Source organism: Camellia sinensis, unplaced genomic scaffold, assembly GCF_055761805.1.
Source record: "Camellia sinensis isolate YWXY unplaced genomic scaffold, ASM5576180v1 Unanchor2, whole genome shotgun sequence".
Lineage (NCBI taxonomy): Eukaryota > Viridiplantae > Streptophyta > Magnoliopsida > Ericales > Theaceae > Camellia > Camellia sinensis.
The window spans coordinates 5,429,012-5,501,100 of record NW_028129079.1 but is presented as its reverse complement, the minus strand read 5'-3'; the positions used below and the strand labels follow the sequence as shown (position 1 = coordinate 5,501,100).

The window sequence follows — 72,089 nt, the reverse complement described above, 5'->3', positions numbered from 1 at the left end:
CATTAAGCCCTTGGCTTGCAATTACATGTAATACATCAAAAGTACAACAACAAAACTATGTCCGCCACTAGCCTCCCAGCTATGTCCTTGGAGGTGGCATGCTTCCTGCACCTGAAAATGATATTCCCATATAGGGTGAGCCACAGCCCAGTAGAAATACACTAAACCAACCATGGACAATGACTAAAACATTAGCAATTGATAGTTGGTCAACACTGATACAATCACATAAATTACATATTTATGTCAACGACTTACAAGTCCCAATTACTTTTCATTTTCCCTTTTTCAACAGATAAGCATGCTAGCTCTATCACCATTTCCACAGATATGTATAAAAACTATATCTTACATTCAGATATGCATAAAAGCTATATCCACATTCTCAACAGATATGTATATCAACAATATCCACAGATAAGCATACAAGCTGTATCCACACTCTACAACAGATATGTATATCAACAATATCCACAGATAAGCATACAAGCTGTATCCACACTTCACTTCACAAAGATAAGCATATGAGCTCTATCTTCACTTCTCTAGACAAGCATATGAGCTCTGTCTACGGAGTACATCCCCTATCTCCTCCAAATACCTATCCGGTTTAGAGGTACATCCCCTATCTTCCCCTAAACCGCGGAGTACATCCCCTATCTCCTCCTCTACACATAACGCATATAAACACATTGGTTCTATATACAATCACACAATACACACAATTAATGTATTCTATCAACCGTCAAGTTCCATGACACATTCCATTGATTAGTTTCCGTTTACCTAATCATCATGCATTGTCTACAACAATCTCGACTATCCTCCACCGATAGCCCAAAGCAGTTATTTCTAAAACAGAAAATAAATGCACAAATAAATATTCAATCAACATTTCATTTCCTCATTTCTCACCAATTAATTATCCCAATTAATTAAACAATGTAATTAGGCCATTTTCCATAATTACCATTTCAACCCTTAGGTCCCATTTTCATCAATGATTCAACAATCATTCCATTTTTCTATGCCAAACATGCATCTAGGTTTATTATGAATAAAACCCCAACTTTTGTAAAATTACACAAAAGCCCCAAACTTTCACAAAATTACCAAACCAAGCCCAACATCTCAAAATACCAAAATTTAAAGACAAAACCCATAGAGAGGAGTAGGTTATCCCTACCTCAAATTCGGAGTCCCAAAGGAGAAGACGACAAAACCCAACGTGCTCCAAAACCCGAGATTTTCAGATTAAAATGAAGCCCTCGACGATCAACAACTTTTTTGTAAAGGCCAAAGGTGAGTAAATCACTCCTACTAGATCAAAACCTAGAGAGAAGGTAGAGTCTAGAGTGAGAGGCTCAACAATGGTGATTTTGGAAAAGTAAGAGAGAGAAGAGAAAGTGAAAAAGTGATTTAAAGAGTCACAAATTCGGGACTTTAACCCAGGTCTCCGCTCGAGCGTAAAACACCCCGCTCGAGCGGCCACTCACAGACTTACGCTCGAGCGGCCAACCTCCCGCTCGAGCGCAGAATGCACTCGCTCAGCACTTTTGCAGAAACAGACCTACGCTCGAGCTCCCAACCCTACGCTCGAGCTCACAACACTGCACAACAAGATACTGGATGGATGTATTCCCCGCTCGAGCGCCAACACCTCCGCTCGAGCGGACAGGCCAAAAATCTGGGCAACTAGTTTTGGTTTCTAAACTCAACCAAGCTGAAACAAATCCGCCCAACACATCCTATAACTCAAATACGAAGTAAAAAGGATGCAAACAAGATAATAAACAACTACCAACATCCACGGACACATGTCCGGATCACTATACAACAAGGGTAAATCCGGGATCGCTATAACCTCCCCCCCTTAAAGAATTTCGTCCCCGAAATTAAGCACAAGTTTTCAAAACAAGTTTTCCTCCATTTTAAACAATGTTACATTTTAACATTCAACAATTCGACCCATTACCGGTCATCCCATCCCTTTAACAAGAGACATATCACAATATGTAAACAACATATGTACTCCCGACATGCATCAACATTATGCACTATCCTTCCAATTTCAACAATATATTCAACAGATATAATGTTACATTCAACTTCCATATGAGGCAAGTTCCAAAACATACTACCAATAATCAAAACATTCTCAATGTTTCACAACTTAAGACATATATAAAAGCTCTTAAGTTCAACAAAATGTAAAATTCAAATACAAAATTACATATCAATAAACAAGTCCGGATATTTCTCACGGACTCCTAACTCACGTTCCCAAGTGGCTTCTTCCACTCCGTGATGTTTCCACAAGACTTTCACCAAAGGAATGGTCTTGCCACGCAGGACTTGATCCCGCCTATCCAAGACCTGAACCGGTCTCTCCTCATACGAGGCATCCTCATCTACCTCTAAATCAGTCCAATCCAACACATGTGATGGATCTGGCTCATACTTCCGAAGCATACTCACATGAAACACGTCATGTACTCCGGACAACTGCGGCGGTAAGGCTAACCGATAAGCAACCTCACCTATCCTCTCAAGGATCTCAAAAGGACCAATAAACCGAGGGGATAACTTCCCACTCTTCCCAAACCTCATCAGACCTCGTCTAGGTGATATCTTCAAAAAGACATGATCACCTACCTCAAACGCCAAAGGCCTCCTCCTACGGTCGGCATAACTCTTTTGTCGACTCTGGGCTGTAACAAGCCTCTTACGGATAAGCTCAACTTTCTCCGTCGTCTCCCTAACCAACTCCGGACCCAACAAAGGTGCATCACCCACCTCGGCCCAACAAACTGGAGACCTACACGGTCGGCCATACAAGGCCTCAAACGGTGCCATACCGATGCTAGACTGAAAACTGTTGTTGTAGGCAAACTCTACCAATGGCAAGTGCCTCTCCCACGTCCCACTGAAATCCAGGACACAACCCCGAAGCATATCCTCGAGGATCTGAATAGTACGCTCGGACTGCCCGTCAGTCTGAGGATGATAAGCCGTACTAAAGGTCAATTTAGTGCCCAAGGCACTCTGCAAACTCTGCCACAATCTAGCAGTAAAACGAGAATCTCTATCTGAGACGATCGTCACTGGGACCCCGTGCAATCTCACTACGTCCCGAATATACAAATCGGCAAGATGATCTACCGAATCTCTCACGCGCATAGGAATAAAGTGCGCCGACTTAGTCAACCGGTCTACAACCACCCAAATAGCATCACTACCCCGCTGAGTCTTCGGAAGACCTACAACGAAGTCCATAGTGACATGCTCCCACTTCCACTCGGCAATAGGCAAGGGTTGCAACAAACCCGCTGGCCTCTGATGCTCGGCCTTCACTTGCTGGCAAGTAAGGCACTTCGATACGAAAACAGCCACATCTCTTTTCATACCCCGCCACCAAAACTGGCGACCCAAATCCTGATACATCTTAGTACCTCCCGGATGCACCGCAAGGCGCGAATGGTGAAACTCTCGGAGTACTTCCTCACGGCAAGCCTCCGGTACAAACAAACGGTCTCGGTATCTCACACTCAGGTCGGGATACACCGTCAAACCCTTCTCAACTTTCCCACTGGAGATCTTCTCTCGGAGGGATTCTACCTCAAGGTCACCTCTCTGTGCCTCTAACACTCTAATCACAAGTGTAGGCTGTGCAACAACAGAAAACAAGGCCGCAGCCTCAACAGATTCGCCCAGTAGCAAATCAAACTCGCCAAGTGCTCCCAACATCACCCATTCCCGGATGGCTATACAAGCTACATCACTAATGGTTTTCCTACTAAGGGCATCGGCCACAACATTGGCCTTTCCCGGATGATAATGCAACTCAAAATCATAATCCTCGATGAACTCCATCCATCTCCTCTGCCTCAGATTCAAGTCTCTCTGTGTAAACAGATACTTCAAACTCTTGTGATCCGAGAATACCTCGAACCTCTCACCATAAAGGTAGTGCCTCCAGATTTTCAAGGCAAAGATCACAGCTGCTAACTCTAGGTCATGTGTGGGGTAATTCTTCTCGTGTATTTTCAACTGACGTGAGCCATAAGCTACCACTTTTCCCTCTTGCATCAACACACAACCCAAACCCTCTCGTGAGGCATCACAATAAACCGCATAACCCAACCCTCTCTCCGGAATAATCAACACCGGAGCGGTGGTCAATCTAACTTTCAACTCTTGGAACGACTTTTCACAAGTCTCACTCCACACAAACTTGACTCCCTTCCGAGTCAGTCTAGTCAACGGTGACGCTAACCTGGAGAAATCTTTCACAAACCGACGGTAATACCCAGCTAATCCCAGAAAACTGCGGATCTCAAACACACTCTTAGGCTGTGCCCAATCTTGCACTGCCTCAACCTTGGATGTATCAACAGACACCCCTTCTCCGGATACCACGTGGCCTAAGAATTTGACTTCCCTCAGCCAGAACTCACACTTCCCAAACTTGGCATACAGCCTATGGGCTCTAAGTAACTCAAGCACCACACTCAAGTGTGCCTCGTGCTCCTCCTCAGAAGACGAATAGATAAGGATATCGTCCACGAAAACAACCCCAAATCGGTCTAAGAACTCCCGGAAAATCCGGTTCATCAAGTCCATAAAGACTGCCGGTGCATTGGTAAGTCCGAATGGCATCACCAAAAACTCGTAATGGCCATACCGCGTACGGAATGCCGTCTTAGGAATATCTTCCTCCCTGACCCTCAACTGATGGTAACCCGATCTCAAGTCTATCTTAGAGAAACAACGGGAACCCTTCAACTGGTCAAACAAATCATCTATACGGGGCATAGGATACTTATTTTTAACCGTAGCCCGATTCAACTTCCGGTAGTCTATACACAATCTCAAGGCACCATCTTTCTTTTTAACAAAGAGGGCCGGTGCTCCCCACGGTGAAACACTAGGGCGAACAAAGCCCTTATCGAGCAATTCCTGGAGCTGAATTTTCAACTCAACCAACTCTGCTGGAGCAAAACGGTAAGGTGCCATAGAAATCGGCGCCGTACCAGGCACTAAATCAATAGAGAACTCTATCTCTCGGTGAGGTGGCAAACTAACAAGATCTTCGGGAAAGACATCTGAATACTCACAAACCACCCTCGGTAACACAACCAGGGTCTCACCACTCTCACCACTCTCAACGCTAGCCAGTAGACTACTAAGCTCACTTCGCCCTCGCGAATCATACCCCGGTGGCAAAACACTACCAACCCGGTCTCCCAAGAAATGGAACCACTCCCCGCTCAAGGTACATAATGTAACCCTCTGGCGGTAGCAATCAATAACAGCCCGGTATGACGATAACCAGTCCATACCCAAAATAACATCAAAACCCTTCATGGGCATGACAACAAACGGAAAAGGAAGCCTATAATCGGCGACCTCTATATCACATCCTCTAACACCCTGTTTCAGAATCAACTCACCGCCCAAAGGCGATACCACACAAATAGGAGATGCTAACTGTGCTAACTCCAATTCCAAAACAGATACAAATGCAGCAGATACAAAAGAATGAGATGCACCCGTGTCTATCAACACATTAGCAACTGAGTTGCAAAACAGAAAAGTACCTCTCACTACTGATGGAGCCGGTACTAAGTCCTGCGCGGTAACAGCATACACGCGCCCCGTAGGCCCCTGGTCTACCTGCTCACCTCTCGGAGCAAAAGACTGCTACACAGACTGGGATGACGAAACTCCCGGATTGGCCCTCGAGGCCTGCACAGACTGAGCTGGCTGAAAACTCTGCGTCTGTCTAGAACCAGACGCTCCCGAAGTGGCACTCAACTGTGGGCAAAACCTCTTCATGTGCCCAGGTTGTCCACACTAATAACAAGTCAAGAGCTGCCCCCTGCCCAAACTCTGACTCTGCGGTCTAGCTGAAGAAGAAGCAGCTTTCTGACCCCCACCCTTCTGCGGGCAAACAAAAACCTTGTGACCCAGCTGGCCACACTTGTAACAGGTGAAATCCCCCTGACCACCTCTCCCGGAGCCTGCACTCGGCACTGGGAAGGTCGATCTAGCAACACCACCCTGCGACTGCTGAGGGTTATAACCCCTCTGCCTCCTGCCATCGCCCTGACTATCCTGGCTCCTCTTGGAGCCTCTCTGGCCCTCATCCTCCTCCTGCATCATAAGCTCCATATGAGCTGCAGCATCCACTAGCTGTCTATACTCTCGAATATAAGACCCACCAACTCTCAACTTGAGGCCCCGCCTCAACTTCCGCTCAAACTCATAGCAACGGCGTTCCTCAGACGCCACCAGTTCAGGTGCAAACCTAGACAGACTGGTAAAAGTAGCCTCAAACTCGGCCACTGACAAGCCCTGCTGATTAAGCCGGCTAAACTGATCCCTCAGCTTCTCCCTAGCTGCTGCAGACAAAAACCTCTCCTGAAAAGCATTCACAAACGCCTCCCAAGTACCACCAACACGAGCTTTCTCGTACTTCCACCATTGACCCGCATCTCCCTTCAGTTGGAAGGATGCCAAGGTCACTTTCAGTGCTCCGTCCTCGATGCCAAGCATCTCAAACGTCTTCGTTGTCTGTTCGAGCCATTCATCTGCCTTAAGCGGCTCTTTAGGATCCCCGATAAACTCGTCCGGATTACACCGAAAAAACTCCCTCTTCAAGAAGGAAGGCCCTGCCTCAGCTGCCTGATTCCCAGCTCTAAGAATACCCAAAGCTCCTGCTATCTCTCTGGCCAAGGCACCCATAGCCTGCTGACCCACTGGCTCGGCCACATTGGCCTGCCCAACTCCCTCCTGCACTGCCGGAATCTCACCCTGTAACGGTACTTCCTGCCTCGCAGGTCTACCACGCCTAGCACCTCTTCCTCGTCCTGACATCCTAATAAAGGCAACACAGAACGTTAGCACATTCATAGGTGTGCCGAAACTAAACACTCACGTCCTAGTGCATGGACAACTGTAATTCACTCCACATAAGCACATAAACACATAAGCACTTACGAACTTCATTTCCGGATAATAATAGTCCCGAGGCGTTACTAGAGTTCCGGTTAGAAACAGCATTGATCAAGTGCCTTTCCAACAAGACTCCCAGAAACTCAAGGGTCCAATCAACATCCTAGAAATTAAATCCCATACCCACATAGTCACATAAGCATGTTATCAATTAAGCACATAGCATATGATACTACATCTAAGTCTCTATCAAGCGAGACAAACCCATTGTGATACTAATCACTTCCCACGTACCCAAAGTATTCTAACCCGGTACGCTCTGATACCAAGTTGTAACGCCCTCAAAATAAGACAAGCATTTACATATAAACTAACCACATTCCTTTATTTCATTGAGTTTCATTACATAAGTATTACATGTTAACATCAAAACAAAATGCCCTACGGGCTTACAGCTTTCCAAGTTAACACTTGGTTTCAACAAAAGAGTACTAACTCGTTTACACATTAAGCCCTTGGCTTGCAATTACATGTAATACATCAAAAGTACAACAACAAAACTATGTCCGCCACTAGCCTCCCAGCTATGTCCTTGGAGGTGGCATGCTTCCTGCACCTGAAAATGATATTCCCATATAGGGTGAGCCACAGCCCAGTAGAAATACACTAAACCAACCATGGACAATGACTAAAACATTAGCAATTGATAGTTGGTCAACACTGATACAATCACATAAATTACATATTTATGTCAACGACTTACAAGTCCCAATTACTTTTCATTTTCCCTTTTTCAACAGATAAGCATGCTAGCTCTATCACCATTTCCACAGATATGTATAAAAACTATATCTTACATTCAGATATGCATAAAAGCTATATCCACATTCTCAACAGATATGTATATCAACAATATCCACAGATAAGCATACAAGCTGTATCCACACTCTACAACAGATATGTATATCAACAATATCCACAGATAAGCATACAAGCTGTATCCACACTTCACTTCACAAAGATAAGCATATGAGCTCTATCTTCACTTCTCTAGACAAGCATATGAGCTCTGTCTACGGAGTACATCCCCTATCTCCTCCAAATACCTATCCGGTTTAGAGGTACATCCCCTATCTTCCCCTAAACCGCGGAGTACATCCCCTATCTCCTCCTCTACACATAACGCATATAAACACATTGGTTCTATATACAATCACACAATACACACAATTAATGTATTCTATCAACCGTCAAGTTCCATGACACATTCCATTGATTAGTTTCCGTTTACCTAATCATCATGCATTGTCTACAACAATCTCGACTATCCTCCACCGATAGCCCAAAGCAGTTATTTCTAAAACAGAAAATAAATGCACATATAAATATTCAATCAACATTTCATTTCCTCATTTCTCACTAATTAATTATCCCAATTAATTAAACAATGTAATTAGGCCATTTTCCATAATTACCATTTCAACCCTTAGGTCCCATTTTCATCAATGATTCAACAATCATTCCATTTTTCTATGCCAAACATGCATCTAGGTTTATTATGAATAAAACCCCAACTTTTGTAAAATTACACAAAAGCCCCAAACTTTCACAAAATTACCAAACCAAGCCCAACATCTCAAAATACCAAAATTTAAAGACAAAACCCATAGAGAGGAGTAGGTTATCCCTACCTCAAATTCGGAGTCCCAAAGGAGAAGACGACAAAACCCAACGTGCTCCAAAACCCGAGATTTTCAGATTAAAATGAAGCCCTCGACGATCAACAACTTTTTTGTAAAGGCCAAAGGTGAGTAAATCACTCCTACTAGATCAAAACCTAGAGAGAAGGTAGAGTCTAGAGTGAGAGGCTCAACAATGGTGATTTTGGAAAAGTAAGAGAGAGAAGAGAAAGTGAAAAAGTGATTTAAAGAGTCACAAATTCGGGACTTTAACCCAGGTCTCCGCTCGAGCGTAAAACACCCCGCTCGAGCGGCCACTCACAGACTTACGCTCGAGCGGCCAACCTCCCGCTCGAGCGCAGAATGCACTCGCTCAGCACTTTTGCAGAAACAGACCTACGCTCGAGCTCCCAACCCTACGCTCGAGCTCACAACACTGCACAACAAGATACTGGATGGATGTATTCCCCGCTCGAGCGCCAACACCTCCGCTCGAGCGGACAGGCCAAAAATCTGGGCAACTAGTTTTGGTTTCTAAACTCAACCAAGCTGAAACAAATCCGCCCAACACATCCTATAACTCAAATACGAAGTAAAAAGGATGCAAACAAGATAATAAACAACTACCAACATCCACGGACACATGTCCGGATCACTATACAACAAGGGTAAATCCGGGATCGCTATACACTATACCTTAACGATCTATTTGGAAATTAAATAAAAAAGGAAGTTGAATAGAAAAGCAAATTGAATAAAAATGGAAGTTACAGAAAATTAAACATGGAAGTTCATTCAAGAAACCACTATACCTTAACGATCTATTTGGAAATTAAATAAAAAAGGAAGTTTAATAGAAAAGTAAATCGAATAAAAATGGAAGTCGAATAAAAATAAAAATCGAAGTTGCAGAAAATTAAAAATGGAAATTCATTCAAGAAACCACTATACCTTAACGATCTATTTGGAAATTAAATAAAAAATGAAGTCTAATAGAAAAGTAAATTTAATAAAAACGGAAGTTGAATAAAAATAAAAATGAAAGTTGCATAAAATTAAAAATGGAAGTTCAATCCCGAAACCATTATACATTAACGATCTATTTGGAAATTAAATAAAAATGGAAGTTGAATAGAAAAATAACTTGAATAAAATTGGAAGTTACTTAAAAATAAAAATGGAAGTTGCAGAAAATTAAAAATGGAAATTCATTCAAGAAACAAATATACCTTAACGATCTATTTGGAAATTAAATAAAAAAGGAAGTTCAATAGAAAAGTAAATTGAATAAAAATGGAAGTCAAATAAAAATAAAAATGGAAGTTGCAGAAAATTAAAAATGGAAGTTCATTCAAGAAACCACTATACCTTAACGATCTATTTGAAAATTAAATAAAAAAGGAAGTTTAATAGAAAAGTAAATCGAATAAAAATGGAAGTCGAATAAAAATAAAAATGGAATTTGCAGAAAATTAAAAATGGAAGTTCATTCAAGAAACCACTATACCTTAACGATCTATTTGGAAATTTAATAAAAAATGAAGTTTACTAGAAAAGTAAATCGAATAAAAATGGAAGTCGAATAAAAATAAAAATCGAAGCTGCAGAAAATTAAAAATGGAAGTTCATTCAAGAAACCACTATACCTTAACGATCTATTTGGAAATTAAATAAAAAATGAAGTTAATAGAAAAGTAAATTTAATAAAAACGGAAGTTGAATAAAAATAAAAATGAAAGTTGCATAAAATTAAAAATGGAAGTTCAATCCCGAAACCATTATACGTTAACGATCTATTTGGAAATTAAATAAAAATGGAAGTTGAATAGAAAAGTTACTTGAATAAAAACGGAAGTTACTTAAAAATAAAAATGGTAGTGGCAGAAAATTAAAAATGGAAATTCATTCAAGAAACCAATATACCTTAACTATCTATTTGGAAATTAAATAAAAAATGAAGTTCAATAGAAAAGTAAATTGAATAAAAATGGAAGTCAAATAAAAATAAAAATGGAAGTTGCAGAAAATTAAAAATGGAAGTTCATTCAAGAAACCACTATACCTTAACGATCTATTTGGAAATTAAATAAAAAAAGAAGTTGAATAGAAAAATAACATGAACAAAAATGGAAGTTGCAGAAAATTAAGATGGAAGTTCATTAAAGAAACCACTATACCTTAATGATCTATTTGGAAATTAAATAAAAAAGGAAGTTTAATAGAAAAGTAAATTGAATAAAAATTGAAGTTGCATAAAAATAAAAGTGAAAGTTGCATAAAATTAAAAATAGAAGTTCAATCCAGAAACCAGTATACCTTAACACTCTATTTGAAAATTAAATAAAAAAGGAAGTTGAATAGAACAGAAACTTGAATAAAAAAGAAGTTGATTAGAAATAAAAATGAAAGTTACAGATAATTAAAATGGAAATTCGTTCAAGAAACCACTATACCTTAACGATTTATTTGGAAATTAAATAAAAAAGAAAGTTTAATAGAAAAGTAAATAGAATAAAAATGGAAGTTGAATAAAAATAAAAATGAATGTTGCATAAAATTAAAAATGGAAGTTCAACCCAGAAACCACTATACCTTAACGATCTATTTGGCAATTAAATAAAAAAGGAAGTTTAATAGAAAAGTAAATGGAATAAAAATGGAAGTTGAATAAAAATAAAAGTGAAAGTTGCATAAAATTAAAATTGGAAGTTCATTCAAGAAACCACTATACCTTAACGATCTATTTGGAAATTAAATAAAAAAGGAAGTTTAATAGAAAAGTAAATTGAATAAAAATGGAAGTTGAATAAAAATAAAAGTGAAAGTTGCATAAAATTAAAATGGAAGTTCAATCCGGAAACCTGTATATCTTAACGATCTATTTGGAAATTAAATAAAAAAGGAAGTTGAATAGAAAAGAAACTTGAATAAAAAAAGAAGCTGAATAGAAATAAAAACTGAAGTTGCAGAAAAATAAAATTGGAAGTTCATTCAAGAAACCACTATACCTTAACGAGCTATTTGGAAATTAAATAAAAAAGGAAGTTGAATAGAAACACAACTTGAAAAAGAATGGAAGTCGAATAAAAACAAAATTGGAAGCTGCAGAAAATTAAAAACGGAAGTTCATTCAAGAAACCACTATACCTTAACAATCTATTTGGAAATTAAATAAAAAAGAAAGTTTAACAGAAAAGCAAATTGAATAATAATGGAAGTTGAATAAAAATAAAAACGAAAGTTGCATAAAATTAAAAATCGAAGTTCAATCCAGAAACCACTATACCTTAACGATCTATTTGGAAATTAAATAAAAAAGGAAGTTGAGTAGAAAAGAAACTTGATTGAAAAAGGAAGTTAAATAAAAATAAAAATGGAAGTTGCAGAAAATTAAAAATGGAAGTTCATTCAAGAAACCACTATACCTTAACGATCTATTTTGAAATTAAATAAAAAAGGAAGTTTAATAGAAAAGGAACTTGAATAAAAATGGAAGTCAAATAAAAAAAAATGGAAGTTGCAGAATATTAAAATGGAAGTTCATTCAAGAAACCACTATACCGTAACGATCTATTTGGAAATTAAATGAAAAATGAAGTTTAATAGAAAAGTAAATTTAATAAAAATGGAAGTCGAATAAAAATAAAAATGGAAGTTGCAGAAAATTAAAAATGGAAGTTCAATCCAGAAACCACTATATGTTAACGATCTATTTGGAAATTAAATAAAAACGGAAGTTGAATAGAAAAGTAACTTCAATAAAAATGGAAGTCACTTAAAAATAAAAATGGAAGTTGCAGAAAATTAAAAATAGAAATTCATTCAAAAAACCACTATACCTTGACGATTTATTTGGAAATTCAATAAAAAAAGGAAGTTGAATAGAAAAATAACTTCTATAAAAATGGAAGTCGAATAAAAAAAAATGGACGTTGCAGAAAATGAAAAATGAAAGTTCATTCAAGGAACCACTATACCTTAACGATCAATTTGGAAATAAAATAAAAGAGGAAGTTTAATAGAAAAGTAAATTTAATAAAAATGGAAGTCAAATAAAAATAAAAATGGAAGTTGCAGAAAATTAAAAATGGAAGTTCATTTAAGAAACCACTATACCTGAACGATCTATTTGGAAATTAAATAAAAAAGGAAGTTTAATAGAAAAGTAAATCGAATAAAAATGGAAGTCGAATAAAATAAAATTGGAAGTTGCAGAAAAGTAAAAATGGAAGTTCATTCAAGAAACCACTATACCTTAACGATCTATTTGGAAATTAAATAAAAAAAGAAGTTTAATAGAAAAGTAAATTGAATAAAAATGGAAGTCGAATAAAAATAAAAATGGTAGTTGCATAAAATTAAAAATGGAAGTTCATTCAAGAAACCACTATACCCTAATGATCTATTTGGAAATTAAATAAAAAAGGAAGTTGAATAGAAAAATAACTTGAATAAAAATGGAAGGTGAATAAAAATAGAAATGGAAGTTGCAGAAAATTAAAAATGGAAGTTCATTCACGAAACCACTACACCTTAACATCTATTTGGAAATTAAATAAAAAAGGAAGTTGAATAGAAAAATAACTTGAATAAAAATGGAAGTGGAATAAAATAAAAATGGAAGTGGCAAAAAATGAAAAATGGAAGTTCATTCAAGAAACCACTATACCTTAACGATCTATTTGGAAATTAAATAAAAAAGGAAGTTTAGTAGAAAAGTAAATTGAATAAAAATGAAAGTTGAATAAAAATAAAAGTAAAAGTTGCATAAAATTAAAAATACAAGTTCAATCCAGAAACCACTATACCTTAAGGATCTATTTGGAAATTAAATAAAAAAAGAAGTTGAATAGAAAAGAAACTTGAATAAAAAAAGAAGTTGAATGGAAATAAAAAAGGAAGTTGCAGAAAATTAAAATTGGAAGTTCATTCAAGAAACCACTATACCTTAACAATCTATTTGAAAATTAAATAAAAAAGGAAGTTGAATAAAAATAAAAATGGAAGTTGCAGAAAATTAAAAATGGAAATTCATTAAAGAAACCACTATACCTTAACGATCTATTTGGAAATTAAATAAAAAAGGAAGTTGAATAGAAAAATAACTTGAATAAAAATGGAAGCTGAATAAAAATAAAAATGGAAGTTCCATAAAATTAAAAATGGAAATTCATTAAAAAAACCACTATACCTTAACGATTTATTTGGAAATGAAATAAGAAAGGAAGTTTAATAGAAAAGTAAATCGAATAAAAATGGAAGTTGAATAAACATAAAAGTGAAAGTTGCATAAAATGAAAAATGGAAGTTCAATCCAGAAACCAGTATACCTTAAAGATCTATTTGGAAATTAAATAAAAAAGGAAGTTGAATAGAAAAGAAATTTGAATAAAAAAATAAGTTGAATAGAAATAAAAATGGAAGTTGCAGAAAATTAAAAATGGAAGTTCAATCGAGAAACCACTATACGTTAACGATCTATATGGAGATTAAATAAAAAAGGAAGTTGAATAGAAAAATAACTTGAATAAAAATGGAAGTGGAATAAAAATAAAAACGGAAGTTGCATAAAATTAAAATGGAAGTTCATTCAAGAAACCACCATACCTTAACAATCTATTTGGAAATTAAATATAAAAGGATGTTTAATAGAAAAGTCAATTGAATAAAAATTGAAGTGGAATAAAAAAAAAATGAATATTGCATAAAATTAAAAATGGAAGTTCAATCCAGAAACCACTATACCATAACGATCTATTTGGAAATTAATTAAAAAATGAAGTTGAATAGAAAAGTAAATTGAATAAAAATGGAAGTTAAATAAAAATAAAAATAAAAGTTGCATAAAATTAAAAATGGAAGTTCAATCCAGAAACAACTATATGTTTACGATCTATTTGGAAATTAAATAAAAGAGGAAGTTGAATAGAAAAATAATCTGAATAAAAATAAAAATAGAAGTTGCAGAAAATTAAAAATGAAAGTTCATTCAAGAAACCAGTATACCTTAACGATCTATTTGGAAATTAAATAAAAAAGGAAGTTTAATAGAAATGTAAATGGAATAAAAATGGAAGTTGAATAAAAATAAAAGTGAAAGTTGCATAAAATTAAAATTGGAAGTTCATTCAAAACACCACTATACCTTAACGATCTATTTGGAAATTAAATAAAAAAGGAAGTTAAATAGAGAAGTAAATTGAATAAAAATGGAAGTTGAATAAAAATAAAAGTGAAAGTTGCATAAAATTAAAATGGAAGTTCAATCCGGAAACCTGTATATCTTAACGATCTATTTGGAAATTAAATAAAAAAGGAAGTTGAATAGAAAAGAAACTTGAATAAAAAAAGAAGCTGAATAGAAATAAAAACTGAAGTTGCAGAAAATTAAAACTGGAAGTTCATTCAAGAAACCACTATACCTTAACGAGCTATTTGGAAATTAAATAAAAAAGGAAGTTGAATATAAAAACAACTTGAATAAGAATGTATGTCGAATAAAAATAAAAATGGAAGCTACAGAAAATTAAAAATGGAAGTTCATTCAAGAAACCAGTATACCTTAACGATCTATTTGTAAATTAAATAAAAAAGGAAGTTTAATAGAAAAGTAAGTGGAATAAAAATGGAAGTTGAATAAAAATAAAATTGAAAGTTGCATAAAATTAAAATTGGAAGTTCATTCAAAAAACCACTATACCTTAACGATCTATTTGGAAATTAAATAAAAAAAGCAAGTTTAATAGAAAAGTAAATTGAATAAAAACAAAAGTGAAAGTTGCATAAAATTAAAAAGGAAGTTCAATCCTGAAACCAGTATATCTTAACGATCTATTTGGAAATAAAATAAAAAAAGGGAAGTTGAATAGAAAAGAAACTTAAATAAAAAAAGAAGCTGAATAGAAATAAAAACTGAAAGTTGCATAGAAATAAAAATGGAAGTTCAATCCAGAAACAACTATACCTTAACGATCTATTTGGAAACTAAATAAAAAAGGAAGTTGAGTAGAAAAGCAACTTGAATAAAAATGGAAGTCAAATAAAAAAAAATGGAAGTTGCAGAAAATTAAAAATGGAAGTTCATTCAAGAAACCACTATACCTTAACGATCTATTTCGAAATTAAATAAAAATGGAAGTTTAATAGAAAAGCAACTTGAATAAAAATAGATGTCAAATAAAAAAAAATGGAAGTTGCAGAAAATTGAAATGGAAGTTCATTCAAGAAACCACTATACCTTAACGATCTATTTGGAAATTAAATGAACAATGAAGTTTAATAGAAAAGTAAATTTAATAAAATTGGAAGTCGAATAAAAATAAAAATAGAAGTTGCAGAAAATTTAAAATGGAAGTTCAATCCAGAAACCACTATATGTTAACGATCTATTTGGAAATTAAATAAAAAAAGGTAGTTGAATAGAAAAGTAACTTGAATAAAAATGGAAGTCACTTAAAAATAAAAATGGAAGTTGCAGAAAATTAAAAATAGAAATTCATTCAAAAAACCACTATACCTTAACGATTTATTTGGAAATTCAATAAAAAAAGGAAGTTGAATAGAAAAATAATTTGTATAAAAATGGAAGTCGAATAAAAAAAAATGGACATTGCAGAAAATGAAAAATGAAAGTTCATTCAAGAAACCACTGTATCTTAACGATCTATTTGGAAATTAAATAAAAAAGGAAGTTTAATAGAAAAGTAAACTGAATAAAAATGGAAGTCAAATAAAAATAAAAATGGAAGTTGCAGAAAATTAAAAATGGAAGTTCATTCAAGAAACCACTATACCTTAACGATCTATTTAGAAATTAAATAAAAAAGGAAGTTTACTAGAAAAGTAAATCGAACAAAAATGGAAGTCGAAAAAAATAAAAATGGAAGTTGCAGAAATTTAAAAATCGAAGTTCATTCAGGTAACCACTATACCTTAACGATCTATTTGGAAATTAATTAAAAAGGGAAGTTTAATAGAAAAGTACATTGAATAAAAATGGAAGTCAAATAAAAATAAAAATGGTAGCCGCAGAAAATTAAAAATGGAAGTTCATTCAAGAAACCACTATACCTTAACGATCTATTTGGAAATTAAATAAAAAAGGAAGTTGAGTAGAAAAATAACTTGAATAAAAATGGAAGCTGAATAAAAATAAAAATGGAAGTTCCATAAATTTAAAAATGGAAGTTCATTAAAAAAACCACTATACCTTAACGATCTATTTGGAAATGAAATAAGAAAGGAAGTTTAATAGAAAAGTAAATTGAATAAAAATAGAAGTTGAATAAACATAAAAGTGAAAGTTGCATAAAATTAAAAATGGAAGTTCAATCTAGAAACCAGTATACCTTAACGATCTATTTGGAAATTAAATAAAAAAGGAAGTTGAATAGAAAAGAAATTTGAATAAAAAAAGAAGTTGAATAGAAATAAAAATGGAAGTTGCAAAAAATTAAAAATAGAAGTTCAATCCAGAAACCACTATACGTTAACGATCTATTTGGAAATTAAATAGAAAAGGAAGTTGAGTGGAAAAGAAAATTGATTGAAAAAGGAAGTTAAACAAAATTAAAAATGGAAGTCTATTCAAGAAACCACTATACCTTAACGATCTATTTGGAAATTAATTAAAAAAGGAAGTTGAATAGTAAAATAACTTGGATAAAATTGGAAGTCGAATAAAAATAAAAATGGAAGTTGCAGAAAATTAAAAATGGAAGTTCATTCAAGAAACCACTATACCTTAACGATCTATTTGGAAATTAAATAAAAAAGGAAGTTGAAAAGTAAAATAACTTGTATAAAATTGGAAGTCGAATAAAAATAAAAAAGGAAGTTGTAGAAAATTAAAAATGGAAGTTCATTAAAGAACCACTATACTTTAATGATCAATTTTAAAATTAAATAAAAAAGGAAGTTTAATAGAAAAGTAAATTGAATAACAATAGAAGTTGAAGAAAAATAAAAATGAAAGTTGCATAAAATTAAAAATGAAAGTTCAGTCCAGAAACCACAATACCTTAACGATCTATTTGGAAATTAAATAAAAAAAGAAGTTGAATAGAAAAGAAAATTGAATAAAAAAGGAAGTCGAATAAAACTAAAAATGGAAGTTGCAGAAAATCAAAAATGGAAGTTTATTCAAGAAACCACTATACCATAACTATCTATTTGGAAATTAAATAAAAAAGGAAGTTTAATCGAAAAACAAATTGAATAAAAATGGAAATGAATAAAAATAAAAATGAAAGTTGCATAAAATTAAAAATGGAAGTTCAATACAGAAACCACAATACCTTAACGATCTATTTGGTAATTAAATAAAAAAGGAAGTTGAATAGAAAAGTAAATTGAATAAAAATGGAAGTCAAATAAAAATAAAAATGGAAGTTGCAGAAAATTAAAAATGGAAGTTCATTCAAGAAACCACTATACCTTAACGATCTATTTGGAAATTAAATAAAAAAAGAAGTTTAATAGAAAAGTGAATCGAATAAAAATGGAAGTCGAATAAAAATATAAATGGAATTTGCAGAAAATTAAAAATGGAAGTTCATTCAATAAACCACTATTCCTAAACGATCTGTTTGGAAATTAAATAAAAAATGAAGTTTAATAGAGAAGTTAATTTAATAAAAATGGAAGTTGAATAAAAATAAAAATGAAAGTTGCATTAAATTAAAAATGAAAGTTCAATCCAGAAACCATTATACGTTAACGATCTATTTGGAAATTAAATAAAAAATGAAGTTGAATAGAAAAGTAACTTAAATAAAAATGGAAGTTACTTAAAAATAAAAATGGGAGTTGCATAAAATTAAAAATGGAAATTCATTCAAGAAACCACTATACCTTAACGATCTATTTGGAAATAAAATAAAAAGGAAGCCGAACAGAAAAGTAAATTGAATAAAAATGCAAGTTAAATAAAAATAAAAATAAAAGTTGCAGAAAATTAAAAATTGAAGTTCATTCAAGAAACCACTACACCTTAACGATCTATTTGGAAATTAAATAAAAAAGGAAGGTTAATAGAAAAGTAAATTGAATAAAAATGGAAGTTCAAAAAAAAAATGAAAGATGCATAAAATTAACAATGGAAGTACAATCCAGAAACCACTATACCTTAACGATCTATTTGGAAATTAAATAAAAAAAGAAGTTGAGTGGGAAAGAAACTTGAATAAAAAAGGAAGTTAAATAAAAATAAAAATGGAAGTTGTAGAAAATTAAAAATGGAAGTTCATTCACGAAACCACTATGCCTTAACGATCTATTTGGAAATTAAATAAAAAAAGGAAGTTGAATAGAAAAATAACTTGAATAAAAATGGAAGTTCCATAATTTTAAAAATGGAAGTTCATTAAAGAAACAACTGTACCTTAACGATCTGTTTGGAAATTAAATAAAAATGGAAGCTTAGTAGAAAAGTAAATTGAATAAAAATGGAAGTTCAAAAAAAATAAAAATGAAAGTTGCTTAAAATTAAAAATGGAAGTTCAATCCCGAAACCATTATATGTTAACGATCTATTTGGTAATTAAATAAAAAATGAAGTTGAATAGAAAAGTAACTTGAATAAAAATGGAAGTTACTTAAAAATAAAAATGGAAGTTGCAAAAAATTAAAATTGGAAATTCATTCAAGAAACACTATACCTTAACGATCTATTTCAAAATAAAATAAAAAAGGAAGTTGAATAGAAAAATAACTTGAATAAAAATGGAAGCTGAATAAAAATAAAAATGGAAGTACATTAAAGAAACCACTATACCTTAATGATCTATTTGGAAATTAAATAAAAAAGGAAGCTTAATAGAAAAGTAAATTGAATAGAAATGGAAGTTGAATAAAAATAAAAGTGAAAGTTGCATAAAATTAAAAGTGGAAGTTCAATCCAGAAACCAGTATACCTTAATGATCTATTTGGAAATTAAATAAAAACGGAAGTTGAATAGAAAAGAAACTTGAATAAAAAATGAAGTTGAATAGAAATAAAAATGGAAGTTACCGAAAATTAAAATTGGAAGTTCATTCAAGAAACTAGTTTTCCTAAACGATCTATTTGGAAATTAAATAAAAAAGGAAATTGAATAGAAAAATAACATGAATAAAAATGGAAGTCAAATAAAAATAAAAATGGAAGTTGCAGAAAATTAAAAATAGAAGTTCATTCAAGAAACCACTATACCTTAACGATCTATTTGGAAATTAAATAAAAAAGGAAGTTTAATAGAAAAGTAAGTTGAATAAAAACGGAAGTCGAAAAAAAATAAAAGTGAAAGTTGCGTAAATTTAAAAATGGAAGTTCAATCCAGAAACCACTATACTTAACGATCTATTTGGAAATTAAATAAAAAAGGAAGTTGATTAGAAAAATGACTTGAATAAAAATGGAAGTTGCAGAAAATTAAAAATGGTAGTTCATTCAACAAACCACTATACCTTAACGATCTATTTGGAAATTAATTAAAAAAGGAAGTTGAATAGAAAATTAAAAAATGAAAATTGCAGAAAATTAAAAATGGAAGTTCATGCATGAAACCACTATACCTTAATGATCTATTTGGAAATTAAATCAAAAAGAAAGTTTAATTGAAAAGTAAATTGAAAAAAAATGGAAGTTGAATAAAAATAAAAATGGAAGTTGCAGAAAATTAAAATTGAAAGTTCATTCAAGAAACCACTATACCTTAACGATCTATTTGGAAATTACATAAAAAAAAGAAATTGAATTGAAAAATAACTTGAATAAAAATGGAAGCTGAATAAAAATGAAAATGGAAGTTCCATAAAATTAAAAATGGAAGTTCATGAAAGAAACTACAATACATTAACTATCTTTTTAAAAATTAAATAAAAAAGGAAACTTAATAGGAAAGTAAATTGAATAAAAATGGAAGTTGAATAAAAATAAAAGTGAAAGTTGCATAAAATTAAAATTGGAAGTTCAGTACAGAAACCAGTATATCTTCACGATCTATTTGGAAATTAAATAAAAAAGGAAGTTTAATAGTAAAGTAAATTGAATAAAAACGGAAGTTGTATAAAAATAAAAATGAAAGTTGCATAAAATTAACAATGGAAGTTCAATCCAGAAACCACTATACCTTAACGGTCTATTTGGAAATTAAACAAAAAAGGAAGTTGAGTAGAAAAGAAACTTGAATAGAAAAGGAAGTTAAATAAAAATAAAAATGGAAGTTGCAGAAAATTAAAAATGGAAGTTCATTCAAGAAACCAGTATACCTTAACGATCTATTTGGAAATTAAATAAAAAGGAAGTTGAATAGAAAAATAAGTTGAATAAAAATGAAAGCTGAATAAAAATAAAAATGGAAGTTCCATAAAATTAAAAATGGAAGTTCATTAAAGAAACCACTATACCTTAACGATCTATTTGGAAATTAAATAAAAAAGAAGTTGAATAGAAAAGTAAATTGAATAAAAATGGAAGTCAAATAAAAATAAAAATGGAAGTCGGAAAAAATTAAAAATGGAAGTTCATTCAAGAAACCACAATCCCTTAACGATCAATTTGGAAATTAAATAAAAAAGGAAGTTGAATTGAAAAATGGCTTGAATAAAAATGGAAGTCGAATAAAAATAAAAAAGGAAGTTGCAGAAAATTAAATATGGAAGTTCATTCAAGAAACCACTATACCTTAACGATCTATTTGGAAATTAAATAAAAAAGGAAGTTTAACAGAAAAGTAAATTGAATAAAAATGGAAGTTGAATAAAAATAAAAATGAAAGTTGTATAAAATTAAAAATCAATCCAGAAACCACTATACCATAACGATCTATTTGGAATTTAAATAAAAATGGAAGTTTAAAAGAAAAGTAAATTAAATAAAAATGGAAGCCGAATAAAAATAAAAATGGAAGTTGCAGAAAATTAAAAATGGAAGTTCATTGAAGAAACCACTATACCATAACGATCTATTTGGAAATTAAATAAAAAAGGAAGCTTAATAGAAAAGTAAATTGAGTAAAAATGGAAGTTGAACAAAAATAAAAAAGAAAGTTGCATAAAATTAAAAATAGAACTTCAATCCAGAAACCACTATATCTTAACGATCAATTTGGAAATTAAATAAAAAAGGAAGTTGAATAAAAAAGTAAATTGAATAAAAATGGTAGTCAAATAAAAATTAAAATTGAAGTTGCAGAAAATTAAAAATGGAAGTTCATTCAAAAAAAGACTATACCTTAACGATCTATTTGGAAATTAAATAAAAAAGGAAGTTAATAGAAAAGTAAATTGAATAAAAATGAAAGTCGAATAAAAATAAAAATGGAAGTTGAAGAAAATTAAAATGGAAGTTCATTGAAGAAACCACTATACCTTAAAGATCTATTTGGAAATTAAATAAAAAATGAAGTTTAATAGAAAATTAAATTTAATAAAAATGGAAGTTGCATAAAATTAAAAATGGAAGTTCAATCCATAAACCATTATACGTTAACGATCTATTTGGAAATTAAATAAAACAGGAAGTTGAATAGAAAAGTAACTTGAATAAAAATGGAACTTACTTTAAAATAAAAATTGAAGTTGCAGACAATTAAAAATGGAAGTTAATTCTAGAAACCAGTATACCTTAACGATCTATATGGAACTTAAATAAAAAGGGAAGTTGAATAGAAAAATAACTTGAATAAAAATGGAAGCGGAATAAAAATAAAAATGGAAGTTCCATAAAATGAAAAATGGCAGTTCGTTAAAAAACCACTATACCTTAACGATCTATTTAAAAATTAAATAAAAAAGAAAGCTTAATAGAAAAGTAAATTGAATAAAAATGGAAGTTGAATAAAAATAAAAGTGAAAGTTGCATAAAATTAAAAATGGAAGTTCACTACAGAAACCAGTATACCTTCACGATCTATTTGGAAATTAAATAAATAAGGAAGTTTAATAGTAAAGTAAATTGAATAAAAATGGAACTTGTATAAAAATAAAAATGAAAGTAGCTTAAAATTAACAATGGAAGTTTAATCCAGAAACCAGTATACCTTAACGATCTATTTGGAAATTAAATAAAAAGAGAAGTTTAGTAAAAAAGAAACTTGAATAAAAAATGAAGTTAAATAAAAATAAAAATGGAAGTTGCAGAAAATTAAAAATGGAAGTTCATTCAAGAAACCACTATACCTTAAGGATCTATTTGGAAATTAAATAAAAAAGGAAGTTGAATAGTAAAATAACTTGAATAAAATTGGAAGTCGAATAAAAATACAAATGGAAGTTGCAGAAAATTAAAAATGGAAGTTCATTCAAGAAACCACTATACCTTAATGATCAATTTCGAAATTAAATAAAGAAGGAGTTTTATATAAAAGTAAATTGAATAAAAATGAAAGTCAAATAAAAATAAAAATGGAAGTTGCAGAATATTAAAAGTGGAAGTTCATTCAAGAAACCACTATACCTTAACGATCTATTTGGAAATTAAATAAAAAAGGAAGTTTAATAGAAAAGTAAATCGAATAAAAATGGAAGTCGAATAAAAATAAAAATGGTAGTTGCAGAAAATTAAAAATGGAAGTTCATTAAAGAAACCACTATGCCTTAACGATCTATTTGGAAATTAAATAAAAAAGGAAGTTGAATAGAAAAATAACTTGAATAAAAATGGAAGTTGAATAAAAATAAAAATGGAAGTTGCAGAAAATTAAAAATGGAAGTTCAGTCAAGAAACCAGTATACCTTAACGATCTATTTGAAAATTAAATAAAAAAGGAAGTCGAATAGAAAAAGAAGTTGAATAAAAATGGAAGCTGAATAAAAATAAAAATGGAAGTTCATTAAAGAAACCACTATACCTTAATGACCTATTTGGAAATTAAATAAAAAATGAAGTTTAATAGAAAAGTAAATTGAGTAAAAGTGGAAGTTGAATAAAAATAAAAGTGAAAGTTGCATAAAATTAAAAATGGAAGTTCAATCCAGAAACCAGTATACCTTAACGATCTATTTGGAAATTAAATAAAAAAGGAAGTTGAATAGAAATAAAAATGGAAGTTGCAGAAAATTAAAAATGGAAGTTCAATTAAAAAACCACTATACGTTAACGATCTATTTGGAAATTCAATAAAAAAGGAAGTTGACTGGAAAAGAAAATTGATTGAAAAAGGAAGTTAAATAAAATTAAAAATGGTAGTTTATTCAAGAAACCACTATACCTTAACGATCTATCTGGAAATTAAATAAAAAAGGAAGTTGAATAGTGAAATAACTTGAATAAAATTGGAAGTCGAATAACAATAAAAATGGAAGTTGCAAAAAATTAAAAATGGAAGTTCATTCAAGAAACCACTATACCTTAACGATCTATTTGGAAATTAAATAAAAAAAGGAAGTTGAATAGTAAAATAACTTGAATAAAATTGGAAGTCGAATAAAAATAAAAATGGAAGTTGCAGAAAATTAAAAATGGAAGTTCATTCAAGAAACCACTATATCTTAATGATCAATTTGGAAATTAAATAAAAAAGGAAGTTTAATAGAAAAGTAAATTGAATAACAATAGAAGTTGAAGAAAAATATAAATGAAAGTTGCATAAAATAAAAAATGGAAGTTCAATACAGAAAACACAATACCTTAACGATCTATTTGGAAATTAAATAAAAAAGGAAGTTGAATAGAAAAGTAAATTGAATAAAAAAGGAAGTCGAATAAAACTAGAAATGGAAGTTGCAGAAAATCAAAAATGGAAGTTCATTCAAGAAACCACTATACCTTAACGATCTATTTGGAAATTAAATAAAAAAGGAAGTTTAATCGAAAAATAAATTGAATAAAAATGGAAGTTGAATAAAAATAAAAATGAAAGTTGCATAAAATTAAAAATGGAAGTTCAATCCAGAAACCACAATAACTTAACGATCTATTTGGTAATTAAATAAAAAATGAAGTTGAATAGAAAAGTAAATTGAATAAAAATAGAAGTCAAATAAAAATAAAAATGGAAGTTCATTCAAGAAACCACTATACCTTAATGATCTATTTGGAAATTAAATAAAAAAGGAAGTTTAATAGAAAAGTAAATCGAATAAAAATGGAAGTCGAAGAAAAATAAAAATAGAATTTACAGAAAATTAAAAATGGAAGTTCATTCAAGACACCACTATACCTAAACGATCTGTTTGGAAATTAAATAAAAAATGAAGTTTAATAGAGAAGTTAATTTAATAAAAATGGAAGTCGAATAAAAATAAAAATGAAAGTTGCATAAAATTAAAAATGGAAGTTCAATCCAGAAACCATTATACGTTAACGATCTATTTGGAAATTAAATAAAAAATGAAGTTGAATAGAAAAGTAATTTGAATAAGAATGGAAGTTACTTAAAAATAAAAATGGAAGTTGCAGAAAATTAAAAATGGAAATTCATTCAAGAAACCACTATACCTAAACGATCTATTTGGAAATAAAATAAAAAAGGAAGCCGAACAGAAAAGTAAATTGAATAAAACTGGAAGTTAAATAAAAATAAAATTAAAAGTTGCAAAAAATTAAAAATTGAAGTTTATTGAAGAAACCACTACACGTTAACGATCTATTTGGAAATTAAATAAAAAAGGAAGGTTAATAGAAAAGTAAATTGAATAAAAATGGAAGTTCAAAAAAAAAAAAAAGTTGCATAAAATTAGCAATGGAAGTACAATACAGAAACCACTATATCTTAACGATCTATTTGGAAATTAAATAAAAAAGGAAGTTGAGTAGGAAAGAAACTTGAATAAAAAAGGAAGTTAAATAAAAATAAAAATGAAAGTTGTAGAAAATTAAAAATGGAAGTTAATTCAAGAAACCACTATACCTTAACGATCTATTTGGAAACTAAATAAAATAGGAAGTTGAATAGAAAAATAACTTGAATAAAAATAGAAGTTCCATAAAATTAAAAATGGAAGTTCATTAAAGAAACCACTATACCTAAACGATCTATTTGGAAATTAAATAAAAATGGAAGCTTAATAGGAAAGTAAATTGAATAAAAATGGAAGTTCAAAAAAAATAAAAATGAAAGTTACTTAAAATTAGAAATGGAAATTAAATCCATAAACCATTATACGTTAACGATCTATTTGGAAATTAAATAAAAGATGAAGTTGAATAGAAAAGTAACTTGAATAAAAAAGGAAGTTACTTAAAAATAAAAATGGAAGTTGCAGAAAATTAAAAGTGCAAATTCATTCAAGAAACCACTATACCTTAACGATCTATTTGGAAATAAAATAAAAAAGGAAGTCGAACAGAAAAGTAAATTGAATAAAAATGGAAGTTAAATAAGAATAAAAATAAAAGTTGAAGAAAATTAAAAATGGAAGTTTATTCAAGAAACCATTATACCTTAACGATTTATTTGGAAATTAAATAAAAAAGGAAGTTTAATAGAAAAGTAAATTGAATAAAAATGGAAGTTCAAAAAAAAATAAAAATGAAAGTTGCATAAAATTAACAATGGAAGTTCAATCCAGAAACCACTATACCTTAACGATCTATTTGGAAATTAAATAAAAAAGGAAGTTGAGTAGGAAAGAAACTTGAATAAAATAGGAAGTTAAATAAAAATAAAAATGGAAGTTGGAGAAAATTAAAAATGAAAGTTCATTCAAGAAACCACTATACCTTAATGATCTATTTGGAAATTAAATAAAAAAGGAAGTTGAATAGAAAAATAACATGAATAAAAATGGAAGCTGAATAAAAATAAAAATGGAAGTTCATTAAAGAAACCACTATACCTTAATGATCTATTTGGAAATTAAATAAAAAAGGAAGCTTTATAGAAAAGTATATCAAATAAAAATGGAAGTTGAATAAAAATAAAGGTGAAAGTTCAATCCAGAAATAGTATACCTTAATGATCTATTTGGAAAGTAAATAAAAAAGGAAGTTGAATAGAAAAGAAACTTGATTAAAAAAAGAAGTTGAATAGAAATAAAAATGGAAGTTGCCGAAAATTAAAATTGAAAGTTCACTCAAGAAATCACTATACCTTAACGATCTATTTGGAAATTAAATAAAAAAGGAAATTGAATAGAAAAATAACATGAATAAAAATGGAAGTCAAATAAAAATAAAAATGGTAGTTGCAGAAAATTAAAAATGGAAGTTCATTCAAGAAACCACTATACCTTAACGATCTATTTGGAAATTAAATAAAAAAGGAAGTTTGATAGAAAAGTAAGTTGAATAAAAATAGAAGTCGAAAAAAAATAAAAATGAAAGTTGAGTAAAATTAAAAATGGAAGTTCAATCCAGAAACCACTATACCTTAACGATCTATTTGGAAATTAAACAAAAAAGGAAGTTGATTAGAAAAATGACTTGAATAAAAATGGAAGTTGCAGAAAATTAAAAATGGTAGTTCATTCAAGAAACCACTATACCTTAACGATCTATTTGGAAATGAATTAAAAAAGGAAGTTGAATAGAAAAATGGCTTGAATAAAAATGGAAGTCGAATAAAAATAAAAATGAAAATTGCAGAAAATTAAAAATGGAAGTTCATGCATGAAACCACTATACCTTAACGATCTATTTGGAAATTAAATCAAAAAGAAAGTTTAATTGAAAAGTAAATTGAAAAAAAATGGAAGTTGAATAAAAATAAAAATGGAAGTTGCAGAAAATTAAAAATGAAAGTTCATTCTAGAAACCACTATACCTTAACGATCTATTTACAAATTAAATAAAAAATGAAATTGACTAGGAAAATAACTTGAATAAAAATGGAAGCTGAATAAAAATAAAAATGGAAGTTCCACAAAATTAAAAATTGAAGTTCATTAAGGAAACTACAATACCTTAACGATCTATTTAAAAATTAAATAAAAAAGGAAGCTTAATAGAAAAGTAAATTGAATAAAAATGGAAGTTGAATAAAAATAAAAGTGAAAGTTGCATAAAATTAAAAATGGAAGTTCAGTACAGAAACCAGTATATCTTCACGATCTATTTGGAAATTAAATAAAAAAGGAAGTTTAATAGTAAAGTAAATTGAATAAAAATGGAAGTTGTATAAAAATAAAAATGAAAGTTGCATAAAATTAACAATGGAAGTTCAATCCAGAAAGCACTATACCTTAACGATCTATTTGGAAATTAAATAAAAAAGGAAGTTGAATAGAAAAATAATTTAATAAAAATGGAAGCTGAATAAAAATAAAAATGGAAGTTCCATAAAATTAAAAATGGAAGTTCATTAAAGAAACAACTATACCTTAACGATCTATTTGGAAATTAAATAAAAAAGGAAGTTGAATAGAAAAATAAATTGAATAAAAATGGAAGTCAAATAAAAATAAAAATGGAAGTTGCAAAAAATTAAAAATAGAAGTTCATTCAGGAAACCACTATCCCTTAACGATCTATTCGGAAAGTAAATAAAAAAGGAAGTTGAATTGAAAAATGACTTGAATAAAAATGGAAGTCGAATAAAAATAAAAAAGGAAGTTGCTGAAAATTAAATATGGAAGTTTATTCAAGAAACCACTATACCTTAACGATCTATTTGGAAATTAAATAAAAAAGGAAGTTTAACAGAAAAGTAAATTGAATAAAAATGGAAGTTGAATAAAAATAAAAATGAAAGTTGCATAAAATTAAAAATCAATCCAGAAACCACTATACCATAACGATCTATTTGGAAATTAAATAAAAAAGGAAGTTGAATAGAAAAGTAAATTGAATAAAAATGGAAGTCGAATAAAAATAAAAATTGAAGTTGCAGAAAATTAAAAATGGAAGTTCATTCAAGAAACCACTATACCATAACGATCGATTTGGAAATTAAAAAAAAAAGGAAGCTTAATAGAAAAGTAAATAGAGTAAAAATGGAAGTTGAATAAAAATAAAAAAGAAAGTTGCATAAAATTAAAAATAGAAGTTCAATTCAGAAACCACTATATCTTAACGTTCTATTTGGAAATTAAATAAAAAAGGAAGTTGAATAAAAAAGTAAATTGAATAAAAATGGTAGTCAAATAAAAATAAAAATTGGTGTTGCAGAAAATTAAAAATGGAAGTTCATTCAAGAAACCACTATACCTTAACGATCTATTTGGAAATTAAATAAAAAAAGAAGTTTAATAGAAAAGTAAATCACTACAACAAAAAGCATTTTCTGCGACGTTTTTTAGCAACAAAATTGAATTTGGTTATCAATTGTATTTTTTTGGCGACAATATACGTGTTGGTCGCCAAAAAATACACCATTAGCAACAAATATTTCAATTCGTCGCGAAAAATGGTTGGCGCCAATTTAATTTTTCGCGCGGGAGCGCTAAAAACGTTTTGGCAACGAAATTAATATATGGCGACGAAACTGTTTGTTGCCAATTTTTGACTTTTTGGCGACAGAATTAAACTAGTCGCTGAAAGGTGAGTGCTATTTATGGCAACAAAATTATTTTCGTCGCCAATAAATTTATTATCAAAACGACGTCGTTTTGAATTTGTCTTTTTTTTTTTAAATGACTTATGAATAAACAAAAGTGACCTAAAAGGAGACTTCTTCATCTTCTCATTTCCGAATCTGCAGCGGCACAAACAGGTATTTTTCTCTCCCTCTTCTTCGTCTCTCTTTCCCTCTCCCTCTCATTCTCCCTCTCCCTCTCCCTCTCACTCTCACTCACTCACACTGTGAGAGTTTCGAATCTGTCTTTTTTTTTTTTTTTAAATGACTTTTAAGTTAATAAACAAAAGTGACCTAAAAGGAGACTTCTTCATCTTCTCATTTCCGAATCTGCAGCGGCACAAACAGGTATTTTTCTCTCCCTCTTCTTCGTCTCTCTTTCCCTCTCCCTCTCATTCTCCCTCTCCCTCTCACTCTCACTCACTCACACTGTGAGAGTTTCAGACTGATATTGTGAGTTTCGAACTGATATTGTGATTTTCGGGATTGATCTATTCTAATTTTTGGACTGATTTTGAAACTAATTTTCGGGACTGGTATGTTCGGAATTTTTGGATTGATTTTTGTAAGAAACAAAATCTAGAGCTTTTTCAAGAGATGCAAGGATGGTTTATATAAGACTTTATAGAGAATTTATGGTGTCTTCTCTGTTCTTGTGATTGATTTTGGAGCTGTGATAATCTCTGTTCTTGTGATTGATTTTGGAGCTGTGAGAATTTTGGTGTCTGTCTCTGTCTCTGTTCTTTTTTATTTTTTATTTTTTTTATTTCTTGGTGATGTATTATATAGCATTAGAAGGCAAAAAGGTAAATGGATGTTACCAAGAAAACAGAGATCAAACTTAAGCTCGTTTGTTTAAGTGAAATTTATTTTTTATTTTCTGTATTTTCTATAGTTTTTTATGAAGGAAAACAAAAGTTAACAAAAAAATATATTTTTTATAGTCAATGAAAAATAATTTGTTTGGGTGAAAAATATTTTTCATTGTTAAAAAGTGAAAAAATATTGTTTGGATTAATATTTACCACCGCTGTCAGTGTGTCGATGAGGCCCATCGATTGTGAGCACACAGCATGACATGGCATTAAGAAGCATATGTTAATGGGATATTCAAGAGCATTGGCTGAGATCATCTTTGCCATTGGTTTAGATGGAGTATGCAAAATATGACTCTTGTTTTGTTTTGTTGGGTATGTGAATGAACCAGGGAACTTGCATTTTTTTTGTATTTTTATTCAAGTGGTGTGTCATGAGGGTGGACCACAGTTTTGTGTTGAATATTCTTACAAGTTACAACTATTCATTGCCCAAAAAATTATAGATATTTTGTGTATCAGTGACCCTTTTAATAATTTCATCATATAACATTCATTTCATGTCCACTCTCCGTTAATTTCATGTACAGTGCGATTTTAAGTTAAACTTTGATTTACAATTCAAATGTTATAGGTTATTGGCTAATGCGAAGAGATAAAAAAGCTGCAATCATTCGTTTGAGGCAATTACTACATCAAGTAAGCTTTGACTATATTTTAGGGCATTTTAAATTTATTTATCAAGTTAGTCATTTTAGTTTCTACACCTATGATCTTGAAACTATATAACCTTATTAAATTTAATAAGTCTAGTTGTCAAAAAAATGGGACTAGATACGTCATTTAGCAACTTTACTATTTTAGTTGATTTTTTTATTTTTTTATGAAATGAAAAAGAATTATGTTTTGGATGATTTGTGGATTTTTTTTTTTTTTTTTTTTGTAGGTGAATAGATAATTGTAAAAGAAAAAGTTGTTGATTAATGTATAGGACATGACATTTTGTTTTATTAACTATTTTTTTCTATTGACTATTTACCCAAAATATAAGTCCCAAACAGGCCTAAAAAGAAAAGAGAAATAATCAGTTATCTTTTTGTAAAGTCTCTGGGTGAGTATGTGACAACAAAGCTAAAATCACAGACTTTGATAAAATGAAGTCCATGAACAATCCCATAAGGTAATAAAGAGAATCTTAGTTGCAACTTGTTCAAAGTTCCTGATTGAGATATGGATCACAAGGATACTGTGTAGGACCTCTCTATATTTCAAACCAGTAATATAGATACCTAGTCAATATATATTTGGATCGAATTCTTTTAGGATAAATTACACTTTTTCCCTTTATTTTTAGTCATTTTTTTATTTTTTTTATTTTGATCATTCATGTTTCAAGTTTTTTTCTAATTTACTCCTAAAACTAACTTTTGTTCAAAATTAGATAGAAAATGCATGTTTCCTGCCACATCATATAAAATGAGGGTTGTTTGTGGGACTACTGGGTGATAATTTGATTATCTGCTAATCTGTATCTGTTGGGTGATAATCTGATTTTTTGTTAATCTGGTTCTCTGCTGCTGTGTGGCTGGTCTGTATCTGTTGGGTGATAACCTGATGCTAATCTGCTAATCTGATGTGTGTCTGTTGCTGTTTTTGGCCTATGCTAGCACTGGTTCCATGGCTCTTTTTGTTTTGTTTGTATTTGGATTAGGTTGCATGCCTCTATTTTGGTTTGTAGTTGCTGTATTGCTTGCATCATTCCTATCTTTTTGTTGATGTTTTCTTCCTTTCTGTAAAGTTATCCATCATCAATAAAGGGTTATTTGTTGTTGATCAAAAAAATAAAAAATAAAAGGGCAAACTGTAAATTACCCTTCAGTTTATATGTGGTTCATGCCACATTATGGGACTGTTTTGTATGGTTTATATGAGTTGTTTATAGTTATTTATTATTTTTAGAATCAATTTAAACTGTTTTGTATAGTTTCTGTTTATAGTTTATTAGGTAAGAATAGTTTAAGAGCAATGCTATGTCTATTTAAAGTCTTGCTAACAATATTACGAAAAACATATATGTTCAAATATCATTGGAAAATAGCCATCAAGGCCAATAGGATGTTGGAAGATCACCATATAATTTGACTTATAGTTTCTTATACTATACAATGTCATCATGTGTACATGCAGCATCTTTAAATTAAATGTTAAATTAAAAAAATGTATTACAAGGTTTGGCTTTTTTGAGAGAAAATATTATTTTTTTATTGTTTCTCAATGTTTACCTAATGTTTTGAGCATTCATGATATGACAAACACTTATATGACTCAAGGAACTATTTGACATGTAATTCTCTAATTCAAAGGAATTTCACATAACCATGGCTTTGTAGGTGACCAAATATGGACAAGAGTTGGATGTTACTTAGGGATAGGATGAGTTCCCAGTATCGAGATGGGGTGAAGGCTTTTGTTCAATTTGCAATGATGAATGTAGAGCCGAATGATAAGATTCGTTGCCCATGTATGGACTGTTTGAATTGTGAACGACATACTTGTAAAATTGTGGAGTATCATTTAGTTGTGAAAGGGATGTCTCCTTCTTATAAGACTTGGGTGCTTCACGGGGAATCTGTTCCCATGAATCAATCTCATGCATTGAATAATGACAACCACAATGACTTTGGAAGTGTTGGGGATAGAATGGAAGCAGAGACAGGCGAAGATCAAGATGAAATCCTAAATTTGTTAGAAGATGTTTACATGGGGACTACCGTAAATGATGATGAAAATGAAGAGGATGAGGAGGAAGGTGACAATGACAATGACAATGACGATGATGTGGCTAACAATGTTGAAAAAGAGGGTGTGCCCAACTTTAACAAATTGTTGAATGATGCTCAAAGAGAGTTGTACCCTGGGTGTCGTAAGTTTTCTCTTTTATCATTTGTTGTTAAGATGCTTCATGTGAAGGTGTTGAACAAGTGGAGCAATAAGTCTTTCAACATGTTGTTGGGGATATTAAAGGACCTTCTACCGGTAAGTGATCAAGTGATTCCATGGACCCTTTATGAAGCCAAAAAATTCTTACGTGCCTTAGGCTTAGGATATGTGTCGATTCACGCATGCAAGTATGATTGTGCACTTTTCTGGAAAGAGAATGCAAATTTAGAGAATTGTCCGATTTGTCAAGAGTCTAGATACAAGTCGAATTATGGAAAAGGTAAAAAAGTTCCTCACAAGACCTTAAGATACTTCCCATTGACATCAAGGTTGCAAAGATTATATATGTCGAGAAAAACAGCAATAGATATGAGATGGCATAAAGAGAAACGAGTAGATGATGGGATATTGAGACACCCGGCTGATGGTGAGGCATGGAAGGATTTTGATAGGCAACATCCTTTGTTTTCCCAAGAGAGTCGAAATGTGAGGTTAGGGTTGGCCACTGATGGTTTCAATCCTTTTGGAAACATGAGCAACTCGTACAGTATGTGGCCTGTGATTGTTATGCCTTACAACTTGCCTCCTTGGAAATGTATGAAACAAGCATTTAGTATGCTGTCATTGCTTATCCTTGGACCACAAGCACCAGGGAGAGATATCGATGTTTACATGCGACCATTAATTGATGAGTTGAAGGAGTTGTGGGAAGATGGTGTGCTTACTTATGATGCCTCAACTGAATTAAGTTTTCAAATGCATGCAGCTGTTATGTGGACAATTAATGACTTTCCTGCATATGGAAACTTGTCGGGATGGAGTACGAAAGGGTATTTGGCTTGTCCCACCTGTAACAAAAATGCTTCCTCACAACGGTTGAGAGGTAAGATAGGGTACACAGGCGCTCGTCGTTACCTGCCTGATGACCACCCTTGGCGAAGGAGTCGACTTTATAATGGTAAGACTGAGTTCCTATCAAGACCTTTACAGTTATCAGGGGAACAAATCTTAGAACAATTGGATTCAGGGACATTCAAACCATTTGGAAAGCATCCAACCAATAAGAAAAGAAAAAGGGAAAATCCAGTATTGAATTGGACAAAAAAAAGCATCTTCTTTGAGTTGCCATATTGGAAAACACTTAAACTCCGACACAACCTCAATGTTATGCACATAGAGAAGAATATATGTGATAGTTTGCTTGGAACATTACTGAGTATAGATGGGAAGAACAAAGACACAGAAAAAGCACGCATGGATTTGGAAAATATGAAAATAAGGAAGGAGTTGCACTTAAAAAGGCGTGCCGATGGATCTTTTGAAAAGCCCCCAGCATTGTACACTTTGTCCTCAGATGAAAGATATGGTTTTTGTGAGTTTTTAAAGTTAATTAAGTATCCTGATGGTTATGCAGCAAACATCTCAAGGTGTGTGAACACAAAAGGTAATAAGTTAACAGGCCTAAAAAGTCATGATTGTCATGTCCTCATACAGCGACTTCTTCCCATTGGAATGTGTGGATATCTTCACAATGATATTTGTGTCGCATTATTTGAGTTGGGAAATTTCTTCCAAGAGCTTTGCTCGAAGACATTGAAGATGAAGAATTTGGAAATATTAGAAGATCGCATAATATTCATACTATGCAAGTTAGAAAAAATTTTCCCACCAGTGTTTTTTGATGTGATGGTCCATTTGGCGATTCATTTGCCGCGTGAAGCCATTCTTGGTGGGCCTATGCAATATCGGTGGATGTACCCCATTGAAAGGTACTTACTAACTTATTAAAACACTAGAATACTTAAATTGTAGCACAACCTGCATATGTATTTATAAAAATGTGAGTGTGTGTGTAATAAGATTATTCTATTGTTTGTTTCATAGGCTGCTTGGAACTTTAAAAGGATATGTTGCAAATCGAGCTCGTCCAGAAGGTTCGATCACAGAAGCTTATGTTGTCAAGGAGTGTCTCACATTTTGCTCAATGTATGTGGGTGGGATTGAAACTGTATTTAATTGAGAGGAACGGAATGTCGATGTTAGTGTGCATGAGTCAGGGTTAGAGGTCTTCGCGCAAAATGTTCGTCCTTTTGGGCTAATAACAAGGGTTTCTAACGTGTCTAAAAAAGAACGTGAAATGGCTCATTGGTTTGTCTTGAATAATAGCCTCGAGCTTGACCATTATCTAGAGTACGTTCTTAATCTTGTTTTTTTTTGTAGAATTATGTTTTCAATATAATATGTTACTTATGAATCATATGTTTGTAAGTAGGCAACACAAGAATCTTTTAGAAAATGAAGGTGTACGTGACATCACAAATAGACAGAAAAAGGAATTCCCCAAGTGGTTCAAAGAACATGTAAGATATAATCCCAAACTTTATTCAGCTACACTTATATGAATACTAACATAATGATTGAAATTGATGTCGTTATGTAGATGAACCAATTACGAGCTCAAGGATTACCAGAAGCAACTGATGATTTGTGGTCATTAGCAAATGGTCCTAGTGTGAATGTTAACTTGTATTCAGCTTGCATTTCCAATGGTGTTCGATTTCATAGTAAGGATCGTGATAGTAGTCATAAATGCCAAAATAGTGGGTTAGTTGTGGAAGGGGAGCATGAGTGACAAACAATTAACTTTTATGGGTACTTGAATAGAGTGTGGGAGATGCATTACATACTTGGACATCGAGTTGTTTTATTCCAACGCGAATGGTTCAATACCGGTAGCAATAGAACATTACATACCGATACACATTGCACAAGTATTGATGTTAGAAGTCGATGGTATAAAGATGATCCATTTGTCTTACCAAGTCATGTGAAACAAGTTTTTTACGTTGATGATACAAAGTTAGGCGGACATTGGAAAGTCGTAGAAAGACTACAACATCGAGGAATATGGGATGTACCAGAACAAGATGGCTTTGAACCTGAAAATGTATTGCAACAAAATGAAACAACTGATGCTGTCCCAGTGAGCGTTGAAGACCCCGTGACAATCTCACTTCATAGGAATGACATTGATCCTCAAATTATCCCAAGTGAGGTGGTTTTACAATCAGTTAATCGAGCACACAACGATGGTGTTGATGAGGAAGAGGGGTGCGATAATGAAGATGATTACTACGAGCATTGACTATCCGAGAAGATGAGCTACATAATCATTTTGATTGTAATATAGATTTTGACATAGAACTTTAATTGTTGTGTGATTGTAATATGTTTTGATGACACTGTTGTTTAAGTGCCTTTGAGTTTGAGTACAATGACAATTCTGCATGAATTTTTTATTTATTTATTTATTTATTTTGTATATATGTGTTTGTGTGTGTCCCTATCTGTCTCTCTTTGTCTAATTTATTTTTTTTTTGTTTCTTATGTTATGTTATTGTTTAGTTATTACTTATGTTCTGACATTGATTCTATTATATAGCCATTGATATTAATGTAATTGCTTATTTTACATATGCTTCACACATGTAATTGTTGAGTTGTTGTGCTAGATGGCAGGCCCTGGTAAAGTTCGACATGCAGCATCATCCAAAGTTCCTCTACCTTCCCAACAAGCTGCAGCTAGAATTACTGCCCCTACTCAGCATGCACCACCTATTTTAACCCCATCTATTCAGAGTGTACCATCTACAAATGCTCTAAGTATCCAGCCTACACCACCGACAAATGCAACTACTACCCAGGTTGCACCATCTACAAATGCAACTATAACCCAGGCTGCACCATCTACAAATGTAGCTACTACTCAGGCTGCACCATCTACAAATGCAACTACTACCCATGATGTGCCATCTACCACTAGTTTGCGTACTCGTTCTAGATAAGTCAGGGGTCAGACTCGAGGGAAGAGCATAGCACGTCTCATAGCTAACAATGGTGGTAAAAAACTTCCTGTTTGGATCCCTGCAGATGCGAAGGTGCCAGTAGGACCTTATGCCACTCCATTTGCAAATGAACTTGGCTTACAGATAAGGATGGCTGCACCAATCATTGGTATAAAAAAGTGGGACAAGATTGATGAGATTCATAAAGCCCCAATCATTCAAGCAGTTCGGGTACATGTATTTGCTACTTTTCAGATAATTAGATTATCACCATTACTTGCATTTTGATATTAATAAAAGCATTCATTATATTTGTAGGATAAATTTGAGATTGTTGATTATGATGAGGATGAAGAGGTTCGGAAAGGAGTCAATAAAAAGTGTAAAACTCTTTACAGAAGTTGGCGTAACAAGATGAAGACTCATTACTCGAAGTTGGTAGACGCTGGTGTTGACCCTTATAGTAAACCATACAAAGGGGTTGATTATGAGGCTTGGGTATACATGATCGATCATGTATGGCTTGATGACGATTATCAGGTAAAATTTCCTAATTTGAAGAATCATGTTGTAATTTCAATTTAATTTTACTAATCAATTAATTTTGCAGAACTTGGCTAAAAAAGCAAAGGATAGTCGAGCGAGGTTACCATATAATCATACAATGGGCTCCAAGTCATTTCAAGCTGCAATGTATAAACAGGTGATGCATTTATTATATCTAACATAATGATTGAAATTAATTATGTATGCTTACTTTTAAATGGAATTAGGGTACCGAGAAGACTGACTTTGTAGACTTCTACAAAGATTCCCATTGGAGCAAGAGAAAGTCGGATTGGGTAGCCCCGATATGTGGTCAATTACATGTAAGTATGCCAATTAATAGAGTTACATATTTATGTAAATGATGGTATTTGTTGAAGTTGTTTACAAATTGATAGGAAGCTTTGAAAAAGCGACATGATGAGTCTTTAGAGCCTGGGGCAATACCTTTAACTCAGGAGCAGCTGTCAATTGAGATTCTTGGAAAGAAATCAGGATACTTAAAAGGCTTTGGAGTTGGTCCAAAACCATCATCATCCAGATCTTCTGTTACTGCACAAGCACATACTGAGGTGGTTTCAAGCCTACAAAAAGAACAAGAGTCATTGAAGAATTTGTCCGAGATCCAGCAAGAACAAATTGCAGCCCAGAACCTGGTAGCACAAGAGCAAGCTAAAATGATTGAAATGCAAAACAAAAGATTTGAAGAGATTGAGAAGTTTATGAGGATGACCAAGGATCAGGCAGGCATGCAGGTTGATGAAAATAATTGTACATCAGAGGAATCTTATTGACAAACACTTTTGTAAGTATATTTTTCATAATTTACTTTTCAAATCAGCACAAGCATTTCATTTAATATGTCTGGTTGTGTTGAACAAAAAAGACCTCGATTGGATCTCCGGTTAGAAAATTAGAAGAAAAATTGTAAAATACAAGACTTAAAAGGCCCGTTCGGGGGCCGAAATTGCGAAATGACCACCGAAACCACTGAAACTTGGCACGGACAGCTTGTTCAAGCCTAAATAGACTTGAAGGAACAAACGGGACCTCAATTGGATCTCCGGTTAGAAAATTAGAAGGAAAATTGTAAAATACAAGACTTAAAAGGCCCGTTCGGGGGCCGAAATTGCAAAATGACCACCGAAACCACTGAAACCTGGCACGGACAGATTGTTCAAGCCTAAATAGACTTGTAGGAACAAACGGGACCTCTATTGGATCTCCGGTTGGAAAATTAGAAGGAAAATTGTAAAATACAAGACTTAAAAGGCCCGTACGGGGGCCGAAATTGTGAAATGACCACCGAAACCATCGAAACTTAGCACGGACAGCTGGTTAAGGCCTAAATAGACTTGTAGGAACAAACGGGACCTCAATTGGATCTTCGGTTAGAAAATTAGAAGGAAAATTGTAAAATACAAGACTTAAAAGGCCCGTACGGGGGCCGAAATTGTGAAATGACCACCGAAACCATTGAAACTTAGCACGGACAGCTGGTTAAGGCCTAAATAGACTTGTAGGAACAAACGGGACCTCAATTGGATCTTCGGTTAGAAAATTAGAAGGAAAATTGTAAAATACAAGACTTAAAAGGCCTGTTCGGGGGTCGAAATTGTGAAATGACCACCGAAACCGTCGAAACTTAGCACGGACAGCTTGTTCAAGCCTAAATAGACTTGTAGGAACAAACGGGACCTCGATTGGATCTTCTGTTAAAAATTAGAAGGAAAATTGTAAAATACAAGACTTAAAAGGCCCGTTCGGGGGCCGAAATTGCAAAATGACCACTGAAACCATCGAAACTTTGCATAGGCAGCTTGTTCACGCCTAAATAGACTTGTATGAGCAAACTTGTATGAGCAAACAGCACCCGATTGGACTTCCCGTTACAAAATTAAAATCAAAATTGTGAAGTTCATATCGAGGTTTTTTTTTTTTTTTTTTTTTGTCAATCTAATATTGTTTTGTTTTTTCATGTGACAGATTGGCAATGGTGGAAAATAGTTTGGGCTGCATCAGAAGATTTGATTTTGTGTTTTTGGAAATATTTTGACATAGGATATTGGTAAATGATTTATGGATTAAATGTTTAGCATCAAAATATTTGGTGTTGTATTTTTGCAAATATTTTGACATAGGATTTTAGTAATTGACTTGTTGGTTAGATGTTTAACATCAAAATATTTGGTTGTAATTTTGAAAATATTTTGACATAGCATTTGGTAATGTATTTATGGGTTTGATGTTAGTAGTTTGTAAGTACTTTGGCATGCATGTTTTAGATTGTCAGAGAATTGTAATTATGTTTATTGGGATTTTTCATAGCTATTAATTTTGAATTAGTATGAATGTCTTGCACAGGTGTATTATTATTCACATTACATTTGTGTATATATTGTGCACAGGAAAACAGGTGTTTTGGATTATTTTGAACAGGAAAATTATTAAAATCAAAATTTATGTACTGAATTTTTAGTGACAGGTGGTATTTTGGTCGCTGTTAATATATTTGGCGACAACATATTGTTTTTGTTGCTAAAAGTTAGTGGTTATTCCAAGAACTTTTCGCAACCAAAACTTACTCGTCGCTAAAAACGTGATTTTTAGCGACCAAATTAATTTTGTCGTTAAATAGTACTTTTGGCGACGCATTTATTTGTCGCTAAAACTACATGGCCTATCCAAATTTCAACCTTTTAGCAACAAATTGTAATTTTATAGCGACAAAATATATGATTTTTGGCGACAAATTTTCTTGTTGCTAAATGTCTACATACGGCGACAATTTCTGATTTCGTCGCCAATACTTTTAGTGACAGGCCTTTGGTTGTCGCCGATTCTTTTGGCGACGAAATTTGTGCTTTTTGGTCGCCAAATGTGTATTTTATTGTAGTGAATTGAATAAAAAAGGAAGTCGAATGAAAATAAAAATGGAAGTTCATTCAAGAAACCACTATACCTTAACGATCCAATTGGAAATTAAATAAAAAATGAAGTTTAATAGAAAATTAAATTTAATAAAAATGGAAGTTGCATAAAATTAAAAATGGAAGTTCAATCCATAAACCAATATACGTTAACGATCTATTTGGAAATTAAATAAAACAGGAAGTTGAATAGAAAAGTAACTTGAATAAAAATGGAAGTTACTTTAAAATAAAAATGAAAGTTGCAGACAACTAAAAATGGAAGTTAAATCAAGAAACCAGTATACCTTAACGATCTATTTGGAAATTAAATAAAAAAGGAAGTTGAATAGAAAAATAACTTGAATAAAAATGGAAGCTGAATAAAAACAAAACTGGAAGTTCCATAAAATTAAAAATGGAAGTTCAATAAAGAAACCACTATACATTAACGATCTATTAAAAAATTAAATAAAAAAGAAAGCTTAATAGAAAAGTAAATTGAATAAAAATGGAAGTTGAATAAAAATAAAAGTGAAAGTTGCATAAAATTAAAAATGAAGTTCAATACAGAAACCAGTATACCTTCACGATCTATTTGGAAATTAAATAAAAAAGGAAGTTTAATAGTAAAGTAAATTGAATAAAAATGGAAGTTGTATAAAAATAAAAATGAAAGTTGCATAAAATTAACAATGGAAGTTCAATCCAGAAACAACTATACATTAACGATCTATTTGGAAATTAAATAAAAAAAGAAGTTGAGTAAAAAAGAAACTTGAATAAAAAAGGAAGTTAAATAAAAATAAAAATGGAAGTTGCAGAAAATTAAAAATGGAAGTTCATTCAAGAAACCACTATGCCTTAACGATCTATTTTGAAATTAAATAAAAAAGGAAGTTGAATAGAAAAATAACTTGAATAAAAATAGAACCTGAATAAAAATAAAAATGGAAGTTCCATAAAATTAAAAATGGAAGTTCATTAAAGAAACCACTATACCTTAACGATCTATTAAAAAATTAAATAAAAAAGAAAGCTTAATAGAAAAGTAAATTGAATAAAAATGGAAGTTGAATAAAAATAAAAGTGAAAGTTGCATAAAATTAAAAATGAAGTTCAATACAGAAACCAGTATACCTTGACGATCTATTTGGAAATTAAATAAAAAAGGAAGTTTAATAGTAAAGTAAATTGAATAAAAATGGAAGTTGTATAAAAATAAAAATGAAAGTTGCATAAAATTAACAATGGAAGTTCAATCCAGAAACAACTATACATTAACGATCTATTTGGAAATTAAATAAAAAAAGAAGTTGAGTAAAAAAGAAACTTGAATAAAAAAGGAAGTTAAATAAAAATAAAAATAGAAGTTGCAGAAAATTAAAAATGGAAGTTCATTCAAGAAACCACTATACCTTAACGATCTATTTTGAAATTAAATAAAAAAGGAAGTTGAATAGAAAAATAACTTGAATAAAAATAGAACCTGAATAAAAATAAAAATGGAAGTTCCATAAAATTAAAAATGGAAGTTCATTAAAGAAACCACTATACCTTAATGATCTATTCAAAAATTAAATAAAAAAAGGAAGCTTAATAGAAAAGTAAATTGAATAAAAATGGAAGTTGAATAAAAATAAAAGTGAAAGTTGCATAAAATTAAAAATGGAAGTTCAATACCGAAACCAGTATACCTTCACGATCTATTTGGAAATTAAATACAAAAGGAAGTTTAATAGTAAAGTAAATTGAATAAAAACGGAAGTTGTATAAAAATAAAAATGAAAGTTGCATAAAATTAACAATGGAAGTTCAATCCAGAAACCACTATACCTTAACGATCTATTTGGAAAATAAATAAAAAAAGAAGTTGAGTAAAAAAGAAACTTGAATAAAAAAGGAAGTTAAATAAAATTAAAAATGAAAGTTGCAGACAACTAAAAATGGAAGTTAAATCAAGAAACCAGTATACCTTAACGATCTATTTGGAAATTAAATAAAAAAGGAAGTTGAATAGAAAAATAACTTGAATAAAAATGGAAGCTGAATAAAAACAAAACTGGAAGTTCCATAAAATTAAAAATGGAAGTTCAATAAAGAAACCACTATACATTAACGATCTATTAAAAAATTAAATAAAAAAGAAAGCTTAATAAAAAAGTAAATTGAATAAAAATGGAAGTTGAATAAAAATAAAAGTGAAAGTTGCATAAAATTAAAAATGAAGTTCAATACAGAAACCAGTATACCTTCACGATCTATTTGGAAATTAAATAAAAAAGGAAGTTTAATAGTAAAGTAAATTGAATAAAAATGGAAGTTGTATAAAAATAAAAATGAAAGTCGCATAAAATTAACAATGGAAGTTCAATCCAGAAACAACTATACATTAACGATCTATTTGGAAATTAAATAAAAAAAGAAGTTGAGTAAAAAAGAAACTTGAATAAAAAAGGAAGTTAAATAAAAATAAAAATGGAAGTTGCAGAAAATTAAAAATGGAAGTTCATTCAAGAAACCACTATGCCTTAACGATCTATTTTGAAATTAAATAAAAAAGGAAGTTGAATAGAAAAATAACTTGAATAAAAATAGAACCTGAATAAAAATAAAAATGGAAGTTCCATAAAATTAAAAATGGAAGTTCATTAAAGAAACCACTATACCTTAACGATCTATTAAAAAATTAAATAAAAAAGAAAGCTTAATAGAAAAGTAAATTGAATAAAAATGGAAGTTGAATAAAAATAAAAGTGAAAGTTGCATAAAATTAAAAATGAAGTTCAATACAGAAACCAGTATACCTTGACGATCTATTTGGAAATTAAATAAAAAAGGAAGTTTAATAGTAAAGTAAATTGAATAAAAATGGAAGTTGTATAAAAATAAAAATGAAAGTTGCATAAAATTAACAATGGAAGTTCAATCCAGAAACAACTATACATTAACGATCTATTTGGAAATTAAATAAAAAAAGAAGTTGAGTAAAAAAGAAACTTGAATAAAAAAGGAAGTTAAAAAAAAATAAAAATGGAAGTTGCAGAAAATTAAAAATGGAAGTTCATTCAAGAAACCACTATACCTTAACGATCTATTTTGAAATTAAATATAAAAGGAAGTTGAATAGAAAAATAACTTGAATAAAAATGGAAGCTGAATAAAAATAAAAATGGAAGTTCCTTAAAATTAAAAATGGAAGTTCATTAAAGAAACCACTATACCTTAATGATCTATTTGGAAATTAAATAAAAAATGAAGTTTAATAGAAAAGTAAATTGAGTAAAAGTGGAAGTTGAATAAAAATAAAAATGAAAGTTGCATAAAATTAAAAATGGAAATTCATTCAAGAAACCATTATACGTTAACGATCTATTTGGAAATTAATTAAAAAAGGAAGTTGAATAGAAAAATGACTTGAATAAAAATGGAAGTCGAATAAAAATAAAAATGGAAGTTGCAGAAAATTAAAAATGGAAGTTCATTCAAGAAACCACTATACCTTAACGATCTATTTGGAAATTAAATAAAAAATGAAGTTTAGTTGAAAAGTAAATTGAATAGAAATGGAAGTTGAATGAAAATAAAAATGAAAGTTGCTTAAAATTAAAAATGGAAGTTCATTCAAGAAACAACTATACCTTAACGTTCTAATTTGAAATTAAATAAAAATGGAAGTTGAATAGAAAAGTAAATTGAATAGAAATGGAAGTTGAATAAAAATAAAAAAGAAAGTTGCATAAAATTAAAAATGGAAGTTCAATCCAGAAACCATTATACCTTAACGATCTGTTTGGAAATTAAATAAAAAAGGAAGTTGAATAGAAACGTAAATTAAATAGAAATGGAAGTCAAATAAAAATAAAAATGGAAGTTCATTCAAGAAACCAATATACCTTAACGATCTATTTGGAAATTAAATAAAAAATGAAGTTTAACAGAAAAGTATATTTAGTAAAATTGGAAGTTCAATAAAAATAAAAACGAAAGTTGCATAAAATTAAAAATGGAAGTTCAATCCATAAACCATTATACGTTAACGATCTATTTGGAAATTAAATAAAAAAGGAAGTTGAATAGAAAAGTAACTTGAATAAAAATGGAAGTTACTTAAAAATAAAAATGGAAGTTGCAAAAAATTAAAAATGGAAATTCATTCATGAAACCACTATACCTTAACGATCGATTTGGAAATAAAATAAAAAAGGAAGTCGAACAGAAAAGCAAATTGAATAAAAATGGAAGTTAAATAAAAAAAAATAAAAGTTGCTTAAAATTAAAAATGAAAGTTTATTCAAGAAACCACTATACCTTAAGGATCTATTTGGAAATTAAATTAAAAAGGAAGTTTAATAGAAAAGTAAATTGAATAAAAATGGAAGTTGAATAAAAATAAAAATGAAAGTTGCATAAAATTAACAATGGAAGTTCAATCCAGAAACCACTATACCTTAACGATCTATTTGGAAATTAAATAAAAAAAGAAGTCGAGTAGAAAAGAAACTTGAATAAAAAAGGAAGTTAAATAAAAATAAAAATGGAAGTTGCAGAAAATTAAAAATGGAAGTTCATTCAATAAACCAGTATACCTTAACGATCTATTTGAAAATTAAATAAAAAAGGAAGTTTAATAGAAAAGTAACTTGAATAAAAATGGAAGCTAAAAAAAATAAGAATAGAAGTTCCATAAAATTAAAATTGGAAGTTCATTAAAGAAACCACCATACCTTAACAATCTATTTGGAAATTAAATAAAAAAGGAAGCTTAATAGAAAAGTAAATTGAATAAAAATGAAAGTTGAATAAAAATAAAAGTGAAAGTTGCATAAAATTAAAAATGGAAGTTCAATACAGAAACCAGTATACCTTCACGATCTATTTGGAAATTAAATAAAAAAGGAAGTTTAATAGTAAAGTAAATTGAATAAAAATGGAAGTTGTATAAAAATAAAAATGAAAGTTGCATAAAATTCACAATGGAAGTTCGATCCAGAAACCACTATACCTTAACGATCTATTTGGAAATTAAATAAATAAGGAAGTTGAGTAGAAAAGAAACTTGAATAAAAAAGGAAGTTAAATAAAAATAAAAATGGAAGTTGCAGAAAATTGAAAATGGAAGTTCATTCAAGAAACCAGTATACCTTAACGATCTATTTGAAAATTAAATAAAAAAGGAAGTTGAATAAAAATAGAAGTTCATTAAACAAACCACTATACCTTAATGATCTATTTGGAAATTAAATAAAAAATAAAGTTTAATAGAAAAGTAAATTGAGTAAAAGTGGAAGTTGAATAAAAATAAATGTGAAAGTTGCATAAAATTAAAAATTGAAGTTCATTCAAGAAACCACTGTATGTTAACGATCTATTTGGAAATTAATTAAAAAAGGGAGTTGAATAGAAAAATGACTTGAATAAAAATGGAAGTCGAATAAAATTAAAAATGGAAGTTGCAGAAAATTAAAAATGGAAGTTCATTCAAGAAACCACTATACCTTAACGATCTATTTGGAACTTGAATAAAAACAGAAGTTTAATTGAAAAGTAAATTGAATAGAAATGGAAGTTGAATAAAAATAAAAATGAAAGTGGTATAAAATTAAAAATGGAAGTTCATTCAAGAAACCACTATACCTTAACGATCTATTTTGAAATTAAATAAAAAAGGAAGTTGAATAGAAAAGTAAATTGAATAAAAATGGAAGTAAAATAAAAATAAAAAATGGAAGTTGCAAAAAATTAAAAATGGAAGTTCATTCAAGAAACCACTATCCCTTAACGATCTATTTGGAAATTAAACAAAAAATGAAGTTGAATAGAAAAATGACTTGAATTAAAATGGAAGTTGCAGAAAATTAAATATGGTAGTTCACTCAAGAAACCACTATACCTTAACGATCTATTTGGAAATTAAATAAAAAAGGAAGTTTAACAGAAAAGTAAATTGAATAAAAATGGAAGTTGAATTAAAATAAAAATGAAAGTTGCATAAAATTAACAATGAAAGTTCAATCCGGAAACCACTATACCTTAACGATCTATTTGGAAATTAAATAAAAAAGGTAGTTGAATAGAATAGTAAATTGAATAAAAATGGAAGTCGAATAAAAATAGAAATGGAAGTTGCAGAAAATTAAAAATGGAAGTTCATTCAAGAAACGACTATACCATAACGATCTATTTGGAAATTAAATAAAAAAGGAAGTTTAATAGAAAAGTAAATTGAGTAAAAATGGAAGTTGAATCAAAATAAAAAAGAATGTTGCATAAAATTAAAAATAGAAATTCAATCCAGAAACCACTATACCTTAACGATCTATTTGGAAATTAAATAAAAAAGGAAGTTTAATCGAAAAGTAAATTGAATAAAAATGGAAGTTGCAGACCGTAGGAGGCTTGTTACAGCCCAGAGTCGCCAAAAGAGTTATGCGGACCGTTGGAGGAGGCCTTTGGCGTTTGAGGTAAGTGATCTTGTTTTCCTGAAAATATCACCTAGGCGAGGTTTGATGAGGTTCGGGAAGGGCGGGAAGTTATCCCCTCGGTTCATTGGGCCTTTTGAGATCCTTGAGAGGATTGGCGAGGTTGCTTATCGTTTAGCGTTGCCGCCACAGTTGTCCGGAGTTCATGACGTGTTTCATGTGAGTATGCTTCGGAAGTATGAGCCGGGTCCATCACATGTGTTAGATTGGACCGACTTAGAGGTAGATGAGGATGCCTCGTATGAGGAGAGACCGGTTCGGGTCTTGGATTGGCAGGATCAGGTCCTGCGTGGCAAGACCATCCCTTTGGTAAAGGTTTTGTGGAAACATCACGGAGTGGAGGAAGCCACTTGGGAACGTGAGTTGGAGGTCCGCGAGAAATATCCGGACTTGTTTGTTGATGAGTAATCTGATATTTAGATTATGTAATGTTGTTGGACTTAAGAGCTTTATATATGTCTTAAGTTGTAAAACATTGGTAATGTTTTGGTTTAATGAAAATATGTTGTAGAACTTACCTTGATATGGGAGTTGATTATGATATTGCATATGTTGGCTATATTGTAGAATTGGAGTTGTATCATGTATATTGATTATGATATGAACTGTGAACCATGCATGTTAGAAATGGTTGGAAATGGAAGAAAATTGCATGTTGATAATGCACTTGTAATATTTGTTGTGAAATGCTTCTTGAAAATAGATGGAATCGACCGGTAATGGGTCGGGTTGTTTAATATTATGTTGTAATATTATTGAGAATGGAGAAAACCTATTTTTGAAAACTTGTGTTTAATTTCGGGGACGAAATTCTTTAAGGGGGGGAGGTTATAGCGATCCCGGTTATCCCTTTACTGTTCTATTGTATTTCGGACTCGGTTCCGTGTAGTTGGTAGTAGTATCTATCTTGTTGTGTCCTTTAATTCCACTTGATTGAGTTTTAGGATGTTTTGAACAGGGTTGTTACAGGTTGGTTAGGCCTTGGTTTCAATTCCTTGTTGTTCAGTTTTTAGGCGTTCCGCTCGAGCGGGTCTTCTTGCGCTCGAGCGGGATTACACACCTCCAGTATTTCAGGTTCCTGCAAAACTTCTGCAGATGTGATTTCTGCGCACGAGCGGGTTTGTTTACGCTCGAGCGGTGGCGCTCGAGCGCGTTTGTCGGCGCTCGAGCGGGTAGTGCTTTCTGGGTGTAAGTTCTGGGAGGTGGAAATCTGCGCTCGAGCGGACTGGTTTTCGCGCTCGAGCGGAAGTGCTTTATTCTTGTGTCTTGGCGCTCGAGCGGGCCTTATTGCGCTCGAGCGTGTCCAGATTTTTGTTCTTGGCGCTCGAGCGTCGTGTTCTCCGCTCGAGCGGGTCATACGTATATGAGTTATCCGCTGGGTGATTTCAAATCACTTTTTGCTTTTCTTTCTCTCTCCTACTTTTTTTAAAAACCATTTTTGAGAGCCTCTCTCTCTAGATACTCCCTTCTCTCTAGGGTTTGATCTAGTTAGAGTGTCCTCCTTCTCTTCGGCCTTTGTAAAAGTTGTGTTGATCTTCGAGGGCGTCGTTTTGATCTAAAAATCTTGGTCTTTGGAGCACTTTGGTTTTGGTCTCTTCTCCATCCGAGCTCTAACTTTGAGGTAGGGATATCCTACTCCTCTTTATGAGCTTTGTCTTTAAATTTTAGTATTTTGAGATGTTGGGGTTGGTTTGGTAATTTTGTGAAAGTTTGGGGGCTTTTGTGTAAATTTACAAGAGTTGGGGTTTTAGCTATATAAAACCTAGATGCATGTTTGGCATGAAAGATGTGAAATTAATGTTAAGACATTAATGAAAATGGAACCTAAGGGTTGTAATGTGAATTATGAAAAATGCCCTAATTACATTGGTTAATTAATTTGCATAATTAATTATGAGAAATGAGGAATTGATTTGGGAAGTCATGGAAAAAAAAGGGTGTAGTTGGATTATTTATCACTGATAGGGGATGGACTCCATAGATAGAGCTCATATGCTTATCTATTAATGTGTTGACAGAGCTCATATGCTTGTCATTGGAAGTGTGATAGTGCTCATATGCATATCTGTGGAAGTGATGATATAGCTTGTATGCTTATCTGTGTTGTGTGATATAGCTAGTATGCTTATCTATTATGAAATGGGAAGTGCTTGATATGAGTTACTGTCTCATATGAGTTGTTTGGCCAGGTTCTGAGCCATGGTTATAAATTGAGAATTGAAAGGAAATGGAAAATGGACTGTAATATGGACTTGTATGTCATGAAATCGTAAAAGTGTGATAAGGGAAAGTATCTGTGTTGGCCATCTATCAACTGCTAATCTTTTAGTCATTGTTCATATTTGGTTTAGTATATTTCTACTGGGCTGTGGCTCACCCTATAAGGGAATATCATTTTCAGGTACAGGTAGCATGCCACCTCCAAGGACGTAGCTTGGGAGGCTAGAGGCGGACACACTTTTGTTGTCTTATTTATTTTTGATGTATTACATGTAAATTCAAGCCAAGGGCTTAATGTGTAAATGAGTTAGTACACTTTTGTTGTAACCAAGTGTTAACTTGGAAAGCTGTAAGCCTTTAGGGCATTTGCTTTTGTCGTTAGAATGTAATACTTTTTGTAATGAAACTCTGATGAATGGAAGAATGTGGAACTTTTATATATCAATGCATGTCTATATTGATGGGTTTAATGTTGTTATTTTGAGGGCGTTACAGGAAGTTTAATAGAAAAGTAACTTGAATAAAAATGGAAGCTGAATAAAAATAAAAATAGAAGTTCCATAAAATTAAAAATAGAAGTTCATTAAAGAAAACACTATACCTTAACGATCTATTTGGAAATTAAATAAAAAAGGAAGCTTAACAGAAAAGCAAATTGAATAAAAATGAAAGTTGAATAAAAATAAAAGGGAAAGTTGCATAAAATTAAAAATGGAAGTTCAATACAGAAACCAGTATACCTTCACGATCTATTTGGAAATTAAATAAAAAAGGAAGTTTAATAGTAAAGTAAATTGAATAAAAATGGAAGTTGTATAAAAATAAAAATGAAAGTTGCATAAAATTCACAATGGAAGTTCAATCCAGAAACCACTATACCTTAACGATTTATTTGGAAATTAAATAAAAAAGCAAGTTGAGTAGAAAAGAAACTTGAATAAAAAAGGAAGTTAAATAAAAATAAAAATGGAAGTTGCAGAAAATTAAAAATGGAAGTTCAATCAAGAAACCAGCATACCTTAACGATCTATTTGAAAATTAAATAAAAAAGGAAGTTGAATAGAAAAATAACTTGAATAAAAATGGAAGCTGAATAAAAATAAAAATGGAAGTTCCTTAAAATTAAAAATGGAAGTTCATTAAAGAAACCACTATACCTTAATGATCTATCTGGAAATTAAATAAAAAATAAAGTTTAATAGAAAAGTAAATTGAGTAAAAGTGGAAGTTGAATAAAAATAAAAATGAAAGTTGCATAAAATTAAAAATGGAAGTTTATTCAAGAAACCACTATACGTTAACGATCTATTTGGGAATTAATTAAAAAAGGGAGTTGAATAGAAAAATGACTTGAATAAAAATGGAAGTCGAACAAAATAAAAATGGAAGTTGCAGAAAATTAAAAATGGAAGTTCATTGAAGAAACCACTATACCTTAACGATCTATTTGGAAATGAAATAAAAAAGGAAGTTTAATTGAAAAGTAAATTGAATAGAAATGGAAGTTGAATAAAAATAAAAATGAAAGTGGCATAAAATTAAAAATGGAAGTTCATTCAAGAAACCACTATACCTTAACGATCTATTTTGAAATTAAATAAAAAAGGAAGTTGAATAGAAAAGTAAATTGAATAAAATGGAAGTAAAATAAAAGTAAAAATGGAAGTTGCAAAAAATTAAAAATGGAAGTTCATTCAAGAAACCACTATCCCTTCACGATCTATTTGGAAATTAAACAAAAAAGGAAGTTGAATAGAAAAATGACTTGAATAAAAATGGAAGTTGCAGAAAATTAAATATGGAAGTTCACTCAAGAAACCACTATACCTTAACGATCTATTTGGAAATTAAATAAAAAAGGAAGTTTAACAGAAAAGTAAATTGAATAAAAATGGAAGTTGAATTAAAATAAAAATGAAAGTTGCATAAAATTAACAGTGAAAGTTCAATCCGAAAACCACTATACCTTAACGATCTATTTGAAAATTAAATAAAAAAGGTAGTTGAATAGAAAAGTAAATTGAATAAAAATGGAAGTCGAATAAAAATAGAAATGGAAGTTGCAGAAAATTAAAAATGAAAGTTCATTCAAGAAACCACTATACCATAACGGTCTATTTGGAAATTAAATAAAAAAGGAAGTATAATAGAAAAGTAAATTGAGTAAAAATGGAAGTTGAATCAAAATAAAAAAGAATGTTGCATAAAATTAAAAATAGAAGTTCAATCCAGAAACCACTATACCTTAACGATCTATTTGGAAATTAAATAAAAAAGGAAGTTTAATCGAAAAGTAAATTGAATAAAAATGGAAGTCAAATAAAAATAAAAATAGAAGTTGTAGAAAATTAAAAATGGAAGTTCATTCAAGAAACCACTATACCTTAGCGATCTATTTGGAAATTAAATAAAAAAGGAATTTTAATAGAAAAGTAAATTGAATAAAAAAGGAAGTTGAATAAAAATAAAAATTAAAGTTGCATAAAATTAAAAATGGAAGTTCAATCCATAAACCATTATACGTTAACGATCTATTTGGAAATTAAATAAAAAAGGAAGTTGAATAGAAAAGTAACTTGAATAAAAATGGAAGTTACTTAAAAATAAAAATGGAAGTTGCAGAAAATTAAAAATGGAAATTCATTCCGGAAACCACTATACCTTAACGATCTATTTGGAAATAAAATAAAAAGGAAGTCGAACAAAAAAGTAAATTGAATAAAAATGGAAGTTAAATAAAAATAAAAATAAAAGTTGCTGAAAATTAAAAATGGAAGTTCATTGAAGAAACCACTATACCTTAACGATCTATTTGGAAATTAAATAAAAAAGGAAGTTTAATAGAAAAGTAAATTGAATAAAAATGGAAGTTGAATAAAAATAAAAATGGAAGTTGCAGAAAATTAAAAATGGAAGTTCAATCCAGAAACCACTATACCTTAACGATCTATTTGGAAATTAAATAAAAAAGGAAGTTGAGTAGAAAAGAAACTTGAATGAAAAAGGAAGCTAAATAAAAATAAAAATGGAAGTTGCAGAAAATTAAAATTGGAAGTTCATTCAAGAAAATACTATACCTTAACGATCTATTTGGAAATTAAATAAAAAAGGAAGTTTAACGATCTATTTGGAAATTAAATAGAAAAGGAAGTTTAATAGAAAAGTAAATTGAATAAAAATGGAAGTTGAATAAAAATAAAAATGAAAGTTGCATAAAATTAAGGTTGGAAGTTCAATCCAGAAACCACTATACCTTAACAATCGATTTGGAAATTAAATAAAAAAGGAAGTTGAGTAGAAAAGAAACTTGAATGAAAAAAGGAAGTTTAATAAAAATAAAAATGGAAGTTGCAGAAAATTAAAAATGGAAGTTCATTCAGGAAACCACTATACTTTGACGATCTATTTGGAAATTAAATAAAAAAAGAAGTTTAATAGAAAAGTAAGTTGAATAAAAATGGAAGTTGAATAAAAATAAAATTGAAAGTTGCATAAAATTAAAAATGGAAGTTCAATCCAGAAACCACTATACCTTAACGATCTATTTGGAAATTCAATAAAAAAGGAAGTTGAATAGAAAAGTAAATTTAATAACAATCGAAGTCGAATAAAAATAAAAATGGAAGTTGCAAAGAATTAAAAATTGAAGTTCATTCAAGAAACCACTATACCTATCTATTTGGAAATTAAATAAAAACGGAAGTTTAATAGAAAAGTAAATTGAATAAAAATGGAAGTTGAATAAAAATAAAAATGAAAGTTGCAGAAAATTAAAAATGGAAGTTCAATCCAAAAACCACTATACCTTAACGATCTATTTGGAAATTAAATAAAAAAGGAAGTTGAATAGAAAAGTAAATTGAATAAAAATGGAAGTTGCAGAAAATTAAAAACGGAAGTTCATTGAAAAACAACTATAACTTAACGATCTATTTGGAAATTAAATAAAAAAGGAAGTTTAATAGAAAAGTAAATTGAATAAAAATGGAAGTTGAATAAAAATAAAAATGGATATAGCGATCCCGGTTGTCCCTTAACTATTCTGTTGTGTTTCGGACTCGGTTCCGTGAAGTTGGTAGTGGTATCTATCTTGTTGTGTCCTTTAATTCCACATGATTGAGTTTTAGGATGTTTCGAGCAGGGTTGTTACAGGTTGGTTAGGCCTTGGTTTCAATTCCTTGTTGTTCGGTTTTTAGGCAGTCCGCTCGAACGGGTCTTCTTGCGCTCGAGCGGGGATTACACACCTCCAGTATTTCATGTTCTTGCAAAACTTCTGCAGATGTGATTTTTACGCTTGAGCGGGTTTGTTTACGCTCGAGCGGTGGCGCTCAAGCGGGTTTGTTGGCGCTCGAGCGGGTAGTGCTTTCTGGGTGTAAGTTTTGGGAGGTGGAAATTTGCGCTCGAGCGGACTGGTTTTCGCGCTCGAGCAGAAGTGCTTTATTCTTGTGTCTTGGCGCTCGAGCGGGCCTTATTGCGCTCGAGCGTGTCCAGATTTTTGTTCTTGGCGCTCGAGCGTTGTGTTCTCCGCTCGAGCGAGTCATACGTATATGAGTTATCCGCTGGGTGATTTCAAATCACTTTTTGCTTTTCCTTCTCTTTCCTACTTTTTCTAAAAACCATTTTTGAGAGCTTCTCTCTTTAGAAACTCCATTCTCTCTAGGGTTTGATCTAGTTAGAGTGTCCTCATTCTCTTCAGCCTTTGGAAAAGTTGTGTTGATCGTCGAGGGCGTCGTTTTGATCTGAAAATCTCGGTCTTTGGAGCACTTTGGTTTTGGTCTCTTCTCCATCCGAGCTCTAACTTCGAGGTAGGGATATCCTACTCCTCTTTATAAGCTTTGTCTTTAAAGTTTAGTATTTTGAGATGTTGGGGTTGGTTTGGTAATTTGGTGAAAGTTTGGGGCTTTTGTGTAATTTTACAAAAGTTGGGGGTTTTAGCTATATAAAACCTAGATGCATGTTTGGAATGGAAAAGTGAAATTAATGTTAAAACATTAATGAAAATGGAACCTAAGGGTTGTAATGTTAATTATGGAAAATGCCCTAATTACATTGGTTAATTAATTTGCATAATTAATTATGAGAAATGAGGAATTGATTTGGGAAGTCATGGGATAAAAAGGTGTAGCTGGATTATTTATCACTCACCTAGTTGGAATGTTGATTATATATCCATTGTTGCATTTATTTTCTGTATAGAAATAACTGCTTTGGGCTATCGGTGGAGGATAGCCTTGATTGTTGTAGACAATGCATGATGATTAGGCAAACTGAAGCTAATCACTGGAATGTGTCATTGAGATTGACGATTGAAAGAATACATTAAATTTATGCATTGTGTGATGATGTGTATAATTGTTGTTCATATGCATTGTGTTGTGTTGGAGGAGATAGGGGATGTACTCCACGGTTTAGTGGATGATAGGGGATGGACCTCTAAACCGGATGTGTTGGGAGGAGATAGGGGATGGACTCCATAGATAGAGCTCATATGCTTATCTATTAATGTGTTGACAGAGCTCATATGCTTGTCATTGGAAGTGTGATAGTGCTCATATGCATATCTGTGGAAGTGATGATATAGCTTGTATGCTTATCTGTTGGTATGTGATATAGCTAGTATGCTTATCTATTATGAAATGGAGAAGTGCTGGATATGAAGTACTGTCTCATATGAGTTGTTTGGCCAGGTTCTGAGCCATGGTTATAAATTGAGAATTGAAAAGAAATGGAAAATTGACTGTAATATGGACTTGTATGCCATGAAACCGTAAAGTGTGATAAGAGAAAGTATCTGTGTTGGCCATCTATCAACTGCTAATCTTTTAGTCATTGTTCATATTTGGTTTAGTATATTTCTACTGGGCTGTGGCTCACCCTATATAGGAATATCATTTTCAGGTACAGGTTGCATGCCACCTCCAAGGACGTAGCTTGGGAGGCTAGAGGCAGGCGGACTTTTGTTGTTTTATTTATTTGATGTATTACATGTATATTCGAGCCAAGGGCTTAATGTGTAAATGAGTTAGTACTCTTTTGTTGTAACCAAGTGTTAACTTGGAAAGCTGTAAGCCTTTAGGGCATTTGCTTTTGTCGTTAACATGTAATACTTTTTGTAATGGAACTCTAATGAATAGAAGAATGTGGAGTTTTTATATATCAATGGATGTCTCTATTAATGGGTTTAATGTTATTATTTTTAGGGCGTTACAACTTGGTATCAGAGCGTACCGGGTTTGAATACTTTGGGTACGTGGGAAGTGATTAGGATCACAATGGGTTTGTCTCGCTTGATAGAGACTTAGATGTAGTGTCATATGCTATGTGCTTAATTGATAACATGCTTATGTGACTATGTGGGTATGGAATATAGTTTCTAGGATGTTGATTGGATCCTTGGGTTTCTGGGAGTCATGTTGGAAAAACATTTGATCAATGTTGTTTCTAACCGGAACTCTAGTAATGCCTCGGGACTATCATCATCCGGAAATGAAATTCGTAAATGCTTATGTGTTTATGTGCTTACATGGAGTGAATTACAGTTGTCCATGCATTAGGACGTGAGTGTTTAGCTTTGGCACATTTGTGAATGTGCTAACATTCTGTATTACCTTTATTAGGATGTCAGGGCGAGGAAGAGGTGCTAGGCGTGGTAGGCTTGTGAGGCAGGAGGTACCTTTACCGGATGATATTCCGGCAGTGCAAGAGGGTGTTGGTCAGGCCAACGTGGCCGAGCTAGCGGGCTAGCAGGCTATGAGTGCCTTGGCACGAGAGATAGCAGGGGCTTTGGGTATTCTCAGGGCTGGGAATCAGGTAGCTGAGGCACGGCCTTCTTTCTTGAAGAGGGAGTTCTTCCGGTCTAACTCGGACGAGTTTGTTAGGGATCCAAAGGAGCCACTGAAGGCTGACGAGTGGTTGGAACAAATGAGTAAGACGTTCGAGATGCTTGGCATCGAGGACGGGGCACTGAAAGTGACCTTGGCATCCTTCCAGCTGAAGGGAGATGCGGGTCAATGGTGGAAGTACGAGAAGGCTCGTGTTGGTGGTACATGGGAGGCGTTTGTAAATGCTTTCCAGGAGAGGTTCTTATCTGCAGTGGCTAGAGAGAAGCTGAGGGATCAGTTTAGCCGGCTTAATCAGCAGGGTATGTCTGTGGCAGAGTTTGAGGCCACTTTCACTAGTTTGTCCAGATTTGCACTTGAGTTGGTGGCGTCCGAAGAACGCCGTTGCTATGAGTTTGAGCGGAAGTTGAGGCGGGGCCTCAAGCTGAGAGTTGGTGGGTCTTACATCTGAGAGTATAGACACTTAGTGGATGCTGCAGCTCATATGAAGCTCATGATGCAGGAGGAGGATGAGGGGCAGAGAGGCTCCAAGTGGAGCCAAGATGGTCAGGGTGATGGCAGGAGACAGAAGGGTTCTAACCCTCAACAGTCTCAGGGTCGTGTGGCTAGATCGACCTTTCCGGTGCCGAGCGCGGGCTCTGGGAGAAGTAGTCAGGGAGGCCTGACTTGTTTTGTGTGTGGCCAGCTGGGTCACAAGTCTTCGGTTTACCCGCAGAAAGGAGGGGGTCAGCGAGCTGCTTCTTCTTCAGCTAGACCTCAGAGCCAGAGTCAGGGCAGGGGCCAGCCTTTGTCCTGCTATCAGTGTGGTCAGCCTGGGCACCTGAAGAGGTATTGCCCACAGTTGAGTGCTACTTCGGGAGCGTCTGGTTCTAGGAAGACGCAGGGTTTTCAGCCAGCTCAGTCTATGCAGACCTCGAGGGCCAATCCGGGAGCTTCGTCATCCCAGTCAGTGTAGCAGTCGTATGCTTCTAGAGGTGAGCAGGTAGATCAGGGGCCTACAGGGCGCGTGTATGCTGTTACCGCGCAGGATTTAGTACCGGCTCCATCAGTAGTGAGAGGTACTTTTCTGTTTTGCAACTTGGTTGCTAGTGTGTTGATTGACACGGGTGCATCTCATTCTTTTGTATCTACAGCATTTACATCTGTTTTGGAATTGGAGTTGGCACAGTTAGCATCTCCTATTTGTGTGGTATCACCTATTGGTGGTGAGTTGATCTTGAAACAGGGTGTTAGAGGTTGTGATATAGAGGTCGCCGACCATAGGCTTCCTTTTCCATTTGTGGTCATGCCCATGAAGGGCTTTGATGTTATTTTGGGTATGGACTGGCTATCGTCATACCGGGCTGTTATCGATTGCTACCGCCAGAGGGTCACATTATGTACCTTAAGCGGGGAGTGGTTCTATTTCTTGGGAGACCGGGTTGGTAGTGTTTTGCCACCGGGGTATGATTCGCGAGGGCGAAGTGAGCTTAGTGGTCTACTTGCTAGCTTTGAGAGTGGTGAGTGTGATGAGACCCAGAATGTATTGCCGAGGGTGGTTTGTGAGTATTCAGATGTCTTTCTCTAGGACCTTGTTAGTTTGCCACCTCATCGAGAGATAGAGTTCTCTATTGATTTAGTGCCCGGCACGGCGCCGATTTCTATGGCACCTTATCGTTTTTCCCTAGCCGAGTTGATTGAGTTGAAAGTTCAGCTCCAGGAATTGCTAGATAAGGGTTTTGTTCGCCCTAGTTTTTCACCGTGGGGAGCACCGGCCCTCTTTGCTAAAAAGAAAGAGCCTTGAGATTGTGTATAGACTACCGGAAGTTGAATCGGGCTACGGTCAAGAATAAGTACCCTATGCCCCGTATAGATGATTTGTTTGACCAGTTGAAGGGTTCCCGTTGTTTCTCTAAGATAGACTTGAGATCGGGTTACCACCAGTTGAGGGTCAGGGAGGAGGATATTCCTAAAACGGCATTCCGTATGCGGTATGGCCATTATGAGTTTCTGGTGATGCCATTCGGGCTTACCAACGCACCAGCAGTCTTTATGGACTTGATGAACCGGATCTTCCGGGAATTCTTGGATCGATTTGTAGTCGTTTTCGTGGACGACATTCTTATCTATTCGCCTTCTGAGGAGGAGCACGAGGCACACTTGAGAGTGGTGCTTGAGTTGCTTAGAGCCCATAGGCTGTATGCCAAGTTTGGGAAGTGTGAGTTCTGGCTAGGAGAGGTGAAATTCTTAGGCCATGTGGTATCCAGGGAAGGGGTGTCTGTTGATACATCCAAGGTTGAGGCAGTGCAAGACTGGGCACAACCTAAGAGTGTGTTTGAGATCCGCAGTTTTCTGGGATTAGCTAGGTATTACCGTCGGTTTGTGAAGGATTTTTCCAGGCTAGCTTCGCCGTTGACTAGATTGATGCGGAAAGGGGTTAAATTTGTGTGGAGTGTGACTTGTGAAAAGTCATTCCAAGAGTTGAAGGTTAGGTTGACCACCGCTCCGGTTTTGATTATTCCGGAGCGAGGGTTGGGTTATGCGGTTTATTGTGATGCCTCAAGAGAGGGTTTGGGTTGTATGTTGATGCAGGAGGGGAAAGTGATAGCTTATGGCTCACGTCAGTTGAAAATTCACGAGAAGAATTACCCTACACACGACCTAGAGTTAGCAGCAGTGATCTTTGCCTTGAAGATTTGGAGGCACTACCTTTATGGTGAGAGGTTCGAGGTGTTCTCGGACCACAAGAGTTTGAAGTATCTGTTTACACAGAGAGACTTGAATTTGAGGCAGAGGAGATGGATGGAGTTCATTGAGAACTATGATTTTGAGTTGCATTATCACCCGGGAAAGGCCAATGTTGTGGCCGATGCCCTTAGTAGGAAATCCATTAGTGATGTAGCTTGTATAGCCATCCGGGAATAGGGGATGTTGGGTGTACTTGGCGAGTTTGATTTGCATCTGGACGAATCTGTTGAGGCTGCGGCCTTGTTTTCTGTTGTTGCACAGCCCACACTTGTGACTGGAGTGTTAGAGGCACAAAGAGGTGACCTTGAGGTAGAGTCCTTCCGAGAGAAGATCTCCAGTGGGAAAGTTGAGAAGGGTTTGACGGTGTATCCTGACCTGAGTGTGAGATACTGAGACCGTTTGTTTGTGCCGGAGTCTTGCCGAGAGGAAGTACTCCGAGAGTTTCACCATTCACGTCTTGCGGTGCATCCGGGAGGCACTAAGATGTATCGGGATTTGGGTCGCCAGTTTTGGTGCGGGGTATGAAAGGAGATGTGGCTGTTTTCGTATCGAAGTGCCTTACTTGCCAGCAAGTAAAGGCCGAGCATCAGAGGCCAGCGGGTTTGTTGCAACCCTTGCCTATTGCCGAGTGGAAGTGGGAGCACGTCACTATGGACTTCGTCGTAGGTCTTTCGAGGACTCAGCGGGGTAGTGATGCTATTTGGGTGGTTGTAGATCGGTTGACTAAGTCGGCGCACTTTATTCCTATGCGCGTGAGAGATTCGGTAGATCATCTTGCCGACTTGTATATTCAGGACATAGTGAGATTGCACGGGGTCCCAGTGACGATTGTCTCAGATAGGGATCCTCGTTTTACCGCCAGGTTATGGCAGAGTTTGCAGAGTGCCTTGGGCACTAAGTTGACCTTTAGTACGGCTTATCACCCTCAAACTGACGGGCAGTCCGAGCGTACTATTCAGATCCTTGAGGATATGCTTCGAGGTAAATTGAATAAAAAATGGAAGTTGAATAAAAATAAAAATGAAAGTTGCATAAAATTAAAAATGGAAGTTCAATCTAGAAACCACTATACCTTAACGATCTATTTGGAAATTAAATAAAAAAGGAAGTTGAATAGAAAAGTAAATTGAATAAAAATGGAAGTTGCAGAAAATTAAAAACGGAAGTTCATTCAAAAACCACTATACCTGTAACAACCCACATTTTATGGCCTAGTCATGGTTGCATGCATTTATATGTTTTGCCATGTTAAGTTGCTGTAACAATCCATATTCAATGTTGTAGTCATGTTCATGTGCATTTACATAACTTTGTCTTGTTAAGTTTACATTCATGAATCTTGTCTTGTTTTGCTTAAGTGTTGCTTGCATGCTTTGTTCCTCCCCTGCTATGCCAAGCCTAGGTCATGTCAAGCCTAGGTCATGTTAAGTCTAGGTCATGCCAAGCCTAGGTCATGTCAAGCCTAGGTCACACCTTTGAACCTCTTACACCTAGAACCATCTTGGAACCACTTTGGTTGACCTCAACCATCACCTAGGCATATTGGCCGAGATGTCATCATCTAGGCCGAGGTGTGCATCACCTAGGCCGAGATATGCGTCATCTAGGCCGAGATGTTATCATCTAGGCGCCCTAGATCCTTGATCCTTGCACCTAGTGATCTTGTTCCGGGACTGGAATGACATACACCGAGGTGTGGCACATTTAGGCTGAGGTGTGGTACAGCGTGGCCAAGTGTCATCCTTCCTAGCCGAGATCATTGAGACTTTACTTGCCGAAGCCTATGTCCTTAGCCGAGATCATTACCTGCCGAAGTGCCCATGTCATCTAGCTTGTTGTACACACTTTGTCATACACTTGTCTTGTCTTTCTATCACCTTTTGAGGAGAACCAATCCGGTAGTGCCACGTATCCCTGCAGAGGGTTAAATCAGCCGGCAGAGAGAGAAAAACATATCATTTGCTATATCCTTGTCTTAGAAGAGAGAGAAGCTCTAAGAAGAGGAATGGGAATTCTAGAGAGAGGTAGATTTCCAAGCTTGATCCCTAGAGATCGAACCGTTAGATCCGTGTTTTAAGGTTAGATTCATGATCTACTCTTGTTATTCTTTATGTTGATCTAATTGCATTGCATGATCTAACATGTTTCATGAACCATGCATTGCTTTGAAGTTCGGTTTTAGAAAGAGAAAGTGATATTCATGGGTTCTTGAGGAAAAGCCATGTTTTGATCCGAAAGTTTGTATCAAGATCCATGTTTTCGTGTTTGTTTTCATATGATCTTCAAGTATGGGTACCAAGGTCCATGTTTTTGAACTCATAGCATGAAACCTCAGATTTTATAATAACAAGTTATGATTTTAGCATTCATGTTCTTCAAGGTTGAAACCCAGATTTCCAGGCTTCATTTCCCTAGGTGTGATCACCGAGACCACTCTTGCTTAGATCACACACTTAGGCCAAGCATCATATCTCACCTTGGCCTACCTTGCATGATCACTTGCACGTTAGTTTATCTTGCATGCACACCTAGGCTAACCACTGCACACCTAGGCTGACCATGGTACACCCTTGCCGGCACTTTGTAACACCTCGGCAGGCAGCTGCATACTGAAGTCTAGGTAACCACACCTCGGCCAAGAGGTGTGGGACCTCGACCAAGACCTCCTGAGTTCACTCAGCTAGGTCATTTTTGCCTAGATCATTTCTGTGCATCCATTCCAAGACCTGGTTGGTACCCAGCATGTTTTCCAGCATGTTTTCCCTAGATGTTTTCCAACATGTTTTCCCTAGATGTTTCCCAGCATGTTTTTCCTAGATGTTTTCCAACATGTTTTCCCTTGATCATTTGCATTCATGTAAAGCTTGTTTTTAAGAGTACATTCAATAGACTTTGCCATGTGTTTGTAGGACTTGGACCTTTGCCTTGATCCCGACGTCCCAAGAACTATGTGAGTGGTATTTTTAATAAAGTTATGTTCTTAAGGTTTTGATAAAGCTTTGCCTTGTTTTGATGAAAGTATTTGTTAAGCATGAATGATATCCCTATTTTATGTATCAAGTATAAGCTTTGTTTTGAATGGCAATGTATCAAGTAAGCTTTGTTTTGACGACATTCTCGGAAAGTCCCTTGTGCTGGAGGACTCTAAACTTGAGCAGCACCCAAGTGTTAAAGGGCTACGGGCTCTTGTAACATAGGTCTCTTGTGCTGGAGGACTCTAAACTTGAGCAGCACCCAAGTGTTAAAGGGCTACGGGCTCTTGTAACATAGGTCCCTTGTGCTGGAGGACTCTAAACTTGTCACGACCCCAAACCGCCCCTAGTAGTTTGGTGCCGTGATGGCCAGTAATCCGAGATTACCGAAGGCCAACTTTCAAAATTCACACACAATCAGAGTATAAATATATGGGGCTCACAAGTGCGAAAGCAATAATCCAAAATACAAGTGGTCCATAAGAGCAGCGCATAAGTCACGTGAGATAGTAACCATTCACATATGGGTTATAACTTAATAACAAACAAGCAAAGTGCAAGTTACATTTTTTGTATTAGCAAAGGGCTCCACAAGCCGATATAAACAAATTGTACAAATTACAGATTTAAGTACACAGTTTGCCGGGTTGCCGACATCTTCTTTGCCGACATAACAATCACACAAAAACATACATCTTGGTCAAAAGGCTTCTCAGCCGATGTGTTCAAAATACAAATATTACAAGTCGAGAAGCATGATTTTCAAGACTGCTAGCATAGGTGCAGGTTAAGCCGACATAAATAAGACCCAAAACAAGCTCCAGAAATCACATCTAGGCGTCACCGCCTTCTTGTTCATCACCTACATATATATAGAGAGGGTGAGCTTGGATACTCAGTGAATGGCATAAATAATAAAGGGGTTTGCATGAATAATAGCCAAAATCCTTTCAAAACAATACAAGACAAAACTCCATATATATATGACAAGGAATGGACCTCGTCCATCTAACAAATCTTCACAGTTTCAAGGGATACGTACTAGCATCACATATTACAAATAGTAACATTTCGGCAAACATATCCACGCAGTAGACCGTTCGTGGCAAAACAAGACAAAGCAAGATAGACATCTCAAACAAGGGTGCTACGAAAGTTTAAAGTCCTCTAGCACAAGGGACCTATGTTACAAGAGCCTGTAGCCCTTAAACACCCGAGTGCAATTCAAGGGTGCTGCGAAAGTTTAGAGTCCTCCAGCACGAGGGACTTTCAAGACAAGATGTGCCGCGAAAGTTTAGAGTCCTCCACTACGAGGGACCTATGTTACAAGAGCCCGTAGCCCTTTAACACTTGGGTGCTGCTCAAGTTTAGAGTCTTCCAGCACAAGGGACCTATGTTACAAGAGCCCGTAGCCCTTTAACACTTGGGTACAAATCATGGGTGCTGCGAAAGTTTAGAGTCCTCCAGCACGAGGGACTTTCCGAAAACGTCGTCAAAACAAAGCTTACTTGATACATTGCCATTCAAAACAAAGCTTATACTTGATTCATAAAATAGGGATATCATTCATGCTTAACAAATACTTTTCAAAACAAGCAAAACGAAGCTTTAACAAAACGTTATAACATAGCTTTATTAGAAATACCACTCACCTAGTTCTTCAAGCGTCGGGGTCAAGGCAAGTCCAAGTCCTACAACACATGTCAAAGTCTATTGAATGCACTACTCAAAACAAGTCTATCTTACATGCAAATGACCTCGGCATTCTTCAAAAACTAAGTCAATCGAGTTGAAACACAGTTTCTTATCCTTGGAAAAACACGCTGGGCAACTACCAGGTCTAGGCCGAGGTCCCACACCTCCTTGCCGAGGTGTAGCCTCGATGGCCACATTCAAAAGTGAAGTCGGGAAAAATCTGGGTTTCCCTCTTGATAAACATGAAGAACATGAGCATGAAGAACTTGAAGAACATGAACATGAGGAAGATGAATGCAAAGATCAAACTTGTTATACAAAAGCTGAGATTTCATGCCACAACTACGAAAACGTGGACCTGGGTACCCATACTCAAGGATCTTATCAAAACAAACACAAACGCATGAGCTTCGATGCAACCTTTCGGATCAAACGAAGTTTTTCTTCAAAAACACATGAAAACCATTCTCTCTTTCTAAAACGAACTTTAAATCGATGAATGGTGTGTAAAACAGGTTTGATCGTGCAATGCAACTAGATAATGAATAAGAACAACAAGAATAGGCTAAGATTCTAACCTCAGAACTCGAATCTAACGGCTCAAGCTCTAACGATCAAGCTTGGAAGTCACCCTCTCTAGCTCAAACTTCTCCTCCTTCTCCCTAGAGTTTCTCTCTCTAAAAGGCAAGATTGATACAAAATGATATGCTACACATGACAAACACTGACTTAGTCCCTCTATCGGGACATGTGGCATCGGCTGATTGCTCAACTCAAAAAGGTGACTGACTTGAAAGGGGCAAGGACATCAGCTAGGAAGGACAACACTTGACTAAACTGTGCCACACCCTGGCCTAGGTGTGCCACACCTCGGTCTAGGTCATACCATTCCAGGAACAAAATCATTCATGCAAGGATCAAGGATTTAGAACACCTAGATATTAACATCTCAGCCCAGATGGTGCACATCTCGGCCAATATGCCAGAGCGAAGATGGAAGTCAACCAACGGGGTTCTAAGATAGTTCTAAGTGACAAAGGTCTCGAAGGTGCCTAGGCTTAAGACGACCTCGGCAACACTCCAGGTAAGAACAAAGCATGCAAGTAACACTCGGGCAAAACAAGACAAGATATGCAAATGCACATAACAAAACAAGATCATACATAAATGTATGCAAGTATGACTAAGTCAAAATGAGGGTTGTTACAAAACTTGAGCAGCACCCAAGTGTTAAAGGGCTACGGGCTCTTGTAACATAGGTCCCTTGTGCTGGAGGACTCTAAACTTGCGCAGCACCCAAGTGTTAAAGGGCTACGGGCCTTCTTACTTGGTCTTGTTTTGCCACTGGCGGTTTACCGCGTGGGTCTTGTAAGTAAGTGAGTAAGTTTTGAAGGACCAAGGTTATGCCGAGGTTATGTTATAAGATTTGACGTATGTTAAGTATGTAAGTTTTGTAAGATCAAGTTTGATGAACAAGATTTATCTCATGTTTTGTACAAGCTATGATAAGTATGGTTTTGACAAAGATATATTATGTATTGTTTTGAAAGACCTCGGGAATCATTCATTTAACCCCTTTATTACTTATATCATTCACTGAGTATCCAAGCTCACCCTCCCTATGTATATATGTAGGTAACAACCAAGAACTCGGCTACGCCGAGATGTGTGTTTTGCATGTATGTTTTATGCCGGCAGTGAGGATGTCGGCAAACTAGAAGATTATGTTTCATGATTTGTGGCTCAAGTGTTTTTTGTTTATGTCGGCAATTTTTGAAGCTTATGTATTTTGAACATGTCGGCTCGAGAAGCCTTTTTCCAAGATATAATATGTATTTTTGTACTTCATTTCTATTTGTATTCAAGTTGTAAAGCTATGTAAAGATGTATGCCATTTCATTTGACTTATGCACTGCTCTTATGGACCACTTGTATTTTAGATTATTGCTTCCGCACTTGTGAGCCCCCTATATCTATACTCTGATTGTGTGTGAATTTTGGAAGTTGGCCTTCGGTAATCACGGATTACTGGCCATCACGGCACCAAACTACTAGGGGCGGTTTCGGGTCGTGACAGAATGGTATCAGAGCACAAGTTCCTTATAGTACGTTATTCACACACTTTGAGTCCTAAAGAGCATAGGATGTCCCTTAGAATGATTTTAGGATTGCATCATATTGCTTGCTGCTTGACAAGGTGTGCATAATCTCGGCATGAACATTTTGATACATCGGCATGATCATGTTCGCTTGCATACATGTTCATTTGTTCATCTTGTTCTAAGTGTCACATCTTGCATACCCCCAGCATCATGAAAAGAGGTAAACCCCCAGTTGGCCGAGATTATCTCAAAGACCGAAAAGACAGATTGGAAGAACTGGTTGAAGGTTTGACACATGAATTAAGGCAGGTAAGACGACAAAACACTGATGCCGCATCCACCCAGGCCGAGCAGACAGACGATCGACAAGCAATACCACCTCCACCTCCTCCAGTACCACAGGTGCAGCCGCAGTCAGCCTCGTATGGAGATGGCACATTGCTCAACATGCCGACGTATTTTGGAGTACTAGACAAGGCCATCTTGACAGAAACCAACTTGAGCAAGAGTTAGAATTTGGGGGAGAAACAGAAAAAGAGACAACACTATGAGAATCGCAAAGTACCGTTCAATGCTAAGAGGAAGGCGAACATGGGCAGTTCCAGCAACTCGAAGCAGGAAGGTAATGCTAGGCCGACATGTACAAGTTGTGGTAGGCGACATTTTGGGGTTTGTCGTCGAGCATCTGGAGTGTGTTTTGAATGTGGCGGGATGGGTCACCGTGTGAAGGACTGTCCGTGGGCAAAGGTTAGAAAAGATAAGAAGAGATGAGAACTCGGCATCCAGAGTCGCTTTGGGAACAAGGTAAGTGAAGTTTGGGGACCAAACTTCTTTAAGGGGGGATGGATGTAACAACCCACATTTTATGGCCTAGTCATGGTTGCATTCATTTATATGTTTTGCCATGTTAAGTTGCTGTAACAATCCATATTCAATGTTGTAGTCATGTTCATGTGCATTTACATAACTTTGTCTTCTTAACTTTGTCATGTTCATGTTCAATCCAGAAACCACTATACCTTAACGATCTATTTGGAAATTCAATAAAAATGGAAGTGGAATAGAAAAGTAAATTGAATAAAAATGGAAGTCGAATAAAAATAAAAATGGAAGTTGAAAAAAATTAAAAATGGAAGTTCATTCGAAAACCACTATACCTTAACGATCTATTTGGAAATTAAATAGAAAATGAAGTTTAATAGAAAAGTAAAATGAATAAAAATGGAAGTTGAATAAAAATAAAAATGAAAGTTGCATAAAATTAAAATTGGAAGTTCAATCCATAAACCACTATACCTTAACAATCTACTTGGAAATTAAATAAAAAAGGAAGTTGAATAGAAAAGAAACTTGAATGAAAAAGCAAGTTAAATAAAAATAAAAATGTAAGTTGAAGAAAATTAAAAATGGAAGTTCATTCAAGAAACCACTATAACTTAACGATCTACTTGGAAATTAAACAAAAAATGAAGTTTAATTGAAAAGTGAGTTGAATAAAAATGGAAGTTGAATAAAAATAAAAATAAAAGTTGCATAAAATTAAAAATGGAAGTTCAATCCAGAAATCACAATACCTTAATGATCTATTTGGAAAGAAAATAAAAAAGGGAGTTGAATAGAAAAGTAAATTGAATAAAAATGGAAGTCGAATAAAAATAAAAATGGAAGTTGCAGAAAATTAAAAATGGAAGTTCAATCTAGAAACCACTATACCTTAATGATCTATTTGGAAATTAAATAGAAAAGGAAGTTTAATAGAAAAGTAAATTGAATAAAAATGGAAGCTGAATAAAAATAAAAATGAAAGTTGCATAAAATTAAAATTGGAAGTTCAATCCAAAAACCACTATACCTTAACGATCTATTTGGAAATTAAATAAAAAAGGAAGTAGAGTAGAAAAGAAACTTGAACCAAAAGGGAAGTTAAATAAAAATAAAAATGGAAGTTGCAGAAAATTAAAAATGTAAGTCGATTCAAGAAACCACTATACCTCAACGATCTATTTGGAAATTAAATAAAAAAGGATGTTTAATAGAAAGTAAATTGAATAAAAATGGAAGTTGAATAAAAATAAAAATGAAAGTTGCATAAAATTAAAAATGGAATTTCAATCCAGAAACCACTATACCTTAACGATCTATTTGGAAATTCAATAAAAAGGAAGTTGAATAGAAAAGTAAATTGAATAAAAATGGAAGTCGAATAAAAATAAAAAAGGAAGTTGCAGAAAATTAAAAATGGAAGTTCATTCAAAAACCACTATACCTTAACGATCTATTTGGAAATTAAATAGAAAAGGGAGTTTAATAGAAAAGTAAATAGAATAAAAATGGAAGTTGAATAAAAAAAAAATGAAAGTTGCATAAAATTAAAATTGGAAGTTCAATCCAGAAACCACTATACCTTAACAATCTATTTGGAAATTAAATAAAAAAGGAAGTTGAGTAGAAAAGAAACTTGAATGAAAAAGGAAGTTAAATAAAATTAAAAATGGAAGTTGCAGAAAATTAAAAATGGAAGTTCATTCAAGAAACCACTATACCTTAACGATCTATTTGGAAATTAAATAAAAAAGGAAGTTTTATAGAAAAGTAAGTTGAAAAAAGATGGAAGTTGAATAAAAATAAAAATAAAAGTTGCATAAAATTAAAAATGGAAGTTCAATCCAGAAACCACTATACCTTAAAGATCTATTTGGAAAGAAAATAAAAAAGGAAGTTGAATAGAAAAATAAATTGAATAAAAATGGAAGTCGAATAAAAATAAAAATGGAAGTTGTAGAAAATTAAAAATGGAAGTTCATTCGAAAACCACTATACCTTAACGATCTATTTGGAAATTAAATAAAAAGGAAGTTTAACAGAAAAGTAAATAGAATAAAAATAGAAGTTGAATAAAAATAAAAATGAAAGTTGCATAAAATTAAAATTAGAAGTTCAATCCAGAAACCACTATACCTTAACGATCTATTTGGAAATTAAATTAAACATGAAGTTGAGTAGAAAATAAACATGAATGAAAAAGGAATTTAAATAAAATTAAAAATCGAAGTTGCAGAAAATTAAAAATGGAAGTTCATTCAATAAACCACTATACCTTAACGATCTATTTGGAAATTAAATAAAAAAGAAGTTTTATAGAAAAGTAAGTTGAATAAAAGTGGAAGTTGAATAAAAATAAAAATAAAAATTGCATAAAATTAAAAATGGAAGTTCAATCCAGAAACCACTATACCTTAAAGATCTATTTGGAAAGAAAATAAAAAGGAAATTGAATAGAAAAGTAAATTGAATAAAAATAGAAGTCGAATAAAAATAAAAATGGAAGTTGCAGAAAATTAAAAATGGAAGTTCATTCAAAAACCACTATACCTTAACGATCTATTGGGAAATTAAATAGAAAAGGAAGTTTAATAGAAAAGTAAATAGAATAAAAATAGAAGTTGAATAAAAATAAAAATAAAAGTTGCATAAAATTAAAATTGGAAGTTCATTCCAGAAACCACTATACCTTAACAATCTATTTGGAAATTAAATAAAAAAGGAAGTTGAGTAGAGAAGAAACTAGAATGAAAAAGGAATTTAAATAAAATTAAAAATGGAAGTTGCAGAAAATTAAAAATGGAAGTTCATTCAAGAAACCACTATACCTTAAGGATCTATTTAGAAATTAAATAAAAGAAGAAGTTTTATAGAAAAGTAAGTTGAATAAAAACGGAAGTTGAATAAAAATAAAAATAAAAGTTGCATAAAATTAAAAATGGAAGTTCAATCCAGAAACCACTATACCTTAAAGATCTATTTGGAAAGTAAATAAAAAAGGAAGTTGAATAGAAAAGTAAATTGAATAAAAATGGAAGTCGAATAAAAATAAAAATGGAAGTTGCAGAAAAGTAAAAATGGAAGTTCATTCAAAAACCACTATACCTTAACAATCTATTTGGAAATTAAATAGAAAAGGAAGTTTAATAGAAAAGTAAATTGAATAAAAATGGAAGTTAAATAAAAATAAAAATGAAAGTTGCATAAAATTAAAATTAGTAGTTAAAGCCAGAAACCACTATACCTTAACGATCTATTTGGAAATTAAATAAAAAAGGAAGTTTAATAGAAAAGTAAATTGAATAAAAATGGAAGTTGAATAAAAATAGAAATGAAACTTGCATAAAATTAAATATGGAAGTTCAATCTAGAAACCACTATACCTTAACGATCTATTTGGAAATTAAATAAAAAAGGAAGTTGAGTAGAAAAGAAACTTGAATGAAAGAGGAAGTTAAATAAAACTAAAAATGGAAGTTCATTCAAGAAAACCACTATACCTTAACGATCAATTTGGAAATTAAATAAAAAGGAAGTTTAATAGAAAAGTAAGTTCAATAAAAATGGAAGTTCAATAAAAATAAAAATTAAAGTTGCATAAAATTAAAAATGGAAGTTCAATCCAGAAACCACTATACCTTAACGATCTATTTCGAAATTCCAAAAGAAAGGAAGTTGAATAGAAGAGTAAATTGAATAAAAATGGAAGTCGAATAAAAATAAAAATGGAAGTTGCAGAAAATTAAAAATGGAAGTTCTTTCAAAAACCATTATACCTTAACGATCTATTTGGAAATTAAATAGAAAAGGAAGTTTAATAGAAAAGTAAATAGAATAAAAATGGAAGTTGAATAAAAATAAAATTGAAAGTTGCATAAAATTAAAATTGGAAGTTCAATCCAAAAACCACTATACCTTAACGATCTATTTGGAAATTAAATAAAAAAGGAAGTGGAGTAGAAAAGAAAGTTGAATGAAAAAGGAAGTTAAATAAAATTAAAAATGGAAGTTGCAGAAAATTAAAAATGGAAGTTCATTCCAGAAACCATTATACCTTAACGATCTATTTGGAAATTAAATAAAAAAGGAAGTTTTATAGAAAAGTAAGTAGAATAAAAATGGAAGTTGAATAAAAATAAAAATAAAAGTTGCATAAAATTAAAAATAGAAGTTCAATCCAGAAACCCCTATACCTTAAAAATCTATTTGGAAAGTAAATAAAAAAGCAAGTTGAATAGAAAAGTAAATCGAATTAAAATGGAAGTCGAATAAAAATAAAAATGGAAGTTGCAGAAAAGTAAAAATGGAAGTTCATTCAAAAACCACTATACCTTAACGATCTATTGGGAAATTAAATAGAAAAGGAAGTTTAATAGAAAAGTAAATAGAATAAAAATAGAAGTTGAATAAAAATAAAAATGAAAGTTGCATAAAATTAAAATTGGAAGTTCAATCCAGAAACCACTATACCTTAACAATCAATTTGGAAATTAAATAAAAAAGGAAGTTGAGTAGAAAAGAAACTTCAATGAAAAAGGAATTTAAATAAAATTAAAAATGGAAGTTGCAGAAAATTAAAAATGGAAGTTCATTGAAGAAACCACTATACCTTAACGATCTATTTAGAAATTAAATAAAAGAGGAAGTTTTATAGAAAAGTAAGTTGAATAAAAATGGAAGTTGAATAAAAATAAAAATAAAAGTTGCTTAAAATTAAAAATGGAAGTTCAATCCAGAAACCACTATACCTTAAAGATCTATTTGGAAAGTAAATAAAAAAGGAAGTTGAATAGAAAAGTAAATTGAATAAAAATGGAAGTCGAATAAAAATAAAAATGGAAGTTGCAGAAAAGTAAAAATGGAAGTTCATTCAAAAACCACTATACCTTAACAATCTATTTGGAAATTAAATAGAAAAGGAAGTTTAATAGAAAAGTAAATTGAATAAAAATGGAAGTTAAATAAAAATAAAAATGAAAGTTGCATAAAATTAAAATTAGTAGTCAAAGCCAGAAACCACTATACCTTAACGATCTATTTGGAAATTAAATAAAAAAGGAAGTTTAATAGAAAAGTAAATTGAATAAAAATGGAAGTTGAATAAAAATAGAAATGAAACTTGCATAAAATTAAATATGGAAGTTCAATCTAGAAACCACTATACCTTAACGATCTATTTGGAAATTAAATAAAAAAGGAATTTGAGTAGAAAAGAAACTTGAATGAAAGAGGAAGTTAAATAAAACTAAAAATGGAAGTTCATTCAAGAAAACCACAATACCTTAACGATCAATTTGGAAATTAAATAAAAAGGAAGTTTAATAGAAAAGTAAGTTCAATAAAAATGGAAGTTCAATAAAAATAAAAATTAAAGTTGCATAAAATTAAAAATGGAAGTTCAATCCAGAAACCACTATACCTTAACGATCTCTTTCGAAATTCCATAAGAAAGGAGGTTGAATAGAAAAGTAAATTGAATAAAAATGGAAGTCGAATAAAAATAAAAATGGAAGTTGCAGAAAATTAAAAATGGAAGTTCTTTCAAAAACCATTATACCTTAACGATCTATTTGGAAATTAAATAGAAAAGGAAGTTTAATAGAAAAGTAAATAGAATAAAAATGGAAGTTGAATAAAAATAAAATTGAAAGTTGCATAAAATTAAAATTGGAAGTTCAATCCAGAAACCACTATACCTTAACGATCTATTTGGAAGTTAAATAAAAAAGGAAGTTGAGTAGAAAAGAAAGTTGAATGAAAAAGGAAGTTAAATAAAATTAAAAATGGAAGTTGCAGAAAATTAAAAATAGAAATTCATTCCAGAAACCATTATACCTTAACGATCTATTTGGAAATTAAATAAAAAAGGAAGTTTTATAGAAAAGTACGTAGAATAAAAATGGAAGTTGAATAAAAATAAAAATAAAAGTTGCATAAAATTAAAAATAGAAGTTCAATCCAGAAACCCCCATAACTTAAAGATCTATTTGGAAAGTAAATAAAAAAGCAAGTTGAATAGAAAAGTAAATCAAATTAAAATGGAAGTCGAATAAAAATAAAAATGGAAGTTGCAGAAAAGTAAAAATGGAAGTTCATTCAAAAAC

The 72,089-nt window shown here is 32.5% G+C and overlaps 1 protein-coding gene across 1 annotated transcript; it reads left to right on the top strand.

The window, feature by feature from the left end:
• The first annotated feature begins 32,286 nt into the window (after positions 1 to 32,286).
• On the top strand, positions 32,287 to 35,458 carry LOC114317091 (uncharacterized). The gene is made up of 4 exons (XM_082912210.1): positions 32,287 to 34,595; positions 34,711 to 34,812; positions 35,099 to 35,186; positions 35,267 to 35,458. The coding sequence occupies exons 1-4, from the start codon at positions 32,287 to 32,289 to the stop codon at positions 35,456 to 35,458; spliced, it is 2,691 nt and encodes an 896-aa protein (XP_082768336.1).
• Positions 35,459 to 72,089: the final 36,631 nt, after the last annotated feature.

Bases quoted from the DNA above. Each gene is read 5' to 3' on its own strand.
- LOC114317091 (XM_082912210.1), top strand. From the start codon at position 32,287: ATGGACAAGAGTTGGATGTTACTTAGGGATAGGATGAGTTCCCAGTAT. The intron at 34,813-35,098 runs GTATGTGGGTGG...GTTTGTAAGTAG, and splicing joins TGTCTCACATTTTGCTCAAT to GCAACACAAGAATCTTTTAG. The intron at 35,187-35,266 runs GTAAGATATAAT...GTCGTTATGTAG, and splicing joins CCAAGTGGTTCAAAGAACAT to ATGAACCAATTACGAGCTCA.